General features: G+C 37.5%; 5 protein-coding genes and 2 long non-coding RNA genes across 9 annotated transcripts; 6 read left to right on the top strand and 1 right to left on the bottom strand.

Annotated features, from left to right (window-relative positions):
* Window positions 1-6: 6 nt before the first annotated feature.
* On the top strand, window positions 7-2,494 carry LOC125479544 (transcriptional corepressor LEUNIG-like). Its single transcript, XM_048588991.1, has 7 exons — window positions 7-87; window positions 622-731; window positions 931-1,080; window positions 1,353-1,508; window positions 1,613-1,729; window positions 1,849-2,055; window positions 2,240-2,494. The coding sequence occupies exons 3-7, from the start codon at window positions 1,021-1,023 to the stop codon at window positions 2,381-2,383; spliced, it is 684 nt and encodes a 227-aa protein (XP_048444948.1). The 5' UTR covers window positions 7-87; window positions 622-731; window positions 931-1,020; the 3' UTR covers window positions 2,384-2,494.
* A 15,620-nt stretch (window positions 2,495-18,114) lies between these two features.
* On the top strand, window positions 18,115-18,647 carry LOC125479543. The gene is made up of 3 exons (XR_007260096.1): window positions 18,115-18,240; window positions 18,324-18,487; window positions 18,588-18,647. It is a non-coding gene; the product is annotated as an uncharacterized LOC125479543 (long non-coding RNA).
* Window positions 18,648-18,705: 58 nt separating this feature from the next.
* On the top strand, window positions 18,706-20,462 carry LOC125479541. Its single transcript, XR_007260095.1, has 3 exons — window positions 18,706-18,750; window positions 18,852-18,926; window positions 20,325-20,462. It is a non-coding gene; the product is annotated as an uncharacterized LOC125479541 (long non-coding RNA).
* Window positions 20,463-23,180: 2,718 nt separating this feature from the next.
* LOC125479546 lies at window positions 23,181-23,531 on the top strand. The gene has a single exon (XM_048588995.1). It carries the CDS (start codon window positions 23,181-23,183, stop codon window positions 23,529-23,531), a length of 351 nt encoding a protein of 116 aa, XP_048444952.1.
* Window positions 23,532-31,482: 7,951 nt separating this feature from the next.
* LOC125479545 lies at window positions 31,483-35,754 on the top strand. Of its 3 annotated transcripts, XM_048588994.1 has the most exons (8): window positions 31,483-31,651; window positions 31,848-32,464; window positions 33,995-34,117; window positions 34,331-34,399; window positions 34,503-34,528; window positions 34,623-34,653; window positions 34,766-34,853; window positions 35,142-35,754. In XM_048588994.1, exons 2-8 carry the CDS (start codon window positions 31,857-31,859, stop codon window positions 35,397-35,399), a joined length of 1,203 nt encoding a protein of 400 aa, XP_048444951.1. In that variant the 5' UTR covers window positions 31,483-31,651; window positions 31,848-31,856; the 3' UTR covers window positions 35,400-35,754. The 3 variants fall into 3 exon arrangements, with proteins under 3 accessions (XP_048444951.1, XP_048444950.1, XP_048444949.1); XM_048588993.1 differs by having other exon boundaries at window positions 31,485-31,755; window positions 33,995-34,399; XM_048588992.1 differs by having other exon boundaries at window positions 31,486-31,651; window positions 33,995-34,399.
* Window positions 35,755-45,138: 9,384 nt separating this feature from the next.
* Window positions 45,139-47,276, top strand: LOC125479542 (gamma-glutamylcyclotransferase 2-2-like). The gene is made up of 6 exons (XM_048588989.1): window positions 45,139-45,367; window positions 45,552-45,592; window positions 45,718-45,774; window positions 46,557-46,628; window positions 46,748-46,827; window positions 46,964-47,276. The coding sequence occupies exons 1-6, from the start codon at window positions 45,269-45,271 to the stop codon at window positions 47,140-47,142; spliced, it is 528 nt and encodes a 175-aa protein (XP_048444946.1). The 5' UTR covers window positions 45,139-45,268; the 3' UTR covers window positions 47,143-47,276.
* A 113-nt stretch (window positions 47,277-47,389) lies between these two features.
* LOC103957515 (disease resistance protein RUN1) lies at window positions 47,390-50,493 on the bottom strand. Its single transcript, XM_048588988.1, has 4 exons — window positions 49,369-50,493; window positions 48,887-49,162; window positions 48,207-48,770; window positions 47,390-48,120 (listed from the first exon to the last, which is right to left on the bottom strand). Exons 1-4 carry the CDS (start codon window positions 50,287-50,289, stop codon window positions 47,698-47,700), a joined length of 2,184 nt encoding a protein of 727 aa, XP_048444945.1. The 5' UTR covers window positions 50,290-50,493; the 3' UTR covers window positions 47,390-47,697.
* Between the last annotated feature and the right edge of the window lie 812 nt (window positions 50,494-51,305).

Genomic DNA, 51,305 nt, shown 5'->3' with positions numbered 1-51,305 from the left:
CTCTTGATGATAATGTCCAGTCTCTTGTATCCCCTGATGATGTGGATCATAGAGATGCTATTGGTCGAGGTATCGATGTCAGCAAAGGTGCGGTGGGTGCCATGTTGTGGAATGAATTCTTTGTTTAACATCATCCTGAACGTAGTATCTGCCAGTATTTTCTCACCTACAATGCAATTCTTTCGTATTTTCTTGAATATTAGATATATACATTCATAAAAACCAGGACAGTGCAAGTTATCTGTATTGACTCACAAGTCTCAATTAATGATCTTTGTCTTTTTTCTTTTGTCAATTTTTATCTCCCATATATAATTGTGTTGTCCACAAACACACAAACAGTGTCAATACTCGTTCTTCTTATCTTCGGAAACATTCAAAAGAGAGAATGTAGATGTAACTTATCATAGGAAGTAAATAGCATACGGTCAACTAATAAAAAATCTGTCAACCAATTTTTCATCTTTTTGGTCGTGTACTTGGTTTCAGGGAATTGCATTTGTAAGTGTTATTTTGTTCATCGTAGTTTTTTTTTCTTTTTAAATAATTAAAATAGTAAACCTGGTTGTTCGCAGCTACTATTGTTTACATTGAGGGCTCAGAATTTGAATTTGACTGCAGGGTTCACATTTACGGAAGTAAACTCTATTAGAGCAAGCGCAAGCAAGGTTACAAGCTGTCACTTCTCATCAGATGGGAAGTTTCTTGCTAGTGGGGACCATGATAAAAAGGTGAGTGAATGAATGTTGAAATTGCTAATAACTTCTGTGGGAGGATTCAGAACTGCTGCTACATATGGGCTAATTGATTCTTCCCGAACATTAACATGTGAAATTGTTTGTTTAGTTTACTTCTTAAAAGCTATAACGTTTACTTTGTTGGTTGATGCTTCTACTTTTTTAGAGTGTTCTTGACATGTGTATTATGCAGGCTGTATTGTGGTACACAGATACATTAAAGCCAATAAGTGTGCTACAAGAACATTCAGCTTTTATAACTGATGTTCGTTTTAGTCCGAGCATGCCACGTCTTGCAACGTCTTCATTTGACAAGACTGTCAGGGTTTGGGATGCCAACAATGTTAGTGAAAAATTCTTCTGTCCTTATCATCTAGTTAGCTTATACTCTGATTTTAACCTATTGATTCGAGATTTGAAGACTTGTTAGAGTAATCAAACTAAGTATACATACTTCTAGTTTGATTTCTATCATACATTCTGTAATCCTTGCCATTATGAGTTCTTCTATATGCTTCATTGCTCGGGTGCTGAGTTTGTGCCTCTATTCTTAAAAAGATGATTTATCTTTTGTGACATGCTGTATCAAGCCTTCTTTATGGTTTTATTCTGCAGCCTCGTTATCCTCTCCGTACCTTTATGGGACATTCGGCCTCTGTTATGTCATTAGATTTCCACCCAAATAAAGATGACCTCATCTGTTCTTGCGACGTGGATGGTCAGATACGCTACTGGAGTATTCACAAGGGCAGCTGCTTGTGCGTGTCTAAGGTAGAATCTTGTCTTCTGGGATGCAGGAAGTTCATGGGGGTGGGGTAGTGGTGGTTTTCATATTATTTACGTTTTGGTGATTCTGATATGCTTGGACGTATTAGGGTGGTACGGCACAAATGAGATTTCAACCCCGTCTTGGAAGATTTCTTGCTGCAGCCGCAGAGAATGTTGTATCTATACTGGATGTTGAGACTCTGACTTGTCGGCATTCTTTACAGGTCAGTCTAACTTTTTGTCTCACTATAATTTTTCTTTCATAGTTGTAATTAAACGGATCATGTGATATTATCATGTGAATTCTCAACTGCATTACTTGGGAATTTGGATTTGAATGCAGGGGCATACTAAGCCTATCCATTCTGTGTGTTGGGATCCTTCTGGCGAATTCCTTGCATCTGTCAGCGAGGACTCTGTAAGAGTTTGGGCACTTGGAGCGGGAGGCAAAGGGGAATGCGTTCATGAGTTAAGCTGCAACAGAAATAAATTTCATTCATGCGCTTTCCATCCTGCAGATACTTCACTGCTGGTCGTTGGCTGTTATCAGGCAAGTCAATTCTGCATTATTGTTCTTATATAATGTTTGTTACATTTTTTGCTTGGAGACCACTACTCTCTTAAGCCGTTCGGATATTTGTTCCCATTTTACACGGGAGAAACAATCCTTTACTGGTACTAGTGTTGCTGCAAGATATCATATTTTGATTTTTATTTGGGGAAAATAATTGCAGACACTGGAGTTATGGAACATCACAGAGAACAAGACAATGACTCTACCAGCACATGAAGGACTCATTGCTTCTTTGGCGGTGTCAACTGTTACAGGTTTGATTGCTTCGGCTAGTCACGATAAGTTTGTCAAGATCTGGAAGTGAAATGGTTGTTACTCTGATCAAAGAACTTTGACTGACTTGTATTATTATTGTTGTTGTTGTATTCCTGTTACTATATAATAAAGTTAATTAAAAGTCTATTTTGATGCTTCATGGACTTGTAGCGCTTCAAATACAGATACTCTTATGCTTCCGTTTTCCTTTGTTGTACACAAAAATCTGAAACCAAAACAGATAATGTAATGTTAAAGTCCAGGGAGTTCTAAATTTTGGTTAATTTGGAGCCTGGAACCAGATATTCGCCGAGCAAGAGTTTTGATCATCGATTAGCTGATGACATTCAATTCCAGCCGCTGATACATGCTTCTAATAAAAGTTTAAATCTTCTAAATAAAAAAGGTGTTCAATCTTTGTAATTTACTTGTTCAATGACAAACTCCCATCGTGAAGCCACCTAAGGAGTTACAAATGAAAAACATTCCCAAATTAGTTTGGTTTTCTTTTTTGGATTTTGTTAGGGTTTTCTTTTTCAGAGGAAGAAATGGTCATGGACTCAGCAAATGCAAGTTTTTGCATTTGCTGGAATTAGCACTTAGAGTTAGAAGGTACTCTCAGCTCTCTACACTTTGTATCTGCCATTTCTTTATCGTAACGATGAAATATTGAATGTGATAAATTTGGATGGTAAAGAGGTTTTTTTTTCGGTTTGAAACATACCCTTTAATGTACAAAGCATGTTTAGCAACTCTTATTCACTTTCTGAAATCAAAAGCATAAGCCTAACAAACTGATCAATTAGTTTACAACTATAAATCTTTGGTCATCAGATGCATGCGTAAAAAGAAACCATAAAATGAATATATTTTCACATATTTTGCGATACTTTATTATATCCTAAAATAGCCTTTTGTTGTAATGTGCTAAGAGCACTTCCATCGGGGGTGGCATAGGTGGGCACACAGCCAAAAAAATGGCCCGGCACCTAGGGAAGTCTCTCCAGCCCAGCAGATTGCCAGGCACCGACCCAAGCTGGCCTCCAGGCCAACCCAAAATTGACAGACCTTGGGACCGGCCCATCTGACGCCACCATGGCGTCAAAGGGCAAGGAGCCACGGAGGGAGAATGAGGGAGAGGAGCTCGTCGCTGCGTCGATTTTTCGTACAACTGGAAGCTCCGGATGCAGAACGACTTGGACATGCTTTCCGCAAGACTCGATATTCAACTCAAGAAACCTATCAGAGGTTTACAACGCCGACGTTTTGACACAGCGGTTCGCGATCGTAGTTTCGAGGCCCGGCAACAGAGCTTGCAGAGATGAAGTGAGGTTGTCTGCAAAGATTGTTTCTGTTATTTCTAGGTTTCGTTCGTACAAGGTTGTTCTGATTAAAGCCGGGATTGTTGCATCATTGATTCGGGTTTTAAAGTGTAGGAGTGAGGTTGGGAAAGAAGAAGCTGCAAAGAGCTTACAGAGATTAAAGTCAGAAAATAAAAATAAAAAAATTATTTTTTATTATTTTATAAAAAATAAAAAAATTATTTTAATAAAATTGACTAGGCTATTTTTTGTTAGAGGTGGAGATACTTTGGCCAATTACTATTCATTAGAGTTTATTATTGTTCACTGAGTGGATATATAGGCTGGGTGCTGGCGTATTTTTTTAGGGGTGGAATCAGGGGTGGATCCATTACAGGACCTGGGTGGTCCCAAGACCCTCCGGAAGATCAGAAAAGCATATGTGAAGATCGTTAGGGACCACCAGACTGCCAGGTCTTGTGCTGGTTTTGGAACTCCATGAATTTGCAGTGCAGCACCCAGCAGAATTTAGCGAAGAAGAAGAAAGTTTAATATTGTTATACAAATTGTGAGATATGTGTGGTAAAAATTTAATAACTTAAAAAATAAAATTTCCTACCACTTTTATTAAAACATGTGGTGTACTACTTATATTCTCATCACAATTTAAAATTTTCTCCTGGCCTAGAAGGTGTCGATTTGAGTCAGGCCATTCAAAAAATTAAAACTCTTTTTCGTCTACAAACCCAAGGCCCAACTACTCCTCATGCAATTCCCTCTTTTAATTAGCACAAAGACCCAAATCCACCCATCCAATACAAACCTTACCCCGGAACCCCACCACAATTACAGCGTGTTTACTAATCCGTAATCGGAATGAGAATAAAGAATCCGATTTCGATTACAGATTATACATGTGTTTGCTAAAATTGGGAGGAATCAAAAGTGTGTGTGGCCCACACAAAAAATGGAATCCAATTCCAAGATTTGGCTAATTTGGATTCCTAACATAGAGAATGTATTTGGATTCCGTGTGACATCCCACATCGCCCAGGGGTGATCCTTATCTGTATATTCTCATCTCTACCTAGCACGAGGCCTTTTGGGAGCTCACTGGCTTCGGGTTCCATCGGAACTTCGAAGTTAAGCGAGAAAGGGGCTAGAGCAATCCCATGATGGGTGACCCACTGGGAAGTTGCTCTAGCCCCCTTCTCGCTTAACTTCGAAGTTCCAATGGAACCCGAAGCCAGTGAGCTCCCAAAAGGCCTCGTGCTATGTAGAGATGAGAATATACATATAAGGATCACCCCTGGGCGATGTGAGATGTCACAATCCACCCCCCTTATCCACATCGCCCAGGGGTGATCCTTATATGTATATTCTCATCTCTACCTAGCACGAGGCCTTTTGGGAGCTCACTGGCTTCGGGTTCCATCGGAACTTTGAAGTTAAGCGAGAAGGGGGCTAGAGCAATTCCATGATTGGTGACCCATTGGGAAGTTGCTCGTGAGTTCTCAAAAACAAAACCGTGAGGGAATGGTAAGCCCAAAGTGGACAATATCGTGCTACGGTGGTGGAGCGGGCCCGGGAAGTGATCCGCCCCGGGTCGGGATGTGACATTCCGGGTTGCACAAGCAATCGGAATGATAATTTTTTTCCATTTGTGCCCTCACTTATATTCATTATTTCCAAGATTATCCTTAACCCTAGACTCACATTATGCACAACTCCATACATATGCTGAAGAGAAGAAACTACAACTTGAGCGAGAAAATTTAGATATTAAAGTATATACTTAAATTTATAAAAATAAATAAATAAACAAAATCATTTTAGTGTGTCTATGAAATAAAAAAGTAATTTAATTTTTTTCTTACTATTATATATTATATCAAATTTTATTAAAAAAGTACATAAAATATTTGATTTGGGACAAGGGCATTTTAGTAATCATACTGGTTTATATTCCGATTTTGCTGAATTAGTAAACAGTTTTATGGAATTCTATTTCGATTTCAGACAGTTTTAGTAGACAACTTCAACAAGAATTTGATTCTGATTCCACGTCATTTCATTTCCTCCTCAATTCAATTCCTCTCAATTTGATTACGGATTAGTAAACGCGCCTTTATTCCACGTCTATCTTTCCATCATCACCTCATTACAATATTGAATTTCAATTAAATTTTATGATTTTGGTCTTATGTCTATTAGATGAAAATATTCATATGATTATTGTGATGTAGTTTATGATTTTTTTTTTATAACAATTTGATCATTGTTGGTTAATCTATAGAGAACTTTTATCTATACTTTAAAAATCACATTTTTCACTCCTCGTAAGTGTAGATTTCTTTCTCATTTTAGAAAGTTATAAATACAAAGTGATATTTTTAGAGTGCAAATAATAATTTCTAATATATATATATATATATATATATATATATATTAAATAGTGTTTTTATAAATACAATCTGATCTTGGAATGTTTCTCTCTAACATCAAATAGTAATTTATTGTAAAAAAAATCAATGTTATTTTTGTTTTAAGTTTTTTTGAAACTTTTACAATTAGGACCACCCGATGTTGAAATCCTGGATCCGCCATTGGGTGGAATTGCTCTAATGTATGTGCTTTGTGCTACAAGCAACCTTCAAAGTGGACTAGGGAGTCATCATGAGGGTTCATAAAAATTCAAATTGGAGCATATTCAATCAACCAAAGTGAGCGGGTGACACCATAGCCAGTGCGAAGGCTTCCCTCCCTAAGCGGTTTAAGAAGTGGCAACTTCGACGATACGTCGTGCAAGTTTTCCGACGCGGGATCTCTTTCTAACTCTGGCAAGTACCATTACTCCAATAGAAGATACGCGTCATACACTGCGCGTTACTCTCACGGTTACTGAGTCGATCAAGTTGGGTTTTCCTTGGTCTTATCTGAGGATGCGAGTTAACTAGACGATTCAACTCTGTTTTACTTAATGGACCCGGTCCGTGTCTCAGGTCAATGGGTTAGGTTGCTGGGCTATTAATGGTTGTAGCACGCGTTGATGCTGACACGATAAGATGCGTCTGGCGTATTTTAGAAATTCAACTCGCCAGATTGGGGTTTTAACATTTGTGTGTGTTTACTATGTGTTTGTTAAAATGCTCCCACAACTCGAACTCAATGCTTCAACACAAAAAGTTCAAATTGAAACTGCATTCACAGAGAGTTATTCAAAAAGGGTTGCATAGAGTTAATTTCTAGATATATTCTTAGGAAAACTAATGAAAATGGCTTGAAAACTTTGAGTTTTAATGATAAGGACAAAATAAATGGTAAAGTGAATAGTACCAGTATTGACTTTTTAGTGTAAAAATATGGTTTTTTCCGTTAAAGTGAACAGTACCGTGAGCTTTTCGTTAAAACTCCCATTATTCTTCTCCTGATCACTTATAAAGCGATACAAATTACAAAGCTCAAGTATGAAACCAAGTGTAAGAAGTCATAAAAATAAAAATAAAAAATAAATAAACTGTTATGAGTTTACTTACAGTTGCTTTATTAATTACATAGATTTCTTGTCTCAGTTTCTTCTTGAAGACATGATTTGCTAGCCTTGCCAAGTATTAGTGCCTTCAATGGTTACCCTTTGCCAGTTTTATTAAATTTTAAGTGTGTTTTCTTTCTAGTATTGCAAAATGTCATAAGGTTACAAAAGGAATAAGAGATATTTAAGGAGGAGGATTCAGTGAACATGTAGTACACAAAGACATCCAGAAAACTCCTTGAAACAATCCACAAAGGCTAGTCTATAAGCCTTACACTAATCTCCTTAAATCAAAGAGTTGACAACAAGGAAAAGACCACAAAGGCTAGTCTAGAAGATTTACATCAATCTCCTTAAATCAAGGAGTTACTAAAGTAACACATAAAGAAGCAGCTGGTCCCTAGAATCCATACGCTATAACAGCCCTAATAACCATCATTCTTGCAATACTCCCCCTTAAGTTGGATCCAACAAATTGATGGAACCAAGCTTGCCCAAGAGACATTAAAACTGATGCATGGGTAAGGATTTAGTAACTAGGTCAGCAAGTTGATTAGTACTTCAAACATAGCGAGTTTGAATAACCTATTTTGCACTTGTTCACACACATAATGACAATCCACTTGGATGTGCTTTGTTCTTTCATGAAACACTGGATTGAAGGCAATGTGCATGGCTGCCTGATTGTCATAATAAAGAGGCATGGATTGGGAATTGAATACCCTTAAATCACAAAGAAGGCCGTGTAACCAGATTAACTCACAAGCGGTGGAAGCCATCGATCTATACTCAACCTCAGCACTTGATCTGGCAACTACTGCTTGTTTTTTGCTTTTCCATGTGACTAAGTTTCCTCCCACAAAGATGCAGTATCCAATTGTTGATTTGCAATCTATTGAATTTCCAGCCCAGTCAGCATCACAATATCTCATTATGTGATTGTTTCCATTATTCCTCATAACTATGCCACGACCCACCGATCATTTCAAGTAACGTATAATTCTTTTAACAAGATTGAAATGAAGTGCATGAATTGACTCGCAATACTCACAGAATATGAGATGTCAGGTCTTGTTATAGTAAGGTATATCAACTTACCAACAAATCTTTGATAGTAACCAACGTTTGGAAGTGGTTCATCTTCCAAGCTGAATTTAAGTTTGCTATCAAGTGGTGTTTTGGCTGGTTTGACATCACTCATCTTGGCTTCCTTAAAAAGATCAAGCATATACTTTCGTTGGTTTAGAAATAGGCCTTTATGAGAAGATGCCATTTCTATACCTAAAAAGTACTTCAACACTCCTAGATCTTTGATGTCAAATTGTTGTTGTAGAGCTTGTTTGAGATTGGCAATTTCTTCATCACTATCACCAGTGCTAATTAAGTCATCAACATAGATTAGAACCACTAATTTCCTAGCATTTTCTATACGCACAAACATTGAAGAATCTGCATTGATTCTATGAAAACCAGCACCGATGAGAACCGAGCTGAGTTTGGCATACCAAACTCGAGGAGATTGTTTAAGTCCATAGATAGCTTTATGCAACTTGCACACTACCTGTGAATCACAACTTCGTGGATGTCCAAGAGGCAATTTCATGTAGACTTCTTCTTCGAGATCCCCATGCAAGAAAGTATTTTTAACATCCATTTGATACATTGACCATCCTTTATTTACGGCAACTGAGATAAGTACCCTTACTGAGTTCATTTTTGCAACATGAGCAAAGGTTTCCTTATAGTCCACATCAAGTGTTTATGTGAATCCATGAGCTACCAATCTTGTTTTATGTCTTTCAATTGATCCATATGAGTTTAACTTGATCTTATATATCCATCTGCATCCCACAACCTTCTTCCCTTTTGGTAACTTTACAATGCTCCAAGTGTTGTGTTGATCGAAAGCATGTAACTCATCATGCATAGTTTTCCTCCACACTTCAGATTCACTAGCTTCACGAAAATTTTGAGGTTCTATGAGCTCAGAAACCTTGTTGAGGAATGCACTGTAAGCAGGTGCAAGCTTGTGATAGGAAACATAATTGAAGGTTGGATGTCGTGGCTTGTAAATCTCACAGTCTTGTAATCTTACAGGTACTTGCCTTTCTCTTGCAGGGTTGCGTCGTGGTGACTAACCTTCATTGATTTGCTCAGTCGAAGAAAGAATTATTGCTCAGTGATCATGACATCTGTTTTTGGTAAGGGAAACAAATCCAAGTAGTTCTCCTCTTGAGTGGTAATTTCAAGATTCTTACCGTAAAAAGAATTAGTGTCATGAAATCTAGTATCTTCAAGATTCTTAAAATAAAAATTGTGGCGTTCAAAAAAAAAAAAAAAAAAAAAAAATTTGTCTGCATTATCCGCACTAGTGTCACGTCACTCTGCATATTGAACAAAAACCTGTTTGCCACTGCTCTAATCAACCAGTGCTTACACCACGCAACCCGACCCGCACTGGAAACTAGAAATTGCTGACCCACCACTGTAAACGGTTGCACCTGCTCAGTCTTATCATCTGCATCCCCCACCATCACCTCCATGACTCACCGTCGCTGCACCTGATCTATGTCACACAAAACCTACATCATTGCCAGAACCCAGCCAATTCCGAACCAACATGATCTGCACCTGGTGCTGCTCGACGCATTGCAAACATGTTCCTGCCTGACCACTTGTTGTCTGCAATTCGTACCCATTATTTGAACTTGTTGTCGTTGCAAGAGCTAGGCGTGCACAATTATATTTTTAGAATTCTAATTAGAAAGACGAGATACTTCTTTGCTCATTCCCCCATTCTGTTGACTTCCCTTCAGTTTAGACTTATTTAAGGGATTCTCCAGAGGACACGCTCCACACAATCCAACCGTTCATCTTTTAGGTATTCGTTCAAAGATCATCTATATATAAAAAAAATCATCAAAATCTGAAACTATTTCATCGTTAAATTAAATTATAGTAATATTAGTATTTCATTGTAAAAATATATTCTTTTATTTTCTTCCCCACAATGAGATGTTTTAATGGTTTAAGAATTGTTTAATTTTTTTTATTTTTTTTTGTAAGAACAATCTATAAATGTTATACAAAAATATAGATGATTTAAATTGTTAAATTAAATTGCGGAATGAGATGGTATTTGAGATCCCTGAAAGGGATTTGGATCTTATCCGTATTCAAATTATGGGGATCTTAAAGATTCTCACATCTTAATCATTTATCGTGTATCGTGTGGTGAGAAATCAATTGACATTTTTTTATATTTAAAATTAAATACAAATAGTATCTGACGAAAACTAATTGTATGATATACGACGGTCAAAGATTCTCACAAAGTGGATTCAGAGAGGATCATTTTTCCTCTACGGAAGGAAAGGGGCAGAGAAGTATATATTGCCTATTTCTCTAGTTGTCCATCTCCTCCCTTTTTCTTATTCAAATCTTTCATGAACAATACTTGGCTGCTAAATTTTCAGCAATCACTCTTGCTTTCATTCAATCAGATTTGAACATATATCTAATTTGTATTTACAATTTCAACTATTTGAACGTATGTCCAAATTTAATTGGATAAACAAAAGAATGGCTGCTGAATTTTCAACAACCAGGTATTGTTCATCTTTCATCATGTAAATTGGGGAATTAGGTGTGGGCCAAAGGATCATGCAGGTTTTTCCCCTCTGTTTTCGATTAATAGTCTTTAACTAGAAATTGATACCCGCACGTTGCTACGGAATTAAAAATTATATGAAAGGTTATGTCTAAAAAATATAAAAGATTAATATTATTTATATTGACAACATTAAGAAGATTTTTACATAGAAAAAGATTGTGGTACTTACATATAAAAGATTGTGAATTACATGGAAAGAAGTATTAGGGAGTATTGTTTGATTTATATTGGTAAAAGATAACAAAAGTTGTTCATTGAAATATCCAAAGTTTCCTTGTATTCTTGATTGCCAAGAAAGCCGCCTAGTCAAAAGGAAAAAATAAAAAAATAAAAGGTGCAATGAAACAGATTTCAACAAATTCACATTGTAAAGGATGTAAACATAGCGATGAAATGACAACTCTATTGGTAGAATGAAAGTCAAATATAAGTAGAATGGACAATTTTATTTGATCCTAAAATTTCATATAATGGCACTGCCGACACATGAATATATGATTAATGGCCAACATATAAATATATGATGAATGGCATAATAAACATTTTTTTATTGAAATTAGCAATCACTGAAAAAGTGCGTCAACTTGCAACGTGGTAATTTTGCCGTTCATACCACACATTTGCATTTCTAATAACGAATGCAGTGTGGCATGTCCAGACAATAATTTTCTCACGACAGATAGTCCAGCAATGTAAATCTGCACTAATGTTTATGTATCAAATAAATTGAATAGGCAACAATAATTGAAAAAGGATGCCTGCACTGTAAACTACAAAAACTAATACATGCAAAAACAAAAAAAAACAAAAAAAGGTGAACAAAAGTCTTCAACTTTTGACAATTTCACACAACTTTAGGACTTTTGCATGCTCACACACACAGCCTTCGGGCTAGGAAGAAGGCTGTCACACTGTGCTTTCTGTCACACTTTTAGCTTTCCGTCACTTTTGACTGACATCTTTGGGCCACTTTTGAAAACATTGACATCTATCAGAAAAGTGGGAGAGAGAGAGCTGAGAGATGAGTGAGAGAATCGATGAACAAAAACCCCCAAAATCAAAGGTTATTTCTAGTGAAATTTTTTACAAAAACATAAGTACTGAGATTAAGGTAGCTTAAAAAAATCTCTCCTTCCGTGAGAGAGCTTCTCTCTTATGTGAGAGTTCTTCTCCCTTGGTGAGGGTTTACATCTCTGTTCTTCTTCTCGTTGCCATCGATCGTAGCTATTGGAGAGCTTGGGTGGGATCGGAGAGCTTAGAGATTGAAGTCGCCGTTGCTGGATCACAGAGAAGGGGGTTGAGAGTCTGCTTGTGGAGACGGAGGTGGACGGCTGCAATTGGCTACGCACCAATCCCATCCCATGCCGCTGAAGCTCCGCCTGAAAGTTGGGTTATGTAAATTTTGGGGCTTGAAAAAAAAACAAGAAAAAGGGACAAAATAGAAAGAGAAAAAGAAGAACGAAAGAAAGCAAAAATGGGGGATGGAATTGAGGGTTTGGGATAGGGAATTGAGAGCAACTCCAGCGTTGCAGTCCTCTTTCCAGTCAATGCATTATTCAATCCACCTAATAGTCCTGGTAATAGCATTTGCATCTCTTCCGTTACACTTCAATAGCCCTGATAATAGACAATAAAATATTAGTATTTTTTTTATTTATAAAATAATACAAAATAATTTTAATTGTAATATCGGATAAGATTTTTATCGTTGTGTCACGTGTTATTATTCGAAATATTATTAAATAATACAAAATAATTTTATTTGTAATTTCGGATAAGATTTTTAATCGTTGTCGTTACGCCACTTGTCATAAAATCTGAAAAGATAATTATTGGGGATGAATTTCCGAAATATTTTTTAATCGTACTCGTTATGCCACGTGTCATTATCTGAAAATACAATTATTGGTGATGGATTTCTGATAAGATTATTAACCAATTACGTCGCGTCATATGTCATAATCTGTTCACAATCTTTGAGGATAGATCTGATGCCATCATGTCATAATCTGTTCACAATCTTTGAGGATAGATTTCCATCAGATTTTTAACGAATGACAGCATGTCATGTGGCATTATGTACAACCTAATCCTTTCTGAATCTTCTATATAATCCACCATCCACCTCACAAATCTCACACCAATTTTCTCAAGATCTCTATCATTATTCATAGTTTCTGCTTCTTTCTTCACAAAAATCTGTATCATTATTCATAGTTTCTGCTTCTTTCTTACAATGTCTTCTTCTTCATCAAGGATGATGTGGGAATTCGATCAGGAAGATGAAGAATTGTTTAACCAATCAGAAGCAATGTTCAATCAACAGGGGCAAAAAATGAAAGGGAAGATGATGATTCACATGGACCTTAATTTTTCCCTTTACTTTTCAGCTCTTATTTTACTATTCCTGAATAATACCTATTTTTACCAACACGTGACAAAAAAAAAAACAACTTAATTCGAAATTATATCGACTTGCTATGTCAAAACTGTGTAAAATTAACAGGATAATTTTAAAACTGGAATTGTGACCTCGTGTAGTGTGCATGACCGCATAGGTCTGGTGGGACAGTGATTTTACGCAAAACACCCGTGGGAACCATGGATTAGCGTTATCGTGTCAATGTGTACTATTAAATTTTCATTATCGTTCACTGGGGCAAGAGGACATTAATTTTAATTTTTTTTTTATGTTGGGATCCAAATACCCATTCAGAGCAGTTCCAGCGTTGAAGCCCTCCCCCTGGCAATGCACTATTCAATCCACCTAATGAACAGTAACTGCCCTTAATGAACAGTAAATAGCCCTGACAATAGAATTTGCATCTCCACCGTTACACTTCAATAGCCCTGACAATAGGCAATAAAATATTAGTATTTTATTTATTTATAAAATAATACAAAATAATTTTAATTGTAATATCGGATAAGATTTTTAATCGTTCTCGTTGCGCCACGTGTCATTATCCGAAGTATTATTAAATAATACAAAATAATTTTATTTGTAATTTCGGATAAGATTTTTAATCGTTGTCGTTACGCCACTTGTCATAAAATCCGAAAACACAATTATTGGGGATGGATTTCCGATAAATTTTTTAATCGTATTCGTTATGCCACGTGTCATTATCTGAAAATACAATTATTGGTGATGGATTTCTGATAAGATTATTAACCAATGACGTCGCGTCACGTGTCATAATCTGTTCACAATCTTTGAGGATAGATTTACATCAGGTTTTTAACGAATGACGGCATGCCACGTGTCATAATCTGTTCACAATTTTTGAGGATAGATTTCCATCAGATTTGTAACGAATGACGGCATGCCATGTGGCATTATGTACAACCTAATCTTTTCTGAATCCTCTATATAATCCACCATCCATCCTCACAAATCTCACACCAATTTTCTCAAAATCTCTATCATTATTCATAGTTTCTGCTTTCTTATTTACAAAAATCTGTATCATTCATAGTTTCTGTTTCTTTCTTACAATGTCTTCTTCTTCTTCCTCAAGGATGATGTGGGAATTCAATCAGGAAGAGGAAGAATTGTTTAACGAATCAGAAGCAATGTTCAATCACCAGGGGGTAAGAAATGAGAGGGAAAAGGATGAGGAGCGTCAAAGGAGAGATGACGAAGTAAGAAAGGGCAGAGCCTCACATTCCCGTCGAGTCATCCAAGCTGCGGCTCAGATCTGCAAGCCCAGGCGTTCCGGAAACCTTGATAGAAGCATGCAACGACGACATATGGAACTCTTGGATGATTATTTTGTTCCTAATAGTGTATTCCCTGATACGTACTTTAGACGTCGTTTTAGAATGGAACGACATTTGTGCAACAAAATCATGATTGCTGTTTGCAACCATGATTCTTATTTTGTGCAAAAGAAAGATGCTTTTGGTGCTATGGGTCTACTGCCTGAGCAAAAAATTACTGCTGCCTTGCGGATACTTGCATATGGAGCATCTGCAGACCAAGTGGATGAGATAACGAGGATGGGGAAATCAACCATTCTTGAGTCCTTGATGAAGTTTTGCGGAGCAATCGAATCTATCTACATCGCTGAGTACCTCCGTAAACCTACACACATGGACTTGGAGCGGCTGTTGAAGAAGGCGGAGATACGTGGCTTTCCTGGGATGATTGGAAGCATTGATGGTATGCACTGGACGTGGAAAAATTGTCCAAGTGCATGGCAAGGCGCTTACGGGGACAGAAAAGGAGCAAAAAGTATCATTCTGGAGGCGGTGGCATCTTTTGATACATGGATTTGGCACGCCTTTTTCGGGGTCCCGGGAGCTCAAAATGACATTAACGTCCTTGCCCAATCCCCAGTGTTCAACGATGTCCTGCAAGGAAACGCACCAAAAGTTACTTATGAGGTCAACGGACGTTTGTATGACGGGCCATACTACCTAGCTGACGGCATTTACTCGGGATGGTCAACATTTGTCAAAACAGTGCCACGTCCGCGGAGTGCAAAGGAAAAACACTTTGCAAGCTGTCAAGAGGGGTGCAGGAAGTATGTGGAGCGTTGTTTCGGTATCCTCCAAGCTCGCTGGGCGATCGTCAGGGGCGCTGCCAGATTGTTTGATGTAGAGTCGCTTCGATCCATCATGATGACGTGCATCATTCTTCACAACATGATTGTGAAAGATGAGTACGATTATGAAGCTGTTGATGAATAAAAGCCAGACCCGATGAACAATTCAAGAACACGTATATATTGTGCTCATGACGCCACTGATGAGCCCATGCAGCATGAGCCATTACAAAGGGATGGACGTTACAATGAAAGGCTCATTCAACGATATACTGCATTTCAAATGCTAGACATGCACAATACCCGACAAATTAACTTGATAGAGCACCAGTAGGCATTGAAACAAGCTGAAGATAATTAAGTTCATTTAGTGTGTTTTTTTGAATTTGGTATGTTTATGTTATTTTATTTGGTGTGTTTTATTATTTGGTATGTTTATGTAATTTTTTTATGTTTATGTAATTCTTAGTATATATAATTCTTAGTATGTTTATGTTTATGTTTATGTAATTTTTTAATGTTTATGTTTATGTAATTCTTAGTATGTTTATGTTTATGTTTATATAATTTTTTTATGTTTATATTTATGTAATTCTTAGTATATGTAATTTTTTTATGTTTATGTTTATGTTTATGTAATTCTTAGTATAAATAACTTACCAAATTAATTTGAATAAATATTCAAGAAATTGGAAACAACATAAATAATACAAACAATAAATAATAAATTACAACCCAAAGTGATTGGAAAATTATGGGCTCCGAATACAAAAAGTACTCTATTCATCATCACTTAACCAATTTGTGGTGCTAGGATGATCTTCTCTTGCGGTGCTAGAACCACCTTGACTTGCTATCGTTTCTCTTGCACACCTCCTTCGCACCACGTCCGCTTTCTCTGACTTCCAAAAAAATTTAGAATTTGAAGACTTCCCTTCTAAAGACATGTTCATAATCTCACGATCTTGTTGAGCCCGTCTTTCTTCTCTAACATGTTCCCTTTCTTGCCTAAGTAGCTCTCTTTCTCTCTCATTAGCATAAAATTCTCTCTCAACAGCTGCTGCTTTTGCTACCTCTCTAGCCTTATCAGCCTCATCTTTCACCATTTTCCTCGCCAAAGTCAATTTACCTTGGCGAGTAAGTTCTTCCATGAACTTTGCATAATCATTCTTGGAAGCACCCCCTTTTCTCTTTGAAGCCTTCTTACCTTGAGGCCTAATTGGATAACGGGTCGAACCCGACGCTTGTTCAAGGAGGGGCGTTTCGGGCACTTCTTCTGCATCATCTTCATGAACATCATCGGGTGTAGAGTGTAGAGGGGTGCTGTTCATGTGCACTTCTGGATCGACTGGCATAACTCTAAATTTAGGACAATCTTTGACAATATTCCAACATTCCCACCGGTTGAATGATTTATTTTTGCTTTTGGTTTTGGTAGCGTACCAAGCTTGTGCTTGAAGTTCCTACACAATAAAAATAAGTAACAAATAAATAATTATAATGAAAATAAGTAACAAATAAATAATACAAACAACATTATTATAATGTAACAAATAAGTAACAATAACATAATTATAATGTAACAAACAAATAAATAATACAAACAACATAATTATAATGTAACAAATAAGTAACAATATATAATAAATTTTGTATGTAACAAATAAATAATACAAACAATAAATAATAAATTATGTAGATAACAAATAAATAATACAAACAAATAATTATAATGTAAATTTGGGAATCAAATAAATAATATATTGTTACCTGATCTGAGTAATTTTCCCCACTTCGAATATTACTACTAGCTTGTGCCAAGGCGTCTCTCCAAGTACTAAACGATTAGCTAAGTAATTTCCAACGACTGACATCGATTCTTTGGTTCTTTTCCCACCAATTTTCTCAAGATAATTGGTATGAATAAGACTCCACATTTCTCGCAACTGCATCTCATTACCCGTAAGCGAACTATGAGTAACTTCAACCCAGCTAGTACACAACGCAACATCTTCAATAAGCGACCAATTCGTACCTGCACCAGTGGTCATTTTGTTGAAAAAAAATGGATTCAAACTTTGAGACAAAGAAAGGAATGTGATTGAAAGTAGTTGAGAAAATATGAAATTGTTGTGTAAGGTAGATGATAATGAGAAGGTATTTATAGAAAAGTAAAAACAATTTTTTTTACAATTTTTTTTCAGATTTTTCAGATATTTTTTTGAATTTTTTTGAATTTTTTTAAATTTTTATTCAATTAATTAATCTCTGCCGTTGGATGCAAAAAATTTTGAATTCCAACACTCCAGATTGTGCCACGTGTCACAACGGTAACTTTTCAGATTTTTAAAACTATTTTTTCATTTATTTTTTAATTTATAAAGCATTTTAATATCCACCGTTGATCTCAGATCGAACGGTGGATATTAAATCTGACTTAATTTTTTTTTTTACCGTTGAGATCGAACGGTCCAAGTTAAAGAGCCATTAAGATCTAACGCACCGTGGGTGTGACAGCCCTTCCCGAATTAACATTTTCATATGTGTGAAGTGTGTTTAATTATCCTAAATCTTTATTAAAGTTGGACGGTTTGTTTGATTGTGTGGAATGATTAAAGACAGGGCACTGTGCATACACGGGTTGCACGTTTCTTCTCCTTTTCCTTTTCCTTCCCGTGATTTCCTCAAACCTGTTTTCATTCTTCCTCTCTCCCCGTCAAGCTCTCTCTCTCTCCCTCACTCTCAAACACACGGCAACAACACCAATTCTTCAAAACTTCACGGATCGACGGAAATAAAATCACCATCTTCTTCGTTTCGACGATACGAGTCCAACCATACCAATTTCAGGTAAGAACTATAACGTTTTCACGTCGAAAATACGAACTCCGGTTTAGGTACTATTCATCAAATTTTTATTGGTTGATTTTTAGGACTTTTCAAGCTTATAGGAAGCTTCTTGAGGTCCTAAGGAGGCTTGGAGTAGTTCGTTGGAAGTGTTTGGACGTAAGAACACGGAGAACGACAAGTTCAAAGTTTGGCCGGAGCTTTCGAGGCTTTTTCCGGCGAATCCACGGCGAGTTAGGGGTCGAGGCAGGTATGGATGTGTTCGTCTCGTCAATACCTTCATTTTGATATAAAGTACGTCGAAAATGGTTAAGAAATGAAGAAGTTATGACACTTTGAAGTTTACCCAGAAATTCCGGCAAAACACCCACCTCCGGCGAAACCAGTCCGGCGATGCGAGGAAGAAGACGCGCGCGTGGGCAGCGCGTGTACAGGGCGCGTGGGGGCGCGTGAGAGCTCCAAATCGAGTTCTGAAAATTGTCACGCGTTCGTGACGTCGTGTAGATCACCGCGGTATATTCACACACCCAAATTGAGCAACATATGAGAAAGTTATTGACGAATGTTTGGTGTATGTGCGTTAAATAACGTCGATTTGGTTACTTTTTGTATAGGTGAAAAATTATACAGAAGAAGAATGTAACCAATCTAGGGGAGGCTCAGGGACCTACGAGACATCGATGTGATCTGTGAGTGGGCAGTTTTGGTTTCCATATACATATATACTTGACGTATTTCCCAGAAAACGTATTTTAAAAGAAATACGAATTAAATATCCTGTCATATATGCATCATATTTTAATATGTCCATTACCATAATTATGCATACTATTGCATGGTGCTGAGGAGGCCCAGGTAAGCTACATTTGATATACATTTGATATACCTTTGATATACGTATGAAATACCTTTGAAATACATTTGATATACGTATGAAATACATTTGATATACGTATGAAATACCTTTGAAATACATTTGATATACGTATGAAATACCTTTGAAATACATTTGATATACGTACGAAATACATTTGATATACGTATGAAATACGTTTGGAATACGATTGAAATACTATGGAAATACAAATGAAATATGATTGAGATGCGATTGTGACATGATCGAAATATGTTTGTGATATGATTGAGATATAATTGAGATACGATTGAGATATTATGCTGAATTATACGATTGTGATATGATTGAAATATGATTAAGATATAATTGAGATGCGATTGTGACATGATCGAGATATGTTTGTGTTATGATTGAGATATAATTAAGATACGATTGAGATATTATGCTGATAACGATCATGAGATATGATTGAGATATGAAGAATTATATGATTGAGATGTGATTGAAAGCTCATTTACTTGCACATGTATATAAGTGCTCCCGCCCAAAGATAGGGGCATAGCCTTCACGTGTATGTTCACCTCCCGCACCGCATGCTCGCCTTGGATCCAAGTTAGGTGCACAGCCTGTCGTATAGACCACTTATGTGGGTTCGACTTGTAGGTGACCCGCGATTTATCGCACAGCTTCACGTGATTGTAGCACTAGAGCATATTATGTTATATACAGTGATGAGTTGCAGACCACGCGAGGTGGTACTGAATGTGTGCAAGATATACATGATGACTGAGTTGATTATGATGAGTTGATTATGAGCTATATCTGCAGTCGATGACTGAGTTGATTATGATGAGTTGATTATGAGCTATATATGCAGTCGATGACTGAGTTGATTATGATGAGTTAATTATGAGTTATATATGCAGCCGAGGGCTGAGTTGATTAGAATGAAAGAGTATGAGCTATGTTTATAGCCGAATGTTGAATTGATTATATGTTATTCCATCATATTCACATAGAGATGATGAGCATTCTGTTATGATACTTGGCATGACATACATTCATATTGTCTAGCATAATTTCAGATATATTACGTATATGAGTATATACTTTATTTCTGGGAAACTATACTTGTTTTACGGCGAGGGGTTAGTATATTCAAAGAGAAAAGAAGGTTCTGAATAAGATTTGTTTTACTGACCCACTCAATTTTGGTTTTGCGCCCCCCCAGGTTCAAGAAGTGCAAAGGTGTGTGGTGACTACGAGGAAATTCAACGGTGTTCTGACAGAATGGGAACCAAATGAGGACTCACCTTCGGGTGGTTCATCTTAGAAGTTGTATATTTTAAAGCTTCCGAACTGTGTAAATGGTTACGTCACTCTCACGTGACAGCCAGCATGCCCTCCTTCGGGACGGGGTGTGTCAGTGGGAAGCCACGTGGCTTCCCAACAGTAACTGACGGATTCTTTTTTTTTTTTCTGATTTTTGTGTCGATGACGCGCCCTCACGCGCGGGTGGGGTGCACGCGCCTGACACAAAAAAAAAATTAAATATTGCGCTGACGTCACGCCCACCTCGGGCTCTCGGGCTGGCAATCCCCTACGGGCCCGTAGCTCGGGCCTCCCCCTTCCATCGGGCTACCCCACGCTGGAGGCCTCCCACCGGCCCTCGGGCCCTTGTTTTGGACCCTGTCCCCCGAGCAATACCCAACGGTGGGAATGCTCTTAGACTACACGATGGGTGCACCCATCATTTCAATCTGATGCCATCATTACCCAACTCTCTTTCTCATACACGACATCATCTCTCTCTCTCTACCCACTCACTCAACCCCTTATAAAAATATAAGTGTGCTAACTATACATCTTATTTTATTTCTCATACATCCTTGATAATTTATGTTCGTTGATTTTCTTCAATGCATCTGATCCGATGGTTAAAAATTAAAAAGGTATGTAAAAAGTAAAATAAGATGTGTGAATATCACATTCCTAAAAATATTCATCATTATTCTCACTCTTTCTCTTCCACGTTAACCCACATCATTTACACCATTATCTCAGATTCATCATTTCATCCCATTAGCCCTTCACTCATCCTCTCACATTAATTCTCACGCCCAGAAACGACAAAATTAGTTCACCGGAGCAGCCTTCCTAAAAATCTTATTTACTCTTCCGATCATGCTCTAGTTAGTAGCCATCCTAGGTGACACTAATTGCCACTAGAATAAGAGTGTCTTGTATTCAGAAATTATCAATCAGTATTCAAGCAGTATTGCTTTATATTGAAAGTACAATGCGGTTTACGAGTATCATATCTTATTGCGAAGACATCGGTTTATAATTCTATTGAGGCAAACATTACTAGAATACCAATGTTAAATGACAGCAAGATCGACATTCAGACAAATCTAGACAAATAAGGCAAACAGAATCACAATCTTGAAAACATAAGAGCAAGCCGTGCAAGAGAATTTAGCTGACATAATTTATGTCCATTGTTTGTACCATGTTTGACCAATCCTGAAACTACTAAGCACCGATCAACAACATACCGTCAAAGACCCACACGAATTTTCCTCCAACCAGGAGGCTAATCACAACATGACACATATCGATATCAGAAGCCAATCACAGCGCGACACGTGTCGATATCATAGGCCAATCACAACACGACACGTGTCAATGTCAGAACAAAGCTAGAAACTCTCTTCTATAAAAGGGGATCATTCTCCTACAATAATCCCTAATGTCATTTGTACTAAACTATTCACTAGAACTCATTGAAAGAGAGCTTGAACCTATGTATTTGTGTAAACCCTTCACAACAAATGAGAACTCCTCTATTCCGTGGACGTAGCCAATCTGGGTGAACCACGTACATCTTGTGTTATTTGCCTCCCTGTCTTTATTCATTTACATACTTATCCATATTAATGACCAGAGCAACCTAGCGAAGGTCACAAACTTGACACTTTTTGTTGTACCAAAGTCCTCGTAGATTTTGTGCATCAACATTTGGCGCCGTCTGTGGGAATCGCACTTATTCCTACTCTCTCCAGCTTTGTCAAGCTGGTTTCCACCATTTGCACACTTTCTTTCGACCAGGCACTCCTGTCCAACATGGGGAGTGAAGGAAGCCACAGAACGCAGAACGACACCCCCCTCGCACTTAGTGCAAAGCAACGAAAGAATGAACGAAAGAGGTTTGCTCTTCAGGCTAAAGTCAATGAGCTAGAGGCTCTGAACAACAAGATAGCGATAAAGAATGAGATCATCCAGGAGCAGTATGAGAAGGTCTTCGGAATGCTCCATGAAGCTAGGCATACTCAAACACACGAACTCATCGTTCCAGGGAAGTCAACCATCATCTGGGTGCCCCCCAACACGGGGGATCGCGTGCCTTCAACATGGATATCCCTGATGGGGAGCGAGTTACTTATCAAGGTGTTGATCAACATGAGACCTCTCTCGACCCAGCTGCTTTGACCGGAAGCATGAGAAGTAGAGGAATGCACCTTCTTGCAGAAGGAGTAGAATGATCAAAAGTCGTTTATCGTGACTGTCGAGACTTCCTGAGGCAACGTCGAGAGAACCCCATCCATATAAGCTCGAAGGTCAATGATCCAAGGGTTTCTGAAAGGTTTGGTCCTCTTCCATGCCCCAAGCCAATTGCCAATCTAGGGAATGAGCGACATGTCCTAGAGGAATATGAAGGTACGGGGGACTTGGGGGCGTTTCGACAGGCTCACTCAGGAAGTCAGTACGGTGAGTCCAAAAAAAAATCCCATGCCCTTGACCAAGCTTTCCTACTTCCAAGAGGAGATGGAGACTTACGGAATAAGGATCCGGCAGTACCTGACTCCACTCAGGATCCCCTTTTCCTACAACTCATTGAGGAAGTAAACAAGTTGAAGACCGAACGTCAAGCTGAAATACCTGACTGGAACCAACCTAGGCCTGGCCCTCTTACAAGGAGGATCCTCGTCACCTCCTCTAAGCAAAGACAAAGCAGAAGCTTGTCTTACAACTCTACATTGGAAGGGAAAACCCGATTGAACACGTTAACCTCTTTGAGTCCACCATGGCATACTGGATGCACACTGATGAAGAACAATGTCTTCTCTTCCCCTCTACCCTCTCTGGCGGAGCTCTGAATTGGTATTGCCGTCTTCCACCTGAGACAGTAGACTCATTTGAGGAACTGAGGAAACTGTTTGTCTTTCAACACATCTTCCAGACAGATCGCTTGCATTCCGCAGATGACTTGTACATTATTCGCCAGAAGCCGGACAAGTCACTACGAAAGTATGCAGGCTGTTTCAGCCATGAGTATTCTCGCTGCGCTGAGGTAGATGACGAAACCGCCCTCAAAGCCTTCACGGCAAATCTATGTGATTGTTTCTTTAAGTACATGATCAATGCCAACACTTAGAAGACTTACTCTGGGGTGATGGCACATGCTTACAACCACGCCTCGGCCGAAGCAAGGACATACCAAAGGACCCTCCATATGGTTAACCCCTATCAACAAGTGAGAAGTGGAAGTCAAGTTCTACCAAATGAGAAGATCTTAGCCATTCAGACACCTATTGCATCATCTCCTGCCTCATTTAGCTACTCGCTAACTCACCAGACGTATTTGTCTTTTGGTAAGAGGAAGAATTTTTACTCTCAACAAGCCTATTACAACAAGAGGGATGAAAGTTCGTATCAAGACAACTAGGGGTGAACGTACCGTTGACTATTATGACTATGGGGCCAAGCCTTACTTTTTCAAAGTGGAGGACTTGGTACTGAAGGAAATACTATTATAATAAGGCATACACATTACAAATGTTTTGACTCTCAACCACTTGAGATCTTTTGTCACACAAGTCATTCGACAAATATTTAAAGAAGAGGGAATTCAGATAACTTCTTCTGAGTCTTTTGCATTCCTAGCACTAGAACACTTAGTCTACGCTGACCTACCCGTATACTCCAACTCAGAGTTTCAACATGCGTACTTTGACACAAAGTATATGATACTAAGTGTTACAACCAACATGGTTCACATATCGAAAGCATGTATCCCTTCATGCATAGCAAAACATTCATAAGCATCACTCATGTCAATCAACATAAACATCATATATTCCAACACATACATACATAAGCCAACTGTGCTTCGAAAGGGTTCAACATACTTTGTGTCATTTGACACTTGCTACAATGTGCCTTGACACCTTGCCCTTATTCTCACCAACCAAGTGATGAAATGTGAAGAAAGAACTCATCTTCATGCCACCAACTAGGTGATGAAATGTACAACCTGTACTCTCCTTCATGCCACCAACCAAGTGATAAAATGTACAATCTGTACTCTAATATCATCCGGCAACTTGCCACTCATGCCACCAACCAGATGAAGAAGAAACTCATTTTCATGCCACCAAACAGGTGATGAAATGTACAACTTGTACTCTCCTTCATGCCACCAACCAGGTGATGAAATGTACAACCCGTACTCTAATATCATTTGACAACTTGTCACTCATGCCACCAACCAAGTAAAGAATGAACTCATCTTTGTGCCACCAACCAGGTGATGAAATGTACAACCCGTACTCTAACATCATTTGGCAACTTGCCATTCATGCCACCAACGAAGTGAAGAAGGAACTCATCTTCGTGCCACTAACCAGGTGATGAAATGTACAACCCGTACTCTAACATCATTTGGCAACTTGCCATTCATGCCACCAACCAGGTGAAGAAGGAACTCATCTTCGTGCCACCAACCAGGTGATGAAATGTGATGAAAGGTGATAAAAGAACTTACATTCGTACCACTAACCAAGTGATGAAAGCAACTCACCATTCATTCCACCAATCAGAAGACAAGTAGTACAACTTGTACATGCGACTCCTAGCATTCACAAATAATAAAAAACCCTCAAGCTTTACGACTCAACTAGGGGAGCACTTATGCCTAACAAGAGTTATAGTCACCAACAAAGTCTTATTACAAGCCAACAACGGCTTCAGTGCATGGTATACGAAGATCAAGCTCTTTAGCCCTCTTACATTTGCTTCAGACATTTCTCCTTTGTAACAATGCAAACACTACAACTCGTAGAAAGTTTCACACACTCTTGATCAAGACTGTTCGAAGCAGATTCAATTTATATGGTTCATCCAAACCTTCGACTACTACAAGGTGTGGCTTGCCTCACAATCTCTTACTCAACTGTTTTCCACAAAATTTGTATATTTTGTCACTCCCACATGTTCAAATTTCTAATTTTTCCAAAAAAAAAAAAAAATTGGGAAATTCAACAACTTTAACAAATGTCAAAAGTCTCACACACTCTTGATCAAGATAGTATGAAGCAAAATGAATTTATGGTGCCAACAAAAACTTCAACAAGTGAATGGCAACAACAATTCTCAAAAGCTTCACACACTCTTGATCAAGATAGTGTGAAGCAAAATCAATTTATGGTGCCAACAAAAGCTTCAACAAGTGAAGGGCAACAACAATTCTCAAAAAGCTTAACACGCTCTTGATCAAGATAGTGTGAAGCAAAACCAACTTATGGTGCCAACAAAAACTTCAACAAGTGAAGGGCAACAACAAATGTCAAAAGCCTCACACACTCTTGATGAAGATAGTGTGAAGCAAAATGAATTTATGGTGCCAATAAAAGCTTCAACAAGTGAAGGGCAACTACAATTCTTAAAAGTTTCACACACTCTTGATCAAGATAGTGTGAAGCAAAATCAATTTATGGTGCCCAACAAAGCTTCAACACCAAAGTTTCACCTACAAATGTTCAACTCTCAACTACAAAGCTTCAACATTAAACAAAGCTTCATCAATGGAGAGCAACTACAATTCTCAAAAGCTTCACACACTCTTGATCAAGATAGTGTGAAGCAAAATCAATTTATGATGCCCAACAAAGCTTCAACACAAAAGCCTCACCTACAAAGTTTCAACATCAAATAAAGCTTCATCAATAGAGAGCAACTACAATTCTCAAAAGCTTCACACACTCTTGATCAAGATAGTGTGAAGCAAAATCAATTTATGGTGCCCAACAAAACTTCAACACCAAAGTTTCACCTACAAGGTTCAACTTTCAACTACAAAGATTCAACATCAAACAAAACTTCATTAATGGAGAGCAACTACAATTCTCAAAAGCTTCACACACTCTTGATCAAGATATTGTGAAGTAAAATCAAGTTATGGTGCCCAACAAAGCTTCAATACAAAAGCTTCAACACAAAAACTTCACCTACGAAGCTTCAACACAAATGATACATTGGAGAATACCATATTCAAAGGAATGTAATGGTTGGTTCATTTAATCAAACATGGGAACTCTATGTGGTGCATGAATACATTGAGTTCCAAGGGTAATGCATTGGATGGTGCATGAGTGGTTCAACTTCCCTTGATAGTGGAAAAGTTAATTCTTGGACTCACTAGGATTTTCCATCCATGCATATGAATAGATGATAGGAGCATATTTAGGCGACTTACTTAGCTTGTTTTCGTGCATTTATATTGTTAATTCCTAGTTGTTTTAGTAGTTTAAGCCATTTTCGTGTGTTTTTAGGTTCATATGGCTAAGGAAGCAAAAAGATGCATTTTGGAGCATTTTGGAGCAAAATTAGACTTGGAATGGATAGCTTATGTTTGGAGCAAAAGGAATAGACGAAATTAAAGACTCCAAGTTTCAGCAATATCAAGGGCTCCTACCTATTCTAGGTCACAAAACTTGTAACCTTAAGCAATGCCGTGTGTTTCCTTGTGTCTCCCTTCCTTGCCATACAAGGAAGGGCTTTGTTCCCTATTTTAAACACTTAAACACCTTACTTTCTCATACCTATTTCAGCCATAGCCCACATGCACTCTTAATCATTCATCCATTTTCTCCCATTTCTATATCACACAACCATTGCCGTGCACATTCACCCCTGATTCCAGCCATCCCACTTCATCATTTCAGCCACCATGACATTATTCCTTCATCATTGCACCACATTCCAGCCTTGCCGTGCATAACCCACCACATAAATCATCACATGCACCCAAACAAGCCTTTGCCGTGCATAACCTTGGCAATTCCAGCTTTCCACCAAGCAACCTAGCTGTCATTCCACATGCATTCCCCTTGCATTTCCAGCCATTCCATTTCATTATTGCAGCCACCATTCACTCTTTAATCCACATGCATTCATCATCATTCACTTTAGTTTTAATTCACATGCAAACACATGCATTTCCAGCACCAAACTTCCCTTCATTGCCGTGCAAAACAGCACCAATTTTCAGCTTTCCACCAACCAACTTAGCTGTCATTCCACATGCATTCCCTTCTTAATCATTGCAGCCACATTCTCTCACATTCTCACCCATTCTCTCCCTATAAAACCATGCAATCCCATCACACAATTCATTCATTCCACACCTCCATTCATACACAACACAACAACAAACAACAACAAACAACAAGCTCGCCGTGCCTCCCCATTTCATTTCCAGCATTCTCCCCATCCCTCCAAAACAATACCCAACCATTCCCCAATCCATTCCACATACACAATACACACCAACAACATCCCTTAGACCTTGTGCCACAACAAAGAGGAAGAGAAGAGTGCCTAAACGTTCATACAATTCAAGTTTGAGTTGTTGGAATTTTTAGGTGTTTCTTTTCCTCGATTTCAATGGTTAAATTTACTTATCTTTGTTTTGTACGTATGAGGAACTAAACCCCCCATTAGCTAGGGGGTGATTCGAAACCATGTTTATGCTTGCAATATGAATTGATTACCTTTGGTTGGAATTTCATGAGTTGTGGATTCAATTTGTTTAATTGTTTGATTGATAACCTATTTATGTATGTTTATTGAGAGTGCACGCTTAATTTTCATGCATGAATATGACGCTAGAATATAAGTGAGTTTCACCTAATAGTTATGAACTTATATTCACAAGTAGTGGAGGTTTCTTATAAACAATCGCGTTAAGTAAATTCTTGGCATAAGTTTCATGCAATTCATAGTAACGAATGCCTCGTCAACACTTATAGTTTTCAAAGAACTTAATGATTCTTGCTTGTATCTCTATTATGCAATTCATGTAGGGAACTTGTGGGGAATGCTTTGGGTTGTCGTATGTAATCATCCAATTCAATAACTTAAGGAAAACTTGACGGTTAATTTAAGCGGACCTAATTAACCCGAGGTGTTGAGTTTCATAATTCATCGAAAGACAAACCGAAAATCATCTTGTATGCAAGTGTAACATGTGTGGAGAAGAACCTTCTAGCTAGCATTCATCCATATTTTCATCACATTCATATTTACATTTTGCCCTTAATTACAATCTGTGCATTTGAGTTTAATTTCGTCCAAATCCAATCCCCCTTTACTTTGTTGAGTCATAGTAGTTAGAAATCAATTTAGTTTGTGTTTTTAGAATATGGTTTAGTTTGGTGTCTTATATTGTGTTTTTACGTTTTTGAGTCAAATCCAAGTGATTTTGCAATCCCTCCTAATCCCCGGCCTAGAACGATCTCTACTTACATACTTACTACAAATGATAAAAAGAGGGTTAATTTGTGTGCGTATAATTCTCGCATCAATAGAGGTGGCGTTTCACCATTGTAGATCATCCAAAAGACTAGGAGTGAGAGTTCTAAGAGTTGTTCCACTCCAAGGTTGAGAGTGAGCGTGTTCCACCATAAATTTGAGTCAGATTAACAGTGTAAGAGTGTTATATTTTCTTGTATTCATCAACTAGGTACTTTATTAGATTTTAAATAGAAATATGTGCTCCATCTAACTAGATGTTGGTTGATATGTGGAATTGATAGCATGTATGCGTATAATTATGTTTAATGTGTGATGATCATATTGCAGCACGTAGTTGTGGTTTATGAATGATCCTACTTGGTATATCCGCGATGGGGGACCATATGTATTCAGGGATGATCATGCTTGGTATATCTGCGATGGGTGATCACTGCCTGCATGATGAGTTTATGCCTATGGTCCTGCTTGGTATACTCGCAATGGGGGACCATACGCATTCTAGAGGTGATGATTAGTTGTACATGGTACATTTTTAGGCGACCATATTTGGTTTGGTTCCGTTAAGTAGTCCGAAACTCGAGGTTGTTGAATTTAGTGAAGTGGCCTAAAATCTCATTGTTTGAAGAAGTAGGCTTGGCCTAACTGTGTCACTCTAGCCTTTGTTTTATATATATATATTTGTGACAATGGTTTCGAGAATGTTGTGAATTGGGTTAGAAAAGATGTTGGACGTCTGAGTGACTCCTTCGGGATTTTCTACGATTCGATTATGATTTCATAAGGTATGAATTTAGAAGATATGAGAATGATTGTTATTACTTTGATCAAATTAATTAATTAATACGGCTAGAGAATGGTTTTGTGTTTCGTCGGCTCTTAAATATGATGTGTGTTGTGAATTGCGATATCATGATGAGACATAATGATTTATATGTTGGATGAGAGAGAAATCATGTTTTCATGGGGATGGTTATGTAGTCTGAGTCCAGGAATTACATGTTGTTAGGTTATATTGAATGATTGAGAAATACTATACTTTTCTGCTTGAACTTAGTGGATTAAACGTCTGATTTTGTGATAGTGAACTACGAACGACTTGATCCCTATTAAGAATACGTAAGCAGTCTAACGAAGAGGTTAGATGCAGCCAAAAGGTAAATGAAAAATTTCTTTGCAATTTGATTCTCGGATTGTGATCTGCCATATTCCTAAGACGGGTTATGTGAGATATACGAGTATTTGGATGATGTCACATGTCGGTCCTGGACGTATGTCGGGATCGGGGCATGACATTATTTCTATCAAAAATCACTCAAATCCCAAATCATTTGACTGTTAATTTAAATAGTAGTCATGTTAGTAACTCTTTGAAAAATTGTATTCGTATTCATCTAGGGTGAGCTTATTACAACAAACTATCTCGAACTGAATTAATTTCAAAAACTAAGCTAGATTAATTTAGTATAGACTAAATTAGACTAATTTAATAAAGCTTTTAATACAATATTAAAGTAGAAATTACAAAAATTTCTCCTTTCCATTTTCTTCCTTTTACTTTTACTTTTTCTTTTTCTTTTGCCTTTTTGTTTGCCTTTTTCTTTTCTTTTTCTTTTTTATTTTCTTTTTATTTTTTATAGAACTCTATTATTTTCCATTATTTTCCTTTTACTTTTTTATTTTCTTTTGCTTTTTCGTTTGCCTTTTCGTTTTCTTTTTATTTTCTCTAGAACTCTATTTTCCATTTTTTCCTATACTTTTTCTTTTTACTTTTACTTTTTATTTTTCTTTTGCCTTTTCTTTTTCTTTTTATTTTTTTCTAGAACTCTCAATTATTTTTCCTCCATATGTTTCTCCCAAGTTGCATTGCTCTTTTTCTCTCTCGGTTGCACACACGCGATTGAAATTATCATCACAAAAAATCAAGACTTAACATTGCTATTACAAGAATTGCAAATCTTTACAGGCATCCTAGTATTTTTGTGCAGAATTTGTAGTCGGATAATTAAATAATAAAGTTTCATATCGCAAAACAATGAAAAAAACTGTTAAATTAATTGAATAGGTATAAAAGGAATTCAAGTACAAATTGTATGACACATTGATGGAAAAGAAATAGCACGTGTGGAATGGATCCAAGAAAGTAGAGTTCCTCTACAAATCATTCGGGTCAAACTGATCATTGTTCCTCCAAAATTCCCCATTCCCCCAAGAAACCCCAATTCCTTCCTCTCAATCCCCTCTCTGATCCTACGATTAATTCCAATTCCGTCATCTTGAAGCTGGAACAAGCTTCCTCTCTCTTCCCCTTGCCTCTTTTGCCGTCCAACTCCCTAGGTGGTAAGCAGATTATGATTGGTAATCACATTCTGAGTGGTAACGTAAATCTAAGATTTTAGGTCATGGAGGGTTGCGGTCATTGAAAAAACCTGCTTGAGACGAATTTGGGGAAGACAAGTAGGCATCCACATATAGTCTTAACTAATACCATGTTTTCAGTCGGGATTAGCTAGCAAGGAACGAAGTGAAGCAAGTATGAGCTAGCGTCATTTAAGTTATATTTTGCTGCGCCAAACATGCGACTACACTAGTTGTTAGTATAGCCCAATCTAGTTCAATAAAAACTAGTTTGTCAAGCAAACAAATTTTTATTTTCTTTACTATAATTGGATGTCTTAACGGTATTGAATTTGTCTTATTTTTTTGCAATAATAATCTATAATCTTAATGTCTAAAATACAAATAATTTAAGTCGATGAACAAAATTCCGGAATAAGCACCACAACTTGTCCCTCAAATAAAATTATGTGAAGATCCCTTAACTTCAAAGGAAGGAAAGAGACAAAGAAGTATATTTGCCTATTTATCCAGCTCTCCATCTCCTCCCTCTTTCTTTCTTTCTTCCTCTGCAAATCTTACATCTTGTAAATTGGGGAATTAGGCGTGGCCTGAAGGATCAAGCAGGTTTTTTCCTCTGTTTTCGATTAATAGTTTATTTGCTTTTATGAAAAGCCATCGTGTTTCATTTTACCTTGGGCGAGCGGATCTGCGCACTTCGATCCAATTATGTACATAGAAAAGCACTACTCTTTTTTTATTGACTGAAATGAAATGAAGAAATGAAGGGTGATCTGACTTGAATTAATCATTAATTTTGCAGTAAGCGGTTATGGATACAAGTACATCCCTTGAAGCCTCACCTCCATCTTCACCGTCCTCCTCCTCCTCCACCACCTCCTCCTCCTCACCCTACAATGTGTTCTTGAGCTTTGGCGAAGACACGCGCAAAACCTTCACGGACCACCTCTACTGGACAATGAAAGACGCCGGAATTGACTTCTTTATGGAGGAGAACGAGTCAATAAGAAGAGGTGAAAATATATCAGACAAAGTGAAGCAAATAATCGAAGAGTCTAAGGTTTCGGTCATCGTCTTCTCAAGCATGTATGCGGATTCCATCTGGTGTCTTGAGGAGCTGGTGCAGATCATGGAGTGCAGAAGAACACTGAAGCAAATGGTTCTGCCAATATTCTACGATCTTAGTCCGTCAGATGTATTAGGTAGTTTTTTACTAGCATTTCAGAAGCATATAGAGCGCTTCCATGAAGATACAGATATACAAGAAAAGCTACGGCGGTGGACAGATGCTCTTACCGTATCTGCAGGTTTGGCCGTCTGGACAGATGCTCTTACTGCAGTTGCAGGTTTGACAGTCTGGACAGATGCTCTTACTGCAGCCGCAGGTTTGCCAGCCCGGGTTTTCAGAACGACTAATGGGTAAGCACGTACTTTTCTCTGTTGTTTGTTCATTATTTCTTTAAATCGTCATTAACAGTCATGTTTAGATTTGAGTTCTCTATCATTTATTTTTTATTTCTTTTTCAATCCAATTCTTCTCCCGAAATTCTCCTTCTAGATTTCATCATTTTCTCTAAATTTAATGTCAAAGTTGAATTGCTAGAGTTCAAGGCTTCTGAAGATGTATGAGCTTGTTTTCTAATTGTTTCTCCTAGATGTGCTCGTTCAAATGGGGGCGGTGGTACTCATGATTTAGGCTTCGTTTGACAGCTTGAACTGTACTGATTATTTCAGTTGAATATGATAATTAGTTATCAGATAATATTGACTAAATTTGTCCGGCATTTGGTGCTCTAACAGATTAAAATGTTGACTATTTAATACAATGTTTGATATTGTGCAGATTATCAGGCTGTAATTATTTTTTATGCAAAATTAATTTTAAAAAGATAATTGTTGAGAAGATAAGTTATAAATCTAATTTTAGATAAAAATTTGGGTGCCTCAACTTTGACTAATCTCACCCAAAATAAAAACTTTATCATTATACTTCCAGATTTGCCCAGACCTTTGCTTCTCACACAGAAAAGCCAAAAATTCTCCATCTTCCTGGTGGGTAATCTCATGAGGCTGATGGTTTTTTCAGTAGTTGACAATAAATGTTTGAGATGAACTTTGAATGTTCTTTTACCAGCTAAAAATTTTGTATTAAGCCACAGAAAGTAGAGAATTTGTGAAAGGAGGTAAAAACTTAAAAGTCAAATACTAATTTATTCCCCACGTCTTTGTGTTGTGTGTATATATAAATAAATAAATAAATAAACTTGTTAAAAAGTTCTAATGGCTTAAATAAGAAACACAATTTTACATGACTTATTTTGACTGAAAAAACTTAGTGAGATGATTAATTAATAATTTTAGAAAATTAATATGAAAAATCACTTAAATTTTTTTTAAAAAAATTTTCAAATGACAAATTTAAAAAAAAAAAAAGTTTGGGTTTAGAGCAACTCCAAATGACATGTTAAAAAGTCCACATCAACAATAAGTGTAAAAAATAAAAATGACATCATTAAGTGTAAAAAATGATAACACTAGTATTTTCCAACTGAAATTTTGATTGATGTGGGATGGCAGCAAAGATAGCTGCTGTCAAATTTAACAACAACTTCGTATAATTTTTAATTAATTATTAAATGTTTTTCATCACCAATATAATGTTTAAATATTTTTTTATACCTTTTGGTTCATTATCTTTCATTATCAATGCAAAAAAAATAAATATGAATTTTTATTTTATATTTAAAATTTGACATATCAGGTGGAGTGATATCAAAGTATCATAGAACTATCAATTTAAATTTTATGTTCAAAATTTGACGTTCCGTTTTGAAGATGATCTTATATGTCATTTCAAAAACTTTAAAATACTTTTTAAAATTTATTTAATCTTTGCAGTTGCTAATAAATCTTATGTACTTTTGCTTCATTTTCAAATATAACAACCAGGTATGAAGGAATGTTTATCAGGGTAATTATTGACGAGATCGCTAAACTACTCCAAAGCCCGACTCCAATTGAAATAGCATTTACGGACAGCGTTAAGTCTCCCCTTTCTACACCGCCGGGCAGGTTAGATTCTCCCGAGCTCGCATTATCTCTCATGTCCAGCGCTAAGTCTCCCCTTTCTACGCTGTCGGGCAAGTTAGATTCTCCCGAGCTCGCATTATCTCTTATGTCCAGCGCTAAGTCTCCCATTTCTACGCCGCCGGGCAAGTTAGATTCTCCCAAGCTCGCATTATCTCCTATGTCCAGCACTAAGTCTCCCCTTTCTACTACGCCCAGGTCCCGGAGCTCGCAGTACCGGGGCGTCACGTTTTATCGAAGGACAGGGAGATGGGAATCCCATATTTGGTTAGTGTTTGGTTACAATGATACTGATGTATTATTGCTCTGTTTGGATACTCTGATTGTGTACTGAATTTGAGTCCTCTCGCTGTCTTTTTTTTTTGTGTAGGGATTACGGGAAACAAGTGTACTTGGGTAAGAAAAATGAATCAAAATCCACCATTTAATTGCTATTATTATTATTTTTTAATTTCTGGCAGATTATTTTTAATTTTTGAATATTTTTTAGGAGCATTTGACACTGCCCATGCTGCTGCTAGGTAAGAACTAAGAAACTCAGAAGTGTCAACCGTAAAACTTTCAATGTAAAACTTGGTTTCCAAGCAGTTAAATTTTTGCGTAATTTTGTGGTTGTGGTAAAATGGATCTTAGGGCGTATGATCGAGCTGCGATCAAGTTCCGCGGAATTGAGGCTGATATTAATTTCAGTGTCAGTGATTATGAGGATGATATTAAGCAGGTCAGTTTTCCGAGTGCATTGTGCATGTAGGAAAGGGAATCCCTAGAGCCAACTGAGCAAAACATTTGTACCCTTGAAATTTGATCCAACGGTTAAAAATAAGGGAGCCCATTAAAAGTTATTATAACTTTAGCTATTGGATCAAATTTTAAGGACGTATATTTTTTGCTCAGTTGGCTCAGGTGGAAGCAATCTAGAGATGATCCCTTTTCGTGTATGTTATGTGAAGACTTTTACTGGTTTTGTTTTGTTTCTTTCGATTTGGGATTGATTTTTATTGCAATGCAGATGAGTAATCTTACAAAGGAAGAGTTTGTGCATATCATTCGTCGTCAGAGTATTAGACCTCTGAGAGGAATGAAGAACACAAGTAATAGCAACTGTGAAGCTAAGATAAGCATCGAAGAGAGAGAGAGAGAAAGCGGGAATGAGAGTAATATTGATCATGAGAGTGGTATTGATCAGCAGCGTGTTATTGATCGGAACAGTGAAAGGTTACGCCAAGGGACAAAGAAACATTTACTTTCTATATTGTACCCTGGATAGGTAAAGTAGTACCATTGTCAATTGTAATCTTTTCAGAGCCTTCAAATGGCATAACCTCTGATAACCCAGTCATATAGCTGTCATATGATGAGATGCCCCAGAGTCAACAATCCAAGAGTTTGCAGGTAATTTTTAGAGTTAGTCAGAAAAACTGGATTTCCGGCAGGTCAAGGCGATTTTCAATGTCTTCCCAACCGAATTGGGCTTCATCCCAGGTATGAAAGTTGTTCCCCTTGTTTTCTACAAGTCTGTAAAATTTGGTAATTTTTCGAGTTTGTCGGAAAATTAGGTTTCCGTTCGTCGCAAATCGCCAGCTACGACAGCACGTGGCCAGTGGGTTGATGCTGCCTTTTTACGCAGATTTTGATATTCTGAATTTGTTTTTGGGTATCCATTTGATGTGCTTCAATTGCTAAATATGGTATTGAATATTCCTCCACTTGAATATTTTAGGAAATGGATTAAAAATGAAAGGTGAACTACAAATGGCTTGATCCTTATTGAGGGTACGTAGGTAGTCTACTAAGAAGTTAGATGTAACCATAAAATAACTGAAATTAATCATTTATTGAAAATTTGTCTAAGAAAAGGAATTGGGTGATTAGTTTAAAAATAAATCTTAGGGTTTAATTTCTTTGGGTCTACCATAGTAATTATCTTCCGAATTAAGAAATTGGGTCGTTACATATATTCCCTTGAATCCACCGTGAAAAAGGGTGATTTACTATCTTTTCTAGGGATGATTTAGAAAATCAATTTCCCTAATGAGCAAGCCTGGCAATGTGTGCTTGTAGGTACAAAGTCCTTACTTCAGGTAAGGAGATGCGTAGTGGCATCATTGTTCAACCTAAGTTTCCCAAAAGGTCATTTCAAAGCAAGTAAACTAGTTGAATCACCCGGCCCCAAGCCGACCATATGTGTGTTGTTATGTTCCTTCCTAGTGCTAAAATATGTTTAGTATAATGGCACAAGTAAGGGTGTCGAATCCACAGGGACTAATTGGACCTATACAACCACTTGTTCTGCAAGAACCCTATTAGATAATAAAGCTAATCAATTTAGACAGATTTGTTGGTGTAACTTGGAAGCACAAGAAAATGAAGTAAACACAAGAAAATGAATCAACAAATAATAAAATGGGGTAACACCAATGGAGATGAAACTAGGGATTCGATTTCACCATTGCTAAACCAAGTCCATGTTTGTTAAGTCAGTTTATACTCAACCATCTACCTATTTCTTGAGTTTGTTTCACTTAGATATGATCAACCATATGATGTGTGGATTTGATCAAATGTTCCTAATCATGAACCTAATTGTGATGTGCAACTTTGGTTCCTAATCAAGAATGTGTCACACACAAGAAACTTTCATAAAACCAAAGGAAACACTCGGCAGGTTGTTTGCAAAACATTCCCTTCATTCATTCACATATCCACCAAGAATATGCATGATGTGTGCTTTAATCTTGGCTAAACAACCTGTGGTTAATTCAAATGGTGATCAAACATTAAAATCAACACACAAAGTCACAATTAAATTAGGGAATGAAACAAGAAATAGATGGGTCAACTGAGCATTCTGAATTAACTACATGGCAATCTTGCAAGGCTACATCGAATCCCTAGAAAGAGATTAGTTACACTTCATGTTTACAGAATGTTTGACATAAAAATATACAACATGAGTGAACATAGAATTAAGGAGAAGGAACCCTTGAAGCAAGACTGATGTCGAAATCCCTTTAGGGTGGCCTTCGGCGTTGGCTCTCCAAGTGTGTTGTAAATGAAGGTGGAGAGGCTAGGGTTGAATGGTTTCTGCAAATGGGAGAGAAAATGGACAGAGGTGGAGCAGCTAGGGTGTGGGAATAATGGAATGAAGCCAAGAAGAAGTTGTTGAAATGCTTAATTCGCTTGGTTTAAATAGGGGCTGGAAAGATGCATAAAAGGTAAGTGTTGATGGTGATATAAAAGGCTAGAATATGATTTAAAGGTATTTCTGAGAATGGCATTTGTTTTGAACTTTGTTTCCTTATTTTCCACCTCCAAATCAGGTTTTCACTACTTTAAAATATGGCTGAGAGGATGACAAACAAGGTAAGTGTGTAAGGTGAGTTAAATGGCTCAAATCTGATGTAAATGGTATTTCCACATATGGCATGTGTTTTGAGCGTTTTTTTCTTGTTTTCACAATTTGCAAATCAGGTTTACACCTTCTTGCCTTGTGTGGAACCACCAAATATGACTCCAGCGTTTTTGCCTTGTTTAGAACCACCCAATATGGTCGAATTGCACCACTTTCCTTCCACATCTTTTCCTGAAATTCCAGCAGCCAAATTAGTCCTAGATTCCTCATTTGGACTCCAAATTAACTCCCCAGAATCCTCTCCACGTTTGGAATAATGCTCAGCTACCAAAAGGAGTGTTTTTACTTCATTTGCCTTCCAATTGATCCTATTACACACTTGGCTGCACACTAACACCAAATAATGTAAAATGCAACCAGTTTAATTCAAAAACATCACAAAGAAGCCAAATATGGAAGATATAAATGCATGCAATATGTGAGTTATCAAATACCCCCAAACCTGGTTTTTGCTAGTCCTCGAGCAAACCTAAAACTAAAAACACACAAAACACTAACATCTAACTAAACCACTTTCGCTGGCCAAACGATTGCACTTAGCATGTGCAACAAGCCTTTGAACCCCTAGGTGTCCCTAGTTGGAGAAGTTGTGTCTCCTGAGGGCTTACAGTGATGACACCCACAAACATCTACAAAATCTGCAAACAATTTGGTTAATACATGCTTTAAACAAACTAATAAGAACCAATGAAAACTTTGTCATACATTCAAACTCAAAAGTTTGCCACTTCAAAGAATCGTATCAACTGTAAAGTATAAAGATATTTCTCCATGTCTTACAACTTCAAGGTCACCATACCCAAATGCTTAAGATAGAATTCGCCTCAACTCTACTCCTCACAGATTCCACTCAAGTTTTCACTCAGATCCTAAGGTTTAGTCTCTCCACAAACATATATGAGTGAAATTATGTAAAGGGAATCAAAATTCTCACATATGAAATCTGAAATAAAAGCACAATTTCTGAGTAGATCTCATGAAAGGAATCGAATGCTAAGAATATAGATAACACACACACTTACCATCACCCATGAATACATCCTCAATGATCAGCTAGGTCTTTCTCAAGATTGTAATGTAAAGCTTAGGTTATGGGTTACGAAAGAAGTGATATGAAATACTAGAGCTTGGGGCATACCAAAGTGTCCCTGTTGTGTATTCCTGGCATTGATAGATGGTGGTGAAGGATTTCCCTGAAATGCATAGTTTCCTCTGCGTAAACACTCAAGAGCTGAGTGCCCCATCACTCAACTAGAAATCCAGTTGTATGAGCATTATTATTATTTCTCTGATAGCAGTTTGCAGCTGTATGCCCTCTCTTATTGCAAATTTGACACTCAATGACAACATTAGTTCTTGTATATGTGTTTCCAGACTAGCTAGAGTTACCATTTTGCTTGAAATTCTTGCCCTTATATCCACCATTATTTATGTAATTGTTCTGCCTTTTTGAACCATTAAAATTTCTAGGACCATACTGAACTCTGTTCATATTAGACTGCTGAGAATTAGACCCTGATGATGAAAAACCTCTCATGTTACCAGCAAAACCATATCCGAATGGCGGTGGATAAAATGGAACTGGTTGTTGAGGCATTGGATAAAATTGAGGTAGTACAAGATATTCTGGTTGCTGTGGATTTAAGTATGGAACTTGAGTAATGACACCTGTTATGGTAGCTGGAATATGACTATGATTTTGAGGATTTGAAGTAGAACCATAAATAGAAGAACTTGAAGTCCCAGAGTTAGAACTAGAACCATAACCATTCATATACAATGTGAACAGATTCTGAGACAAAAGATTAGTATCCCCTTCAATCTCTTTTTCAACACCAAGCAACTGAGCACGAAATTCTTTCAGTGTGTTGGAGGACTCCTTAGCTAAAATGAATGTTTGAATGATAGCATACTCCTTGGGTAAACCAGCCAATCTAGCAATAATGGCATCATTATCTGAAATGAATTCTCATGCAGCATTAAGCCGATCTCTAATGTTTTTCAATCTGAACAAGAACTTATCAATTGACTCTGTTCCTTTTTGAATTGTATGTAACTCAATTTTCATGTGATTCACCCTTGACTTAGACACAGATGCAAACCTATCTCCCATATTAGTCTAAGCATCAACAGCATTCTTACAGCCAAGAACACATTCCATGGCTTCATCATATAGAGTAGCTAGAAGAAGACCAAGTAAAGTCATATTAGTAGATTCCCAGTCTATAAATGCTTGTGTAACCTCCTTAGTCACACCTAAATCCATATGAATGGCAAATTTAGGTGGACAGACATCTCTGCCATCGAAATGACCAAAGAGATTGTAACCCTTAAGCACTTACATGAATTGAAAATACCGTTTTGCAAAATTGTCATCCTTCAACTTAATGGTAAGCATAACAAGAAGACTATCAACTTTTGATGTAGTCATGATTTACAACAGAACAATTAATCCACACTGCTTTCTGCACAAATTAATTCTTCATTCCAACAAGAGATCGACACTCTTTGAGATTTAATAGCAAGAAAGAAAGACTGATTCTTTCTGATCAAGAAAGACTGAACAAGAAAGAATGTCACTTGCTTGAAATCGCACAATTTCTACCAAGAAAAACTGATACTTTCTAGAGCACACAATATTCAACAATCTTATGAACCTCAATAGTTATCTAATGCAAACACTTCATCCAGTAAGAGAAAACAACATGCCCAAACTTCGTCACGAATGTAATCATCATCAAACACACCATACTTCACCAAGAAATCAATCAATCATAAACCTATCACAGAGTTTCACCATAATTTCAACGAAAGAAACAGATTCGATATCACCTGAGAAAAGCACACCTCAGTAAAGCAGAACGCAACAGACACTTCGTTTGACGGAGATGCAGACCCATATGACTTCACGAATGCAGCGGAAGAATCTTCAAGATCGATCACGGCAGCAAGCCAAATGCCAACTAGTATACCATATTAAACCTCTGAGAATACTGAAGAACACAGGTAATAGCAATTGTGAAGCTGAGAGAAGAATCGAAGAGAGAGAGAGAGAGAGAGAAAAAGAGAGAGAATGATACTGATTTCCTTCAATTGTAATGTGTTTACAAGGAATACTTTCTCTAAAGTATTACACTCTAGATTATATAGTTTTCCAACCTTTTACATTATTACAAAAGCACCCTTTAACTATCTGTTCTTCTCAATACAATTCCAACTAACTCAACAACTCTATATTTGACTAGTGTCAGCCATTACAGAGTACTGAATTTCTGCATAGAAAAACTAATGAAAAGTCCAAAAAAAACTTTAATTTTAATGAAAAATAACAAATAAGGTGTAAGTGAATAGTATCAAAAAAAGGTAAAAATTTGGTTTTTCATTAAAAGTAAATAATATCAGGAATATTTTGTTAAAACTCCGTATTTCAAGTTGGTACAGTAAGAGGATGGAGTACTTCATGCGTGAGGCAAGTTATATTACACAAATTCGTGTGGAATACATAGTTGTATACGGAGTTTTTTGTAAACGAAGCTAAAAGTACAACTTTCTTTGTGTACTTTCTATTTTTAAATGTGATTTAAGTCCTTTGATGAAAGTGAAGGTCTGAAATTGCTGAAAATATACTTAGCTACTTCTATATAATTTGATTTAATATTAATTAATTTTATATCTACTTTTAATGTCACATCCCGATTCGGGGGGATCACTTTCCGGGTTCGCTCTGCCATCGTAGCACGATATTATCCGTTTTGGACCCCGACTACGCCCTCACGACTCACACGAGAACTTCCCGATGGGTCACCCATCATGCGAGTGCTCTCGCGCGCTACTCACTTAACTTCGGAGTTTCTATGGAACCCGAAGCCAATGAGCTCCCAAAAGGCCTCGTGCTAGGTAGGGATGAGAATATACATTTAATGATCACTCCCCTAGGCGATGTAGAATGTCACAATCCACCCCCCTTAGGAGCCCGACGTCCTCGTCGGCACACACGCGACCAGGGTTAGACTCAGATACCAAATTGTCACATCCCGGCCCGGGGCGAATCACTTCTCGGCTCCGCTCTACCACCGTAGCACGATATTGTCCACTTCGGGCCCCGACCACACCCTCATGGTTTTGTTTCTGGGAACTCACACGAGAACTTCCCTATGGGTCACCTATCCTGGGAGTGCTCTCGCGTGCTACTCGTTTAACTTCGGAGTTCCCATGAAACCCGAAGCCAGTGAGCTCCCAAAAGGTCTCATGCTAAGTAGGGATGAGAATATACATTTAAAGATCACTCCCCTGGACGATGTGGGATGTCACACTTAAACCTTTTAAGGGTATATAATATGCTTGAATTGCTTAATTTGTTAGTTCAAAGTTCCAAATCAATTCATTTGCAGCAAGCAACCAGAAAAGTCACAGAAAACGAAAGGAGAAAGTATTGGTTGATGATGTAATTCAAGGCCCTGTTTCACTGTTATTCCTAATTCCTAATTCCAAATTATGAAACTAATACAAATTATATACATCAGTGTGAAATTAATTAATTGCAAACAATTCATTAATTCATGCCCAATGACATAGGCATATCCCATGTTTGTTGATGAATGCAAATTTCAAACAACGAAAATTCAGAGTAATAAGCAAAAAGAACTTACAATGAGAAGCACAAAGAGAAAGACAACGATTGATATCTGATACATCTCACAATTTGAAAAATCAGACAAAAAAATTTTCATTCATTTACGGAGGATAAAATATAATGTGGATTCAGTTGTTTTTATTTATTTTTGAATAATTTTAGAAATGAGTGTGTTAAATTTTGATTACGGTTTCAAACCTGCAATGGAACGTGGGTTTCTTTGGTAGTTCGTAACAATACATTTATGATTGACAAATTTTCAGAATTAATATATTATTTTGGTACGTGAAACGTAACCAATCAAAGGTTAATTTATTATTCTAATATATCATATATATATATATATATATATATATATGCAAATAATCTAAACCTAAAAGAATAAATTTTTATTGTGGAATTGGAAACCCTGTAGTCTTAACACATGCTTGCTTTCTTTCTGGCTTCTTAGTCACTGTTGAACTATGGAATTGGATTCCTCAGACGCAGCTGAATGCCGACGGGAATGAGATTTGTCGCCGCCGTCAAAATGTCTTGCTGGGCTTCTTTTGCCACCTCAATTGCATCTCTGGGTTTATGGAACTCCTTGGTCTAGGGGCAGATTCGAGCATGCAAACCTCGAATGTTGTTGTTGGGACTTTCCTGAGTCGAGTAGATGAGGTTGCAGGGCCGGCCGCAACCGGAAAACTTATGAAATCCGCCTTGGGTTCGACGGGTGCGGATTAAGATTGATGGAAGGTATGGTTGTGTTGGTTTGGAGAAGGAGATGAAATTGATGATTTTTGGGTTTGTCGTTCAAACGGTGAGTCGCTACGCGGCATCGAGAGAGGGAAGAGGGATTTGGATCCTCTCAGCATCCTCTTGACCAACCATCGTAGACCGTTGGATGAAAATTCAACGGTTATAATTATTATAATTTTAAGGAAATCTTCTGTTTATAATCGTTGGATAAAAATTTAACGGTCCACGATAATTGGTCAGGAAGATCCTCTCCATTGCCTCAGGAGAGGATCCAAATCCAGGGAAGAGGGAAGAAGAAAACAAAAATGTACATAAATTTTCTCAGACAGTGGTAGAAACGTAATTGAGCAAACTTAGTTGGGACAAAATAGGAAGAACACTATGCTTACGAACAGTGAATTAGTTATACTTGGGGTTTAGTTGCCTATTTAAAATAAGTAAATAATGTGGAAAAGGGAGAAAAAGAAGACAAAAATGCAACTAATTAGTAACACAGTAATACGCAGAATCGACTCAAAATAGATGGAAAGTTAAATAAATAATTACCTTGTCTGTTTTTTGCAAAAATTAACTTGACCCTTATTAATTTGATTTGAATTATCAAATGTAATGACATTGACACTTGTTTGGATTGTGTTTATATTATTGGAAAACGCATTGTCAAGAATTTTTTGTCTTTTGTTCTAATATTCAAAGCCTGGTTTATTACAAACTTTTATGTCACTAAGAACCAACAAAATGGCCTTCTTGTATTATTTGATTGCGTTTGCTAGTTCTACACCCTCTTAACATGGTATAAAAAAGTTCAAACTCCAAACAACAGATAATTCACTGAGAATCCTTAAAAAAAAAAAAAAAAATCAATTATTAATACTTAACAATAAAGAAACTAAAATGAAGCAAAACACATAACAGTCACATTTGAAACTAAAACCGAATGCAGAAAACCAATATCAATAATGAGTCAAAGAACCTCAAATTACTATCTTTTACAATTGAAACTATATTATAGAATGTTAATTTTTAGCTAATTTTTTATGACAGAAAATAAAATAATTTGAAGCTAAATTAATTAAGTGTTAAATGTTTAGCCCTCAAATATTTTTAGGCATACCATATCAACAGTCATTACTTAAAGTAGTATAGTTGTTTAAAACAAATACTTTGGCTTATCACTTGCAGTCATGTTTCCAATTGCTCCATTTCTTGTGATTTATTAATTTTTCTTCTCTAATCAAGGGAAATTACAAAATCATATTGAAACCCCCAGTTGAAGCACATTAATAATCTAACTAATGAATGTGATTCGAGAAACAAACGTTGTACCGATCTGATCTCGCCCCTGCATTGCTCGTTCCAACACAACACTTTGTACACAAAATTCCCCCCCAAAAAAAAAATCAATAGGTAACTTGCTAAATAGATTAATGTAGGTAGATGTGAATTTGAATGTCTTAAAGCTCAAAAATTGTAAAATTTTATAGAAAAGTTTTGGTCAGACCTTATTTCAAAAATATTGTTATGTTCTCCTTCAGGCTGCGGAACAACTCCTTCACCAAAACTGATTTACATAACCTGTTTCAAGTCTAATCATTATAAGTCAATTTGGAGATTTAATAAAAAATCTCAGAAATTAAATGAATAATTCAGATAAAAAAAATTATATCAAAAGAACCCATAACTTTAAAAGAAAAATTGTCCTAAATCCTGCAAATTTAAACAAAGAATTCTTAAAAAAAGGTAAATCGATCTGATAAAGACTTAATTTCATAAATATGAAACCGTATGCATGCCATTCCTAATACTAGTGTTGGTATTACCTTAGTCTAGAGAAGGGATTCCAATTACACTATTCAAATAAACAGTGTTTGGGTTCGAATTTTAGTTTAATTACGGCCATGCCATTGCTTTAATGAGTGGGCTTTGTGGAAGGTTTGGGTTCGGGCTGGGGTTTTTGTTTTTGGATTTGGGCGATGGGCTTTGTGGGTTTGGGCTGTGGCTGGTTTCGGTACGGGGTGAGGTGGATGCGGTGACTCACCCACGAAGGCTAACCACCGGCAGCCTGCAGAATGACAGAGAGAAGAGGAAAGATGGAAGAGTCGTGGGTGAGAGAAGAGAAGAGAGGGAAGAGTCGTGCGTTGCAAAAGGGATGGGAAGAAAGACGGGAGGAGAGAGGGAGGGGTAGGATGAGCGAAGCAAGGGTAGGGGTGCCCGAAAGTTTGGTTCTGTTTTGGTCGACAACGGGTGCGCAGAGAGACGGCGAGGCAGGGAGGGAGGGCTAGGGGTAGGGCTGCTTTCAGAATTTTGGTTCCAGCTGGAGGCCATTTCCGCAAGAATTGATGGGGATGGAATGATTGTGTGCAGTTTGTGGGGTTGGCCGGTCAGGAAGGAGTTACTGAGGAAGGTATGGGAGAGTTTGATTTCTCTGTTTCCTCCCTTGATTCAACAGGTAATGCACTGTTTTCAGTTGGTGTGTCCTCTGACTCAAATTTAAAAATGATTCAACAGCTATCTGCGTAAGTAACATTCTAGAGCAGTACAGATACCCGTTAAACGTTCGATTATTTTTTAGCTTTTGTTGTGTGGTTCATGCGATTAGTGTTTCGTTCTGACATTCAAAGTGTCTCTAACAGTGGGGTGCTGCGGGCCAGAAGGGGAGAAATTGGCAATGGAGGTATGCTTATTCAACTGTAACATTTATCCTTGTGGTCATAGATCGTCAGCTCAGCTCAGAGTAGCGGCCGTTGTCTTACCCTATTCATCTAATAGTCATGCTTAATTCATTTCCTTTCTTTGCAGTAACTGGAAAGGAGAGAATGTGAATATGATTCAAAGACTCTCGTCGACTTTTATAAGGTAAGAGTGGCTTGAATATTAGTCCACTTTCACGCCTGGACTAATCGGTTTTCTTTACATTTGGGATTTTTTGTTATTGTTTTGTACTGCTTGCCATAATATCTATTTTCTTTGTGCACAGGAAGGGGAGTTCTCTGAGACTGAGCCTTCCTTGACAGGAGTTATTGTGTAGTCATTTTGTTGTAGATCCCTCATTTCCTGCACCCACAGTTCTAAAAATCCCCACCTAGCGGGGCCTAGGTACTAGGCGGCTGGTCACCATCTCGATTAATGTTTAGGTGTTTGAAAATTAAGAAAGGAGGCGCCCGCCTAGACCGCTTAAGCACTCGCTTAGCTCGCCCAGACCCGCCTAGATTGTGACTCACTTAGACAAAAAATAGATAACTTTCATTTTATATTTTATTTTTTATAATGAATTATTAGGGACTTGTTGTATACTTAAATAAACACACATTATATGCTTGTTTCCCATGTTTTCATTATGTTCTAATACTTCGTAATATATATATATATATATATATATATATATATCATTCTACTTTGTACTTTATGATGAAATTATATATAATTTAAGTATAGACAGACATTTATATACATGAAATATAATAGATTTACTTAAATTCGTCTAATCCGCCTAAGTGTTAGGCCCTAGCATGCCGCCCGACTAATGCCTAGCGTCTTTTAGAACCTTACCAGCACCTCATTAAATTTATCCTACGTAAAATTTAGAAATGCTGTGTTGTGCCAAGTATCCCGCACCTAACTTGTTCATGATATTGCAGTTTCATGTCCACTCCAGACAAAGAATCGAACAAGTATTACCTCGGTCCTGCTCCATTGGAGGACATGGCAAGGTAATGCAGATCGCAATTTGCTTCTGGTTTTAGCGGTGTTGATGATGGTTGTCATTACTTTTGCAATGAAGTTTTATCTCTCAACAGCTTCCACTGATCATTAAGTATTTCTCTTTCAGGCAAATTGCAACAGCTTTTGGGCCCTGCGGAAACAATAGAGACTATCTCTTTCTGTTGGAGAAGGCTATGTTCGATATAGGTGAGCAAACTCGTTACCCACATTCCTGTTTACGAATCAAAGTTATCTGTGCAAGGTCCATGACCGGATGTTTCTTAGTTCTTTATTAAATTCGTGTAGATGTTAATACTGAGTAGAGAATTTCTGACATGGTCAGGCCATGAAGAGGACTATGTGATAGAGCTAGCAAATGAGGTGAGGAAGGTTCTTGGGATAGCCGGAAAAGGATTTCCAAAGGAGAAGAAGTTGGCCGGGCCAACCCACCTCCCGCTCAAGTCCAACATCCCGGCCCTCCAACTGCACCCGCTGCCAGAAGCCATCGCCATGGACTCGTAACATTTGAACACAGATGAAGATGCAGATTGCTAACCCCATATAGCCATCTCCCTCGTTTCAGATTAATATCCTTTCGGCTTTTTTCAGTCCCCTCGTTTTGGTCAAGCTTATTTTTCAGAGGAATTTGATGATGCCGTAGAAGAGATTAGTTGTGAGGAAAAACTAACTGCTGTTCTTCTCTCTTTCACTTTTAACATTTTGATACAATGTGGGATGCAATTCATTAACATTTATTAACAAGGGTTCGTTAATCGTGATATATGAACTCATTCGGAAAGAGCAATTCATTAACATAAGGGTTCTGAACCTCAGCAGATGCAAAGGTAATCTTTTCAATCTAATAATTTATGAACAAACAAATTGTTCGAGTTTCAGAATGCTGTCACTGCGTCTCAGCACTCTCACCGATTGGAGGACGTACTTGCACTTTGTTTTGTGATTCGAAACAATGTGGAGTTGGACCCTACTTTGCTAGTTCAATCTTCATATGCAAGTGCAACACCAAACCTCCGCCACGCAAAGTAATGCTCACAACACAACATTCAAGTCAGAAGATCAACTGATTCCGAATTTGTACTTCTGATCGGTTACGCTTGAAGAACAATTAACGGATACCAGTACAGCACTTGGAGCCTTCTCTTCATCCTCACCATCTCCCCCCTCCTCAAAGATCGCATCAGATTCCATGCAGCTTTTGTGGTTTTGAACTACAATGCAATTATATTCCCCGGCAACAGTTCCTTCTGCATTGCTTTCAATACTGAGATCAAACCTTATTCTTTTGTGAGATCGATTCTCATCGTATGAGTCATCACCAGGTCTTGCTGCCTCATGATTTCTGCCTTCCTTGTATTCACTTGAATATGACCTGGACTCACAGTCAAGCGTATATTCATTGATTTCCTCCGTAGGCTGGACACCCCTTAACCATGAAGGTCCAGGAAGAAAAAGGCCACCATTTCCGCTCGCACTCCATCCCTATACCATGCGCAGCAAGATTTGTAAGAGTAATTAATACATGCATGCATGCATAAATAAGAGAGAGAGAGAGAGAGAGAGAGGACCCGTTGGATTGCTTCCAGAAAAGCATCATTGAGATTGGTGCACCCTTCCATATGAATCCTTGTCATGGAGGTTAACGACTTATCCAGGCCTGGAATTTCAGTGAGTTTGGGGGAGTAATTCAGATGCAATTCTCTCAAACTCGACATCTCCGAAAAATCTGGCATTCTTTCCAATGTAACGCACTGATTCGCTTCCAGGATTTCCAACCTTGTCGGTAAATTCGGAATTGCCTGAAGCTTTGTGCAATTACCCAACTGTAAAGTTTGAAGCTTGGAAAGGCCAGTGACGATAGGTAGTGCAGTAAAATCATTGCCTCTTAGATCTAAAACTTCTAAAGAAGATATAGACCCGAGATCCTCAGGAATTGCATCATTTGTTAAATTGGAGTTCGCAAGAGAGAGATATTTAAGGCACTTCAGTTGTACTATGGAAGGGTGAACCTCGGACAAACTCTTGCAGTCTCTGAGTATCAATCTCTCGAGATTGGGGAGTTTTGAAAAGTCTGGTGATCTTTTTAGGCGACAGCAATAACCTAGATTAAGAAACTTCAATTTCTCAAGCCGCTGTGACACAAAAACGAAAACAAAATTAAAATCCAAACAGAAGAGAGAAAGCATGATGTCAGTACTTACAAAACCTGGAAGAAAGAATCAATAGCTTGGTTAAAATTATGCAGTACCACGTCGGAGTCCGTCCAAACTTGCATTTGGCTATGACTCAGGTCGACATCAACTAGGTTTGGTAGATTAAAATCTTCTGGCATGACCTCTAGAGGAAACTCAGGCCAACACAGCCATGTTAGCTTTTTGGAAAGATATGTGCAGTTTCCCGTGAACTTCACACCTTTCAGCATGAGCAACCTCAGTCTCCGCATCTCTCTAAGTGCTTCTGTACTGAAGCTAGGCTTGTCAGATTCATGCAAATCTAAAGTGAGTCCTTCAACGTCCTCCGTTCCCTGTTAGAAAAGAAAAAAAAAAAAAAAAAAAAAAAAAGGTAAGAAAGGGACAGCGAAAAGACGATTTATACACGAAGCAAAGCCATGAATTGGATCCATCAAGTAAGAAGTAAATATGAAAAGGGTTATTTGTATGTGGGATATGCATACACTTATCTTTCATTGCATACATTCTTATACTACAATTTGATTGCAAATGTACTTACAGATATGTTACTCAATACGTCTTTTACATCGTCCTGGTCCCACAATCTACAACGTTTTCCAGTGATGGTAGGAGATTTTGCACGTACAATTTCTCTGCCCATATCTCGAAGCAAATCATGCATTATAAGGTTGTTTCCTTCATCAACAGTTACAAGGCACCGATCATGGAGTTCTCCAATTCCTATATCTGGGTCGAAGTCACAGCCATCTAATATTGTCATGACATAGTCCTTGTTCATTCCAATAAAGAAACAAGATATGTCGAGGAATATAGCCTTCACGTCATCGTCAATTAGCCCATCGTAGCTCATTTTAAGCTTTTCATAAATCTTCCCATGAGGCTTTCTTTTCAATTTGCGCAGTGCACTTCTCCATTCTCTTTTGGTTTTTGAACTTAGATAAGAACCTAAAACTTCAAGCGCTAGTGGCAACCCTCCACAGTAATCAACAACCTTATTTGCGAGTTCGAGATATTCATCATCGTTAGGATGACTCTTCCTGAAGGCACGCCAACTAAGAAGCTGAAGAGCTTCTTCATTATTCATTGTTTGTGCCAAACACGTCTTATCGACTCTAATGAACTTTAGCAATTGTTCATCTCTTGTTGTTACAATAATTCTACTCCCTCGACCAAACGACTCGTGTTTTATAGCCAACTCTTCTAGTTGATCCACAGATTCTATGTCATCAATTATGACAAGTACCTTTATGCCGCCAAGTCTTTTTTGTATCTCCTTGGTTCCTTGATCCACACTACTTACCTCTATGTTGGCCGGTTTCAAGATATCACAAAGAAGTTGGTTTTGCAGTTTAACCATACTCTCTTCCCTCACTTTTGAAAGGAAACTTTTACCTTCAAAGCTTTGATGAACTCTGTTGAACATGGCTTTTGCAACCGTTGTCTTCCCCGTTCCAACCATGCCCAAAATTCCAACAATGCGGACATCATCTGATCCTCCAACATCTAAATCATTGATGATTTCTTGCACTCTATAATCTATTCCAATTTCTTTGGCAGCCACGTTTAAGTATGTGTTGTTCAGTTTTCTAGTGATGTCGTTGACAATTTTCCTTATAAACTTACCTTCGTACCTGTTAACAAAAATTTCCAAAGTAAAAAGAAGTAAGAATCATAAACTGCAGGATTAAACTCAACTAATAACTTTGTCATGATAACAACAAAACAATGGCACATTATATTGATCCATGTGATTAGCTCAATTCGACCAAACTGATAGATCAAGCGTTTAGAAATACTCTCTCTCTCTCTCTCTCTCTCTCTCTCTCTCTCTCTCTCTCTCTCTCTCTCTCTCTCTCTCTCTCACACACACACACACACACACACACACGCACATCAGGTTTCTAGTCTTTGCATTAGCAGCATTACAATGTGTAAACTGATCAAGGTTCGCATTAGCAGCATTACAATGTGTAAACTGATCAAGGTTCTAAGCCCTATCATTTTATAGTTTATTGACATTTTGTAGTAGAGGCTTAAGAAAAGCCAACACTTGAAGTTGGCAATTAAAGGTTGCTAAACCAAAACTAATACATCAACATCGTAACTAGCATGATGGCGAACACGGGCTATAATCCAGGTACTTTTTTCGTGAAAAGTTTGAATATAATCCGCATATCAATATATATCTTAAAGTGTAATTCACCCAAATTAAGCCTAACTCATGTTAATTTGTATGTTTACTCAATTTATTAAAACAATCCCTTCATGACTCTAGTTTTTAATCTTAAGTCTCTATGGCTTATTGATTCTCCATATTATCTCTTGAATTTCCGTCGAAAATTCTTTTTAGCAACCAACAAGTCACCCTATAACAATTTGCTAGCCCACCCTGGTAAAAATTTCTGGTTCCACACTTGTAATACATCATCCTGTAAAATACATGCTATGTATGTAAAAACAGTAAGTTAAAAAGTA

This window comes from the organism of the source record quoted next, unplaced genomic scaffold, assembly GCF_019419815.1.
Source record: "Pyrus x bretschneideri cultivar Hongxiangsu unplaced genomic scaffold, Pyrus_bretschneideri_v1 Contig294, whole genome shotgun sequence".
Taxonomy (NCBI): Eukaryota; Viridiplantae; Streptophyta; class Magnoliopsida; order Rosales; family Rosaceae; genus Pyrus; species Pyrus x bretschneideri.
This window is presented reverse-complemented; position numbering and strand designations above follow the sequence as displayed.

Bases quoted from the DNA above. Each gene is read 5' to 3' on its own strand.
- LOC103957515 (XM_048588988.1), bottom strand. From the start codon at position 50,289: ATGGTTGGAACGGGGAAGACAACGGTTGCAAAAGCCATGTTCAACAGA. The intron at 49,163-49,368 runs GTAAGTACATTT...CTTTTCTAACAG, and splicing joins ACGTATTGAGTAACATATCT to GGAACGGAGGACGTTGAAGG. The intron at 48,121-48,206 runs GTCCTCTCTCTC...CGCATGGTATAG, and splicing joins TTCTGGAAGCAATCCAACGG to GGATGGAGTGCGAGCGGAAA.
- LOC125479542 (XM_048588989.1), top strand. From the start codon at position 45,269: ATGATTGTGTGCAGTTTGTGGGGTTGGCCGGTCAGGAAGGAGTTACTG. The intron at 45,593-45,717 runs GTATGCTTATTC...CTTTCTTTGCAG, and splicing joins GGGAGAAATTGGCAATGGAG to TAACTGGAAAGGAGAGAATG. The intron at 46,828-46,963 runs GTGAGCAAACTC...TGACATGGTCAG, and splicing joins GAAGGCTATGTTCGATATAG to GCCATGAAGAGGACTATGTG.
- LOC125479545 (XM_048588993.1), top strand. From the start codon at position 31,857: ATGGATACAAGTACATCCCTTGAAGCCTCACCTCCATCTTCACCGTCC. The intron at 34,654-34,765 runs GTAAGAACTAAG...AATGGATCTTAG, and splicing joins ACTGCCCATGCTGCTGCTAG to GGCGTATGATCGAGCTGCGA. The intron at 34,854-35,141 runs GTCAGTTTTCCG...ATTGCAATGCAG, and splicing joins ATGAGGATGATATTAAGCAG to ATGAGTAATCTTACAAAGGA.
- LOC125479544 (XM_048588991.1), top strand. From the start codon at position 1,021: ATGCCACGTCTTGCAACGTCTTCATTTGACAAGACTGTCAGGGTTTGG. The intron at 1,509-1,612 runs GTAGAATCTTGT...TGGACGTATTAG, and splicing joins GCTGCTTGTGCGTGTCTAAG to GGTGGTACGGCACAAATGAG. The intron at 2,056-2,239 runs GCAAGTCAATTC...AAATAATTGCAG, and splicing joins TGGTCGTTGGCTGTTATCAG to ACACTGGAGTTATGGAACAT.
- LOC125479546 (XM_048588995.1), top strand. From the start codon at position 23,181: ATGGCATACTGGATGCACACTGATGAAGAACAATGTCTTCTCTTCCCC.